General features: G+C 45.8%; 1 protein-coding gene, 1 long non-coding RNA gene, 1 other non-coding gene and 3 pseudogenes across 3 annotated transcripts; 5 read left to right on the top strand and 1 right to left on the bottom strand.

Moving 5' to 3' along the window:
- Window positions 1-44,094: 44,094 nt before the first annotated feature.
- Window positions 44,095-56,200, top strand: LOC103631290 (uncharacterized; annotated as a pseudogene).
- Window positions 56,201-59,191: 2,991 nt separating this feature from the next.
- Window positions 59,192-61,738, top strand: LOC103631289 (uncharacterized; annotated as a pseudogene).
- A 1,824-nt stretch (window positions 61,739-63,562) lies between these two features.
- On the top strand, window positions 63,563-65,919 carry LOC103629775 (transcription factor GAMYB-like; annotated as a pseudogene).
- A 1,855-nt stretch (window positions 65,920-67,774) lies between these two features.
- On the top strand, window positions 67,775-67,858 carry TRNAL-CAA (transfer RNA leucine (anticodon CAA)). The gene has a single exon. It is a non-coding gene; the product is annotated as a tRNA-Leu (tRNA).
- A 616-nt stretch (window positions 67,859-68,474) lies between these two features.
- On the bottom strand, window positions 68,475-68,948 carry LOC103631288 (putative cyclin-dependent kinase F-2; the record flags this gene model as incomplete). The annotated part of the gene is made up of 1 exon (XM_023300418.1): window positions 68,475-68,948. A coding segment is annotated over one exon (474 nt), but the record flags the coding sequence as incomplete, so codon positions are not given.
- A 1,138-nt stretch (window positions 68,949-70,086) lies between these two features.
- LOC103629774 (uncharacterized) lies at window positions 70,087-70,439 on the top strand. The gene is made up of 2 exons (XR_554625.2): window positions 70,087-70,183; window positions 70,287-70,439. It is a non-coding gene; the product is annotated as an uncharacterized lncRNA (long non-coding RNA).
- Window positions 70,440-72,089: the final 1,650 nt, after the last annotated feature.

The following is a 72,089-nucleotide window of genomic DNA, read 5'->3' as shown; positions in this document are numbered from 1 at the left end:
ATGGTTCAACGACTTTGTGTTAAAGTTATTGTTTTCTGGCGGCGCAGTCGTGAGTTATCGAGACTTTTTAGGGTTTTCGGTGAGCGATCCGCTCTAGTTCTCTTTTGTACAGGGTGGTCAGGAGGGAGGTGGAGACTGCCCATGTCTGTGGAGAATGATATAGTGCGAGGAGCCATTGGTTCAAATGCCCGAGTCAAATTCTGATGAGCGCATATCGAATTGTAAGACTATCTCCAACAACGATCTCTAAATTTCATACCCTAAAGAAATATTCCTCGTCTTTTATAGCATTATCTAAAAATTTTCATCGAGTTATTGAGACTTTTTAGGGTTTTCGGTGAGCGATCCGCTCTAGTTCTCTTTTGTACAGGGTGGTCAGGAGGGAGGTGGAGACTGCCCATGCCTGTGGAGAATGATATAGTGCGAGGAGCCATTGGTTCAAATGCCTGAGTCAAATTTTGATGAGCGCATATCGAATTGTAAGACTATCTCCAACAATGATCTCTAAATTTCATACCCTAAAGAAATATTCCTCATCCTTTATAGCATTCTCTAAAATTTTTCATCATCTATATTTTCTTCATCTCCAGCAATGTCCTTTAAATTCGGTCTCTATATCTACAGTATTATCACATGTCACAATTTACTTTTAAACATTTCACTACTGCATGCATGTATCCATGGGGACGTGCTACAAAATTATTTATTAATTATTTGTAGACTGAGCCATCGTATAGCAGGTGAAGGACAACCACTATATTTACCGGGTAGAAGACGAACGATAAATTTTAGAGGATGCAATAGCGATCCTTGCTGGGCGAGTAAAGGATGGGAGGGAACGCTAAATTTAGAGTGTGTTTGGTTGAAGAGTGGAGGAGAATAGAGCGGTTTCATTCCTATTTTCTGGATGTTTGGGTTCCAACAAAAAATGAGCAGAGCGGCTCCTGGAGTCTTCATATAAAAATTAACCATAAATAGTTGGAATGCTCCCGCTCCACAAAAACGACCGGATGCGAGCGTTCTCTCGGACGTGAGCGCTCTCCTCCCTCTCCAACCCTCTACACTCATATGGCTCTCCAATCAAACAGAGAACGGAGCGACTCCGCTCTATTCTACTCTTCAACCAAATAAAAGATAGAGCGGCTCTGTTTTGTTTGCCAAATGCGGAATATAACGACTCTATTCTCAAAAAATAGAATGGAGCGGCTCCATTCTAGTTAACTCTCTAACCAAACGCACCCTTAGAGTTCAAGTTCATTTACAGTATACTGCTGAAGAGAGCCTAAGGAGAACATCCATTGAGAAAAATGACAGATCCTGGAAGGGTTGACATCTTAGTACTCAATATCTACCTCTGGTGGCTGACCTGACAAAAGATGCAAATATTGTAAGTGCCTTCTTTCGCGGTGCCAAACTCTTTATTTCAAACTGAAATTTCCTCATATTTGCCAAACAAGACTTGTGATTCAAAGTCATGTATCTCGAACTCTTATCCTTAAACCACCTTTTGGTTTTAGGCAAAGCTCTTTTGAAGATAAAAACATGTATATCACAGAAATGGAAATGGAGGAGGCCTACGCCCAACATGAACCGCAAAACTTCAAGAGTATTTTATGTCGCTATATCACCCACTCATATAGATGTCTAAATGGGCCTAGCGGGCCGGCCCGGTCCGAGTACAGCTAGGTTCGGCACGAATTGGGACTGTGATGGCCCGTTCTGGATGAGCTAGCGGGTCGTGCCGTGCTGGCCCACGGACCACGAGCGAGGCATAGCCCGCTATGTTAATAATCATGCCAGGCCGGTCCATGGCCCGACAGGTCTAACATGCCTGTAACGTTTTATGTCATTTAAATTGTAAAAATAAACATATACGAGAGGTTTAAACCATAGTTTTTAGCTATAAACACATTTGCAACCACATAATCAACAAAAACATACATGTTTTGTGTTTTATACTCTATATTCAAGTATAACATGGGTATCTATATGGAAAAAATAAAATCCGGCCATGCTGAGCCTAGCCCGCCGTGCCACCCCTTAGGCCCAGGCACGGCCTGGTATGGTGATCGGGCCAGGCCGGCACAAGCTCGCTTCGCTAGGTGTCGAGTCGTACAGTGTCGTGCTTCGGGCCACCCGGCTAGCCCGACCCGTCTGGACATGTATACCCACTCATACAAGGTAAGTCTATCGGGTAAGCTTCTTTGACATGCTTTGTGTGCTATTTTCTTAAAATCTAAACAAGCCTGTGAGAGCACCTAGAGGGGGTGAATAGGTGATCCTATAAAAAAATAACTTAAAATAACACAAACTTGGTCTAATAATGAAGTTAGAGTGAACTAAAACCAAATTTGAAACAAGAAGAAGAGAGAGAAAGTCCTCTTCACTTGATTGCTCTTTCAAGATATGAATTATACTAAAAGCAATATCAAAAGTGAGGTTGAGAACTTAGGAAGAGAGAAAATCGTGGAAATGTAAAAGATAAGTGACACAACGATTTTTTATCTCGTGGTTTGGTCAAGCATAATATGCTTGCTCACTCCACGTTGGGGGTGTCCTCCTTTGGACAAGGGTTGCGATCAACCCCTCTCAAGTGATCACAAAGATCAAACTTGAATACCACAATTCTCACTATCAATATCAATCATGTTTGCAAGGAATCTCCATAAGTTGGAGTCTCTTGGCACCTTACAAAAGATCAGAGTCTCAACTTAGAGTAAGGGAGGGAGAGAAAGTACACACACAATAGCAATGATCAGCAACGCAGGCAAGAATCACAAAGACAAGAGCGCAAGATCACAAATCAACAAGAACAGCTCGAAACTGGCGCTCGGATCTCACTAAAACAACTAGGATGCGTTGTTACGGCGTGTTGGAGTGTTGTATAGCATCTAGGGACCCTTTTATAGGCCAAGAGGGCCTAGAAGTCATTGCTTCATTCCTTAGGAAGCTACAAAACCTTCCTGTCTACGTGCACATCGAACCGGGTCTTGTAGCCCCGCTCCCAGATTTTGATTGGCTCCTTAATTTCCTTAGCTGGGTGACACCAGACCAGTCCATTACGCCACTGGACCTTCCGTTGACATCAGTTAGCCATTGGTCGTCCGCATCGTGGAAACAACCGTTGGAGGTAGTTCGGTGGCACATCGGTCTAGTACTATTCACGGTTCGATGAATTTTATAATCAAATTCCCAAGACCGACGACTTCATCTATACTAGCGGTCTGGTGCGACCTAGACCAGTGCATATTTGGCTCTTTTGAGCCTATCTCATCCAACTCTTTTTGGATGTTCTTGATAGCTTCCCTACAACTTATACAAAGATAATTAGCACCTAATTCATTTGACTAAGTTTGGGAAACATACCTCTTTGCCCTAGTTTCTCCCGAGTTTGCATTATGACTTAACTTAGGCCCAAAAAGTGCTTTTCTCTACAAAAGATGTTAGAGCCCAAACACAAGTACTATAAACCATTGTAATGGACCCATGCAACATATCTAAAGGTGTAAACCTCACAATTATACCATTTTACTCCAAGTTGCATATTTGGGCCCTGTTTGAGCTATTTTGGATTTGATCTCTTCAAGTTGCCTTCTATGGACCTTGCTCGTACTCACATCAATATAGTTAGTCCAAGATGGTGTGTTGAGCACTTAATCATCAAGACATGTAGAAATGGCCCCATGGCACATTTCCCTTTCAGCCTAGAAAGTGAATTCTCGTCTTTCATTCTGTTGTCTATGTAGATTGCAAAATGATTGTTTGGTTCTCTGCTAGAGTTGTGCTCAACATTTAAAGTCGAACCACTGATGAAGTGTTGTAAAGAAATCATTAACTATTTAGAAGTAGATAAGAAACCTTATGATTCTAGAAATAGTGAACATAGTGTCATAAATGTCTATTTTACTAGATGTGGTCTTATCGCTAACATGCATCATAGGGTAGACTGAGGAAGTGCACACACATTTTCCTTTATGTATTCAGTGTTGTATTCTAAATTTGGCATAACTAGCTAATAGGCATCGTGCACACTTTTTTATAAATAAAGTATGGACACAAATGTTTGTGCAGATGCTCACAGACGGGTTGAAGGAAAGCAATGCCACTGACGTCTTTTTTGGAGATGTTCCACATAAACCATTCTTTCTCCTCCTTTAGTTTATGTTTTAAGAGGAACTTAAGTTGGATACTAGGGATATTACATCAGTTTTGGTTCAACTGCTCCACTAGCAGATCAGCTCACCATCACTATTCGAATACTGCAAACAAACAATTTAATAGTGAATACCTTTTAGAGGTAGTTATTTTTTCCTTTGATGTAGAACGGTACACCAAGAGCTATAACTTAGCATAACTTTCTTTGAAAGATATAGACCTTAATCGAACTAAAGACTACTTATGAATAATTCATTTTCACCATTTTGTAGAGCTATGTTGTTCTTAAAAAGCCACCTTTGACACTTCATTTTTCATTCACTATTCTCCATGCTTTTGTATAAAAAAAGGCATTATGTGTCGCAATCCCAGTGTTAATCTGCTACACTGTAGTTGTTCCATTGGTTGGCACCATGTAGAACTTCAATAGGTCACTTCATTACCTTTAGAGATTATAAGATTATAAGAGTTGTTTCTTATTTATTGTTATACAAAAAATGAAGGATTGTGATGCTTAGCTGATGTAGAGACTATTTGAGATCATGCATGCATGAAGACATATATAAAAAAAGAGATGCAACCTAATACAAGGTGATATACATACCAAACAACCATTGTCATCCAAATGTGATTACCCCATTTTGTACTATTGTTGTGTATCTATTTTTTGTGCTACTGCTATGTATCTGATTTTGAAATTGCATCTAGATAAAGTTAAATGTCTGGACATAAGGAGTATATATATTATTGACACTTTAGAATTCTAAATCTTTTTAATGTTTTTAGAACATTATTTTTTATATACCTAAAATGATTACCTAGATGCTTCCCTTCGTCTTGTGATCAGAGTTATTTTCGCTTCTATTTGAAAAGTAGGCATGATTGTTTAAGAAGGTAAAATTAGATTGACATTATATAATGTTGCCATAATTTTCAGTGATTTGGTTTTTATTCTTCTACTTTTGTGGAACATTCTAGCATGATTAGTATATTGGAAACACGATCACAAACACAGTCGCAAAAGCATGAGTGTGCCATCGCAAAGCACGGGCACCGCTGAGCGACTCTACACCCTCCGCCACGGGGATGTTGTGGAGCTCATCACCGTCATGGTGAAGGGGTTTGCCCTCGACAGAATAAATCTGCCCGATGTAGCGCAGACCATGCTCATCTTCATGATGGGGACGAGAATCAGGTCATTCTCACATGCCTTTACTCAATACATCTGTTGTCTCATTCGGTTATGTGTGTCGTCACTTCTTTTAATTTGCCTTCTTTTACCTTGTTTCTTTAATGTTGCTTTTGAATCCTCCTGTTATTCTTAGAATCTAACTGTTTTTATTTATTTTAATTTTAAATGGTATGATCTGAGTCATTGTGTTTTATGTAGTTGGCACTGTAGGTTTATGCTTCGGTCTATTCTTATGAGGTATTAAGTATTATTCATCATGAAATCCAATAGTTATGGTATATTTGTCGAACGTTTACCTATGCTATATTGTCGATGTTTCTTATTGAATCCATCTAGATATTCTAATTTATACTTGCATGATATTGTCCAATATGGTTTCCTTCAACCTTGGTTAGAGAAGGTGGAAGCTCCCTTGTGGGTTTTGGTGGTTTGGATGACAACCCGATTAAAGGACTGACAAGCGTTGAACATGTGCTTAACGTAAAGCTCATAGGGTTGAACATAGGAGATCAAATGTGATGGTACAAGGGTTGAGATGACTATTGACAATGAACATCACAAGCTAAGTGAAAGATGGACATTGATTATGTAAGAATTAATGTGCATGACTTGGACTCAACTGGATTGAACCAAGGATGGAGGCACAAGATCTTCAAGGTACTAGAGCAAGGGAGAAGGTCAAGGTGATTGTGGTACCTAAAGTCAAAGTGAAGAAGATGCTCTGCATAAGTCAAGGTTATTCAGCTGAGGAAGGTCATGTGCATTAATGATTGCTACATAAGGACGTGACTTGGAACCATTGAGGTAATTCTTATGGATTATGGTTCAAGTTACAAGGCTCAAGATCATATCTCATAGAGTTGTACATGGTCACAAGAAAGAGGAGAAGTATCAAAGTCAGAACCTGGAAGTGACCCAAAAGAGCTAAGTTCACTCTAACCATTAGCTTGGGTCATTCTTGTGATTGGAAATGTTCTATGTGACCATTGTGGGGTGTTGGAGGTCATGGATAGCTTTAGAGATCAAATTGTGGCAACTTGATGCTTTGGAGTCCAATCTCGTGCTCAAACATGCCTATTGGGGGCCTTCCTCTTCCGAAGGTCCTCAAAAACGTGTGTTTTTAGTGCAACATAGACTCATACAGGAGGCTTCGACTTCGGGATGAAAGCATGCGTGATATGGAGATACAACCCGGGAGTAGGATGCCGAAGCTGTGGCTGAAGAAGCTTCGCCTTAGCACAATGACGGAGGTGGAAGATGGAACCAACCTAAAGGAGAAAAGACTAATTAACCCTTGATAGCTTGCTTTATTGTTAACAGTAAAGTCAAGGACATGAATGTAATTTTGTTCGGGTTGCGTCCCGTGCCTATAAATGGATGAACAGTAACAGCATACTGTTCACGCTGAACTGTAATCGCTCCTACGTCATCCTCGCATTTTCACCTTCTGACAAGCCGAAGGTATCAACGTAATATAAATATTGTGAATATTTATCCCTGTTTATAAACAAGAATATAAATAATTTGTTGATATATTGTCACTATTTATGTTCCCTTGTATTTCATGTACCTTCGTTTATATTTATTTACCGAGATGATGAAGGTATGTCCTTCATGACCTTCGTCTAAGAATCATTAAACCTAAAAGGAGATAATGAATCAAAGGATGAAGGTCTTTAATCGTTAACAATTGTGTTGCTTTGTTCTTTATGTATAGCATTTGAGGACAAAGACCAACAATGCAAAAGGTGCAAAACGGTGAAAAAGGTTATGTATGCAAGGTTTGAGTGCTTAACTATGATGCATACACATTTTACTATGTATATGGCATTTTGGTTTGCTCTCTGGCTCGATCTGTAGAGAAAGTGTCATACGGGGCTCTGTTTGAGGAGAAACATAAATTCTGGAGAGAGATTGAGAAAGAGGTAACTTTCTTGGACTTAGTCAATTGGATTATACTTTAATCATGTGTGTCTAAGTCACAGGAAAGTACCCCCAAAGAGTTGAAGTCAAAAGAAGAAAAATTGGAGAAGAAAGCCCTAACTGTAGCCTATCTGGGTGCACTAGACCGTGAACATGAGTGGTCCGGTGGTGCACCAGACAAGCTGGGTAGAGGACCCAACTGAAGGCTTAGGCAGCCTGGTGCACCAGACGGAGTCCGTGTGCACTGGATCGCCTATACAGCTGAACGACGTGGTCTCAGGAATTATTTTATAATTCACCAGACCAGGAACATTGGTGGTCTGGTGGTGCACAGGTGAAGCGACCTAATCCTTTGATACTCAAATGTGATTCAAATACTAGTCCCAGGAGGCTAGTATACACATTTATACATGAGATGGTTTCAGATCTAATTAAACGATACAAAGCTATAAAGGTGGTGATCAACTTTAAGAGTTGGTCCACAACTCGGAACATATCATCAGAGTAGGACTGAAGCAGCCCGATATACGTAACGAAGCAAATCAGTGGTCCAACAGCCACATACATGGTTGGAAACAGGCGTAACTCTTACCCGATCAGCGATCCCCTTCTCTGAAAAACAACAAATAAGCAAGAGTGAGTACTTACATACCTAGGAGTCCACCTCCACCCACAGAATGGGCAAATCAGATATAATGCTTGGAGTATGTGGAGCTCAGGATTTTTTTGCAGAAAGAGCAATTTTTGATGCATGGCTATTTTGTAAAAAAATATCTTTTTCAAAGCGCATCCTCTCCCAAAGAAGCAGGAAGTTTTTCAATATCGAACAAAATCCCCTAGACTAAACCATCCAGGAATCTCGGTAGTTTCCCACCCGTTTTCATTTTCAAAAGCAGCTACTGGACTTCCCATCCACCATAGCTCACGGCTCAACCGCCCGACCTTTTAAAACTACTTTTCAAAAACCTTTTGGAAAACAAAACACTAATTATCAAATCCATGCCAAAACTCATCCATATTCGTGGACACGAACTATTCGAATAGTTTTTTGACTCTGTGTAGAGGTGTACACTTTACCCACTAGTCCTGCTCTGCGATCTCATGGCCAATGAGACCCAAAACCAAAAATCTCTCCTCCCTTGCACGACTTTAGCTTGGTGGTTATATTGAAAGGAACAATCCTTATTCGATCCTTATGCGAGAGGGACAATCCTTCATGCTCACACCTAACCCGGCTGAGCCATCACCTTAAGGCCCTCCTCGAACCGGGGAGTCCTTGATCATCCCGCTCAAAGGTGATAAGGGTGATAACCCTTCACCATACACATTTTGGAAAACGTTTTCTTTTGAAAACTCGTACTTTTTTCTCAAATCATTTTGTAACAAAAATGTCAATGAGTATAAAGACGAATTGCGGCAAAGTTCTAAGGCTAGGTGGCCATATTAACATGTCTCTTAGCAGCAAAATCATATAATGCATAAAATAACAGACTGAGAGTTGTGTTTGAAAAACATAGGTAATTTATGCATCAAAGGGATCTGGTGAGCTTGTCGTGCTTTAACCCGCGAAAGAGTGAGAGCTCATGGAACTGGCTTCTGTCTCCACTGTTTGGCGTAGACTTGCAGAACTGGCCTTCACGAGACGACACGAACGCTCCGATAACTATGCAGCATGAACAAACAAACATACAAACCATCAAGTATATCAACAAATATCTAGTATAGTGGTCAGAATGGTGATATATGGATGGGTAGAGTCTTGAGCAGAATTTGTGTCATATGGTGTTGTGATATTACTGGTGGTGGAGTGGAGGTGCTTACCAGAAGGGTGGATTGGAGGCGAAGCGACACTAGGCGTGTAGCTAGTAGAGCGGGGTACTGAGTGGCTAGGGGTTTGCCTTGGCTTAGGGTGTTGAGGGTGTGGAGAGGGAGAGGGTAACTGGGTGTATTTATAGCTGGGTACATGTGGTTTAGTATGGTAGAGTTCACTGTTTGTGAGAATAGTGGCAAAGGAATCGTCTGACTCAGTTCGAATAGAGAAATCATAGGCAGAATATGGGACAAGAATATTTTTGGAGTTTTCTGTAATATGAACCATGCTTAAAGGATGATATGGTTGGATAGGGAACAATTTGATAAGAATTTAGAAACAAGAATTATTGAAATCTGAGTTTGGATGGAGGAGTTTTGGATTTTATCATCATAGGAATTAGAAAAAGAAAAGGAAAAGGGATATTCCTGGAATATTCCAAAATTTGAATATTTAGGGAATTTTATTTTTGAGCAAAGTGCCATGAATTATTTTTGGGCTATTCATGAGCAGATATTTATGTTGGTGGCAACTGTTCCTACCTAATGTGTCACATAGGGCAACAAAAAAGTGGGACCAAGATAGCTAGATACTGTGGTATTCTGGTCCGGGCGGGCTATGATATCTTGGGCCAGGTTTTATAAGATTGATGGTGTATCCATACAAACATGGTTCGCCTTTCTTTTTGGAAGCCTGGTTTGAAAAAAACTTTAAAGTTAAGCGTGCTCAACTTGGAGCAATTTGGGGTGGGTGACCAGATGAGAAGTTCTTACCGGAAGAAAAATCACAGTCACTAGAGTCCGTATGACTAAAATATTAATCTGGCAGGTATTATAATGCTATAATTCTCTATAGGTTGTACTATTGTAGCAACGCTGTCAACTACTATGTGTTGTTTATTTTTAAATCTCAACGCTAATAAATATTATAATATGTTGTAGTTCATGTTTTTGTGGTCTCACATGTGCCTGGTTTAGATACCACATTTTACATCATCAACAATTAAATTGTAGACTATACATTATTGATCATGCTAGGGATGAGAAAAAACCTGTTACCCATTCTCCAAAACCGATCTACCTGAATCCGAATTACCCGATCACTAGTTTGGATAGCAAGTCTAAAAACCCGATTATCGAGAATCATTATTGTTGTGTGATCCTGATTTGTGATCTGGTCATGGTTAGGGATGACAACAAGCATATTTTATCCGCTTGCTCGGGGATAAAAACCTTATATGGTGCAGGTTTGGCTATGAGTTAGTATTCGCAATCATGGGTGCAGGTTTGATTCTCAACCAACAGATTTTTTTCTGGTATATAAAAGTTGTATCCATGCCGGTAAACCCGCATAACTGCTTTGGACAGTCGACGAAGTATAAAGTTGATTTTTGTGATAATTTAGGATGGCAAAATAGACTTTATCTATATGTGGTGTATTCGGCAGCGGTCCAGCACTTCAACGAGGATCACAAACAAAAAACTGCCCATTGGCTAACAACACGTGGCCCGTGTTTGACTGTGTAGTAAAGCGTACTATCAAATTAGTTTTCTGTCTACACTATGCGAAGTTTAATAAAACTAGTTTTATTATATATATATATAATTTTTATGATTAATTTTGAAAGTTTTAGCCAAAATAAATATAAAAAAGAGAAAACAATGGAAGGAAACCGACAAATACTTAGTTTTGGAAAAATAAGGGAGAAGTTGTGTTCAGTTTCATAGCAGATGAAGTAAAAGTTGATTTTTTGCAATAATTTAGGATGGTAAAATAAACTTTGTCTATATGAAGAGTACGACAGCAGTACAACACTTTTGACGAGGGTGCAAAACGACCCGTTGGGAACAAAGTGCGGCCCGTGTTGGACTGTGTTTAAGCGTACTAAAAGGGAAATGGCCTCAACGTTTCCTATAAAGTTCATCACAAACCACATGGACTAACTAGTTTATTTAGTGAATGTTTTTATCAGGTGCATAAAGTTCACATTAACATATAACAAAAATGAGTTGGGGAAAATCTACAAAGTTTGGAGCATACAAGCTTTGGTGCAGCTAGTGGCGCACCGGACACTGTCTGGTGCCCAGGCCGAAGCACCTCGCGAACTGGCCGCTCTCGGGTTTTTCTTAGAGCCACTCCACTAAAATTCACCGGACTGTCTGGTGCACCACCGGACTGTCCGGTGAGCCAACGGAGCAACGGTCAAGATCGCTGAAAGTCGCCTAGAGGGGGGGTGGATAGGCGAAACCTAAAAATTAAAACTTTACACCCCAACTAGATCCCTTGATTAATGGTTAGAACAAGATATACAATTATCGGAGTATAAAAACTAAGTCCTTGCTTGTAAAGAGAATTGCTTTCAAATAATGCGGAATTGATAAAACAATACAACTAATAGGTCTATGGGAATAAAGCAAGGGGGCTTAGATAAGAAGAGCAATGACACAAGTTCTTTCTTGCAAGGTGTTGCTTCACTAAATGAGAATTTACTTTGAAGCAATACCAAATAATGTTAGCAAAGAATAGAGCAAGAAAAACTTAGAAAAGGAAACAACAAACAAATCACAAGCAATAAGCACACGAGACACAGGTGATTTGTTTTACCGAGGTTCGGCCCTCGAAGGCCTAGTCCCCGTTGAGGAGTCCACTAAGGACGAGTCTCTTTCAACCCTTTCCCTCTCTCCACCGATCACACAAGACCGGCGAGCTCTTCTTCTTCTCGAGGATCACTTAAGACCCCGCAAGGATCACCACACTCTTTGGTGTCTCTTGCTAGCTTTACAAGCCTCCAAAACTTTGGAGGAAGTTCAATGAGAGTCAAAACTCCACGCGCAAATGAACACAAAGATGTAGCACACACTATCTCTCAATGAATCTTACAAGGCACTAGTGCTAAACTCAAATGAGTAGCTCTCTCTTGCTTGCTCTCTCTTTTGTGGCACTTGTGTTGGTTGTAGCGGTCTAAATCTTGTGTATAGGATGGATTAATGAATAGAGGTGGTTGGGAGGGCTTGAATATGTCAACTAGATGACTTAGAATGTTGCTTGGGCTCCCACACTTTGAAGTGGCCGGTTGGGGTGGTATTTATAGCCACCAACCAAAATGTAGCCGTTGAAGAAGGCTGCTGGCGATGGGCGCACCGGACAGTCCGGTGCGCCACCGGACAGTGTCTGGTGAGCCGCCACGTCATCCTCCCGTTAGGGCTTGGAGTTGATCGACCGTTGGAGGCTTTGTCCTCATGCGGCACCGGACAGTCCGGTGCCACACCGGACAGTCCGGTGCCCCTCTAACCTTCTGCTCTGACTTCTGTTGCGTGTACTGTTCTGCACTGTTCGCTGTCAGAGTCGACCGTTGTGCGCAGGTAGCCGTTGCTCTGCTGGCACATCGGACAGTCCGGTGGTGCACCGGACAGTCCGGTGAATTATAGCGGAGCAGCTCCCAGAATTCCCGAGACTGGCAAGTTTGGAGTTGGATTCCCTGGTGCACCGGACACTGTCCGGTGCGCCAGACCAGAGCTGCCTTCGGTCTAACTTTGCTCCCTTTGTTTGAACCCTTTTTCTTTTGACTTGTATTGGTTTGTTGTGAACCTTTGGCACCTGTAGAACATATTTTCTAGAGCAAACTAGTTAGTCCAATAATTTGTGTTGGGCAATTCAACCACCAAAATTCTTATTGGAAAAGGTTTGACCCTATTTCCCTTTCAATCGCCCAACAGTCGACTGCGCTGACTGCAAAGTCAGAATGCACCGGACTATCCAGTGTACCACCGGACTGTTTGGTGCCGCAAGAGGACAGATGACTTCAACGATCAACAGTTCCAAACCCCAATGGTCGGCTGATGTGGCACGCACCAGCCAGTGAACAGTTCAGTGTCTGGTGCACCACCGGACTGTCCGGTGTGCCCATCGATAGCAAAGTCAGCCAATAGCTAGGAAGTGGTTGGAGACTATAAATACTTCCCCAACCACCTCCATTGAAGCCATCCAAGATTTCCTACCTTCACATTCAATACTAGAGCAAAGGCATACACTCCAAGATACAATCAAAGGATCAAATCCTCTCCAAGCTCCAAAATCAAATCAAGTGCTTAGTAACTTGAGAGAGGGTGTTTTGTGTTTCTTTTGTTGCTCTTGTTGCTTGGATTGCTTCCTTCTTCTCAGTCTAATCTTTCTAAGTGCTTTGTAAAGCTAGCAAGAGACACCTAATTGTGTGGTGATCCTTGCGGGGTCTTAGTGACCCGTGTGATTAAGAAGAAGCACTCGACCGGTCTAAGTGACCGATTGAGAGAGGGAAAGGGTTGGAATAGACTCAACCTTTGTGGCCTCTTCAATGGGGAGTAGGTTCTTTGGAACTGAACCTCGAGAAACAAATCACCGTGTTCATTTGTGTTGATCTTCATCACTCGATTTGTTTCTCTCCTCTCCTCTATCTCTAAATGTTCCCTTGCTCATATTGTTTTGAGTTTGCTCTCAAAGTTATCCGCATTGATTGAGCAACTCATAGCAAGAGGAACTATCTTCCACACTCTGAATTCAAGATTATTTATTTCTAACCCTAACCCCAAGTGAAGTGTGTGTTCAAAGTTTATAATTTTCAGGTTTCTCCTATTCACCCCCCTCTACCACTTTCAATTGGTATCAGAGCCCGATTCTTCATTAGAGTTTAACAACTCGAAGTGATGTCGGGAGAACACGCCAAAAGGGAGATGGTGACCGGGGAAAGCCCGAAGCCTCGGGAAAGAAGAACGAAGAATGGACTCCGTCAAAGGAGACCGGTGACAAGCGCAAAGAGGAATCCGCCAGCTCCATCAAGTCACATAGGAAGGGTGACAAGAAGAAAAATAAAATGAAGAAGGTGGTCTACTACGAGACCGACTCTTCATCACCTTCCACCTCCAGCGCTGAGTCTACATCTTCGAAGCACCAAGAGCGTAAGAAGTATAGTAAGATGCCTCTTCGCTACCCTCGCATTCCTAAACGCACTCCTCTACTTTCCGTACTCTAGGCAAACCACCATATTTTGATGGTGAGGATTATTGTATGTGGAGTGATAAAATGAGGCACCATCTAACCTCACTCCACAAAAGTATATGGGATATTGTTGAGTTTGGAGCGCAGGCACCACAAGTGGGCAACGAGGACTACGACTCCGATGAGACCGCCCAAATAAGGCACTTTAATTCTCAAGCAACGTCTATACTCCTCGATTCCTTGTGTCGAGAGGAGTAAAATAAGGTGCAAGGGTGGAAAAGTGCCAAAGAAATTTGGGACGTTCTCAAGACGGCACATGAAGGGGACGAGGTGACCAAAATCACCAAGTGTGAAACAATCGAGGGAGAACTCGGTCGATTCGTCCTCAACAAAGGAGAGGAGCCACAAGCAATGTACAACCGGCTCAAGACAATGGTCAACCAAGTCCGCAACCTCGGGAGCACCAAGTGGGATGACCATGAAATGGTCAAGGTTATTCTTAGATCTCTTGTTTTTCGTAATCCCACTCAAGTTCAATTAATTCATGGAGATCCTAGATATAAACAAATGTCTCCCGAGGAGGTCATTGGTAAGTTTGTGAGCTTTGAACTTGTGATCAAAGACTCCAAACACATTGTCAACTTGGAGCAAGGTGACACCTCCACACCCAAGGTGCTACCCGTTGCATTCAAAGCAACAGAGGAAAAGAAGGAAGAGTCTACACCATGTAGACTCCCAATCGATGCCTCCAAGCTTGACAACGAGGAGATGGCTCTTATCATCAAGAGCTTCTGGCAAATCCTCAAGCAAAGGAAAGGGAAGGACTACAAACCCCATTCTAAGAGGGTTTGCTACAGGTGTGGTAAGTCTGGTCACTTTATAGCTAAATGTCCATATACAAGTGACAGTGACAGAGACGACGACAAGAAAGGGAAGAAGAAGATAGAAAAGAAAAGATATTAAAACAAGAAGAAGGGTGGCGAGGGGCACATGGGGCGGGAATGGGACTCCGACGAGAGCTCCACCGACTCCTCCTCCAACGAGGACGCCGCCAACATCGCCGTCAACAAGGACCTTCTCTTCCCCAACGTTGGTCATAAATGCCTCATGGCTAAGGACGACAAAAAGAAGAAGGTATATTCGAGAGATACCCCCAAATACACTACTTCCGATGATGAGAGTAGCTCTAGTGATGATAATGATGATTTAACTTCTCTTTTTGCAAACCTTACCAAAGATCAAAAGAAGAAAATTAATGAATTGATAGAAACCATTAACGAGAAGGATGATATCTTGGAAAGCTAAGAGGATTTGCTCGTTAAAGAAAATAAAAAATGCTTATGCTCTTGAAGTAGAAAAATGTGAAATTTTGTTAAAAGAGCTTGATATTTGCAATAATTCCTTGTCTTAGAACTGAAAATGCTAGCTTAATTGCTAAGATTGAAGAATTGAATGCTTGCAATGTTTCTACATCTGCTGTTGAGCATGTCACCATTTGAACTAGATGTAGAGATGTTAACATTGATGCTGTGAATGATCACCTTGCCATGATTAAAGAACAAAATGATCACATAGCTAAATTAAATGATAAAATTGTCGAGGACGAACTAGAATATGAAAAATTTAAATTTGCTCGTAGTATACTTTATAATGGGAGACACCCTGACATTAAGAACGGCATTGACTTCCAACAAGGGAGGCAAAGCAACATCAAGCTTAATACCCCCAAGAACAGGCTTTCTAACTTTGTAAAGAGCAAGGCTTCCATAGTTCAGAATATAGAGGGTTACATTTTGTATCCTGAAAACTATCCTAAGCATAAAATTAGGAGAATTCATGCTAGGAAATCTCATACTATTTCTCATCATGCCTATATGTATAGTAATGAGGCTTCTAGCTCTAGGCATGCATATCATATTAAAATGCCTAAAAAGAAGATTGTTGATGCATCTGTTGGCATGGATTTTAACCTTATCAAAATATATGTTATGTGGGCTAAATAACTTTGACTTGTGTGACCGCTAAATTTTGTGGCATATGAAATAGGTAACTATTCTGTAACTAAATAAATATTTATTTAAAAATAATGATTTATTTATAATACCATGGGGTTCTAAGAATTTAGCATGTCAAAATATTGAAATATGTGTGACCTCAAACATAAATACATGCAATATATGTTTAATAAGTTGTGACTTTATAATGTGATATATATTTATATATGTGCATGCAAATGATTAATTGTAGATATGAGTATAAACAAACCGAATATAAATCTTAACTTGATTAGCGTACATTAATATGCGTGTATAAATATCACAACTGTCTAAAATAACGATAATAATAAAATGATAAAAAAATATATATAATAAATAAATATATTAAAATAAACAAATAAATAAAAGGAAAAAAGAAGTAAATAGGCGAACGTAAAGGCTAATATTTCTACTGGCCACGTTGCATGTGTGCGTACGCGGCGGCGGCGGATATACATCAGAAGGGAATTAAATAATCATTCAACCAGCCCACGTCTAGTTTATTCCATGAGCATGTACGTTTCAAATAAAAAAAATATGTCCACGTTCTGCATGTCATAAATCGTGACGACGTGGTTCTGCTAGCAGTTCAAAAGAAAATCAAATGAGAAAAGTGTCAAATCTTTGCCATAACTGCTACGCTGTTGGCTCTACAAATATACACAGTTAGACACTACAGACAGGGGGGGGGGGGGGGGGGGGGGGGGAGTTCGCCGTCAGGCTGCCAGGCTTTGCATCCATTTCGTCTGTCCACTGCGTGCTGCGTCGAGAAAAAAAAACTAGCTGCTGCAAATTAGAGCATCTGCACACATATACGGCAACTCATCTGAAGGAGAGCCGTCAAGTGGCGCTGCGGTGGACGCCGGATTGCCGCTGTGTCGGTTACCGAAGGTGCTACAAAAGTTGCGAAGGCCACCACCGCGGGCGTAGTGCAACCAGACTGCTGAAGTTCTTCGTCGAGGAATTACTGCTTTAACGGGCTCCACATCAGCAAAAAAAAAAAACTCTTCGTCAAACACCCCTCTCTAAGGCCTGCAGAGAGAAATTAGTTCTAGAAACCTCAAAGATATACCCTTGAGGCTTTATTCGGTTCTACCTCAATCCATATGTATTTAGTGGGATTGAGAGGGTTTCAAAACCTAGTAAGTCAAAATTCCTCTCAATCCGTATCAATACCCTTCAATCCATATGGATTGAAAATAACCGAACAAGCATTGAAGAAGATTGTGTCACCCGGTCATACATAGTCTTAAGGACATACCTTTAAAAAAAGATCACGTTGCACCACTACCGGAATTTGGCTCTTTGCCGAGTGCCATATTCTTTGCCGAGTGTTTTATTTCGGGCACTCGGCAAAGAGCTCTTTGCCGAGTGCCACACAAAAAACCCTCGGTAAAAGAAAACACTCGGCGAAGAAGCTCTTTGCCGAGTGTTTTATTTTTGACACTCGGCAAAGAGTTTCTTTGCCGAGTGTCTTTTTTTGACACTCGGCAAAGGACTCTTTGCCGAGTGTCACAAATACAACACTCGGCAAAGAGCTCTTTGCCGAGTGTTTTTTCTCCAACACTAGGCAAAGACAATTTAAAAATCACATTTTAAAGTAGTAAATTAATTCAAATGAAAAAGTTTTCAACTACAAATTTGTATAACTCATCATGATGTACAATTTATATATTGAACATTTCTTCATATGACAAAATAAAAATAAATTTGTTCACAAAACCTATATCTCTCTCGTAGTTTATGAAACTACGAGAGAGAAGTATAGAATTTGTGCATATTGTTAGAACCATCATCTGAGATAAATAAATTACCAAACAACCAAAATAAACTTTGTAGATCTTGAGAAGTTATAGAAGTTTATAGTTGACAACTTTTTCATTTGAAGTCATATTGTCAACGAAAACTATGTTTGAATTTTAAAAATTTAAAATTTGAATTTTGAAAACGACTTCGAAAGGAAAAACCACCAACATGAAAGTTGTAGGTATTGAAGAGTTATGAAACTTTGTAGTTGACAATGTTTTAGTTTGAAATCATCTTGTTATGCAAAACTATGTTTGAATTTTGAAATTTGAATTTTTCAAACTGTCTCGGATGGAAAAACCACCAAAATAAAAGTTGTAGGTCTTGAAATGTAATGAAACTTTGTAGTTGACAATTTTTTGATTTGAAATCATCTTATCATTGAAAATTTCGTGTGAAGTTTTTAAATTTAAAATTCAAATTTTATAAATGGTCTCGGATGTAGAAACTATTAAAATAAAACTTTTAGATCTCAAAAAGTTATACAACTTTATAGTTGGTCACATTTTCAAATGAACTCATTTAGTGCCTTAAATAATCAAATTACTCTCGATTTGTTATAGTACATGAGGAATGAAAACGTAGTATAAACATAATTGGTGTAGTAGTGTAGTGGTATAGGAGGGTATGCGCGAGACAGAGGTCGCGAGTTCGAATCTCACCATTTACAAAACATATAAGTTTGATTTAAAATAATAGTGAAAAATGATAGGGCAACAGGTAAGGTAGTAGGGTAGGGTTGGAGAGTTGTTCCTAGAATTTAAAAAATGTTTTGCTGTTTTTTTTAATTTTTTCGATTATTAATTTGCCGAGTGTTTTTCTTTGCCGAGTGCTTTTTGACACTCGGCAAAGTCTTTGCCGAGTGTCCGAAAAAAAGCACTCGGCAAAGAACCCTTTGCCGATGAAATCTTTACCGAGTGTTCTTTGCCGAGTGTTACACTCGGCAAAGCCTTTGCCGAGTGTAAAATAGCCTTTGCCGAGTGTCTTAGACACTCGGCAAAGAACGCGATTCCGGTAGTGCACGGTCATATACGTCGTTGTGGCCTATCGAAAAGGTCTGCTGCAAGGTAAAAATCTCATGGCGGTTGCACTGATCATTTGTCCTTCTTTTTACTCTCACGTCTGGTAACTCTGGTAACCTCCACATGCGCATGAGATTACAAATATGGAAAGAACTATATTCTTCGACTCATGCTGTTGATACGAAATCAAGAACAAGAGCTAAAATTAACATCATGCTAAATATAATTACACTCTACACATATGTATACATTATCACGTCTTGTAGTGTGCATCATAAAAAGTAATGCATATAAATCATGCAAATCATCTTAACTCTCTCAAAGAAAATAAAGTCATTTAGCTGCGTATATATAAGCTCAAAGGATACATGTCTTACCGTGCATTTGACAAATACTCTACATGTTATAAAAAGAGGAGAAGCAAATATTAGTGTACATATCAAATTAGGTGTATATTTTTTTCATATCCATATCTGGCGTATAACCGTGTGTATGTTATGGAAAATTACAACTATTTGCGCGCATCTTAAGTAGCGGTTTGCACCCTAAATCCATGTCAAGGCAGTGTTAAGCATACATCTTCTCTATCCGATACATAATAATATATGTTATGGCAATCATAAATATGTGCATGTATCTCAAATATTGTGTCGCATTTTTAGAAACACGCCCAAGTACATACTGGCTAAATATAATTCTAGATGCGTCATGTCTGTTCATAACATCACCGACACGCATGTAAGTTATTGAAATGACTTATATATCATTGTCTATGGTTCCATTTGCATAGACCTTCATACCAAATTAGTTAGTGTGTCTCTGAAGTTTTGTCTAAAATAAACAAAGGTAACCGTAGACTCTAAATGCTATCCTTATTCAAATACTTTAGAATTAAGTATAGATTTAGTCACATAAAATGTATTACTTGGCGCCATGCATATATATAAAACAAACATGTATACGCAGGCATTTAATTATCTTCGGATCCATGGCCAACATATAACCATGCATATATAATAAAACCTTGCATCTCGATCAGATTATATCAGCGTGCAATCATCGTTTATGGCTAGTAAAGTAATCAACCATGTATGTTCGGCAGTCTACCAAGTAAAGATAATGGAAATATCAATTCCACTGTGCCCATGAAAATCCATCTATATGGTTGATTGCAAAATAAAATAGATAATGACTTAGCTGACACAACAATGTTTCGAATGAGATAAATCAATTTCATACACCATGATAAAGCATATGTAGTGTCCCAAAAGGCACATATACTCAAATAATTAAAAAAAAGAGACCGCATGCTGAGTTATTGAAATTCAGCGCCATATGACAAGATACTCATAAATGCGTGAATTAAAATACATGCATAGAATGATTCGGCAAGGAGCTGACCAAGCTAGCAAATAACCCTGCAAGAGGTATCTATTAGCTCATCAATAATAAAGTCACGTCAAACTTGCCAAGTTCAGACAAACACATGCAACCATCCATGACTACACGAGTTGAAGACTTTTGTTTTCTTTTGTAGTTTGTAATAGTCAGCCATATGATGTAATTTTATTTTTCTTTTATGTATTCATGTTGGAATTCTTAATCAGGGGTTTTCTCTACGGAGATGTAATTAACATAATTTTTATGCAAATATAAGAATTATGGAAGTATGAGCCTGCAATACATGTATTATTTACTCTATTATATTTAAATTAATCTAAATTAAAATTTGTCTCTGTTGGCGTGGAGACGACGCTTTTGCCGCCCGTTTTCCAGACATCAGCATCCAATGAACATATCATTTCATTCAAAACTTTTGATGCATCTTTTGTGCTAACTAACAAATCAGGCAAGCTAGTTGTCAAATATGTTGGGAGCAAACACAAGAGTCCCAAGACTTGTGTTTGGGTACCCAAGATGCTTGTTTCTAATGTGAAAGGACCCAAGACCGTTTAGATACCTAAGAACAAGACCTAAATTTGTTCTGTAGGTTTATGCATCCGGTGGGACAAGTTGGATAATCGATAGCGGGTGCACAACCACATGACAGGGGAGAAAAGGATGTTCTCCTCATATGAGAAAAATGATGATCCCCAAAGAACGATTACATTCGGGGATGGAAATCAAGGTTTGGTCAAAGGTTTGGGTAAAATTGCTATATCTTCTGACCATTCCATTTCAAATGTTTTTCTTGTAGATTCTTAAGATTATAACTTGCTTTCAGTTCTTAATTATGTAAAATGAGCTACAATTGACTTTTTACTGATGTTGGTGTTACTGTCTTTAGAAGAAGTGATGATTCAATATCTTTTAAGGGAGTGTTAGACGGTCAGCTATATTTAGTTGGTTTTAATGATAATTGTCGGGGACCATAATTAGGGGTACCCTCAAGACTCCTAAATCTCAGCTGGTAACCCCCATCAGCACGAAGCTGCAAAGGCCTGATGGGTGCGATTAAGTCCAGGATCGGTCCATTCGAGGGACGCGATCACGCCTCGCCCGAGCCCAGCCTCGGGCAAGGGCAGCCGACCCCGGAAGATTTACGTCTCGCCCGAGGACCCCCTCCAGCAACGGACACACCTTCGGCTCGCCCGGGGCTCAGTCTTCACCAAGAAGCAACCTTGGCCAAGTCGCCGCGCCAACCAACTGAATCGCAGAGGCATTTAATGCAAAGGTGGCTTGACACCTTTATCCTGACACGCGCCCTCCAGTGGACAGAGCCGAAGTGACCGTAGTCACTTCGCCGCTCCACTGACCGGCCTGACAAGGGGACAGCGCCGCCTGCGCCGCCCCGACTGTTGTGCCACTCGACAGAGTGAGGCTGTCAGCAACCCAGTCCGGCCTCAGGCACCATAGGAAACTCCGCTTCGCCCGACCCCAGGGCTCGGACTCGGGCTCAGCCCCGGAAGACGACGAACTCCGCTTCGCCCGACCCCAGGGCTCGGACTCGGGCTCAGCCCCGGAAGACGACGAACTCCGCTTCGCCCGACCCCAGGGCTCGGACTCGGGCTCAGCCCCGGAAGACGATGGACTCCGCCTCGCCCGACCCCAGGGCTCGGACTCGGGCTCAGCCCCGGAAGACGACGAACTCCGCTTCGCTCGACCCCAGGGCTCGGACTCGGGCTCAGCCCCGGAAGACGACGAACTCCGCTTCGCCCGACCCCAGGGCTCGGACTCGGGCTCAGCCCCGGAAGACGACGAACTCTGCTTCGCCCGACCCCAGGGCTCGGACTCAGCCCTGACCTCAGCCGACGGTCTCCGCCTCGCCCGACCCAAGGGCTCGGACTCGACCTCAGCCTTGGAAGACAGACTCGACCTCGACCTCGGAGGAGCCTCCACCTTGCCCAACTCAGGGCTCGGACCGACCACGTCACAGGAAGCGCCATCATTACCCTACCCCAAGCTGACTCAGTCTACGGGGGACAAGACCGGCGTCCCATCTGGCTCGCTCCGCTAAACAAGTGATGATGGCGCCCCGCATGCTCTATGACGACGACGGCTCTCAGCCCCCCTTACGGAAGCAAGAGGACGTCAGCAAGAACTCGACAGCCCCGACAGCTGTCCTTCCACCAGGCTCCAGCGCTCCTCCGACGGCCACGACACCACACGAACCGGGTGCCAAAACCTCTCCGGCTGCCACGATGGCATGTACTTAGGGCGCTAGCTCTCTTCCGCTAGACACGTTAGCACACTGCTACACCCCCATTGTACACCTGGATCCTCTCCTTACGCCTATAAAAGGGAGGTCCAGGGCCCTCTTACAGAGGGTTGGCCGCGCGGGGAAGGACGGGACAGCGCTCGCGTAAGGCCGCTCGCTCCCTCCCGCGTGGACGCTTGTAACCCCCTACTGCAAGCGCACCCGACCTGGGCGCGGGGCTAACACGAAGGCCGCGGGTTCCACCTCCCACGCCTGTCTCCCTCCGGCTTCTTCCCCCCTTCGCGTTCTGCCTCGCGCCGACCCATCTGGGCTGGGGCACGCGGCGACAATTCACTCGTCGGTCCAGGGACCCCCCCGGGGTCGAAACGCCGACAGTTGGCGCGCTGGGTAGGGGCCTGCTGCGTGTTGATGAACAGCTTCCCGTCAAGCTCCATATGGGCAGTCTCCAGCAACCTCTCCAGCCTGGGACGGTGCTCCGTTTCGGGAGTCTTGAGTTCATGTCCCTCGACGGCAGCTACGACATGATACTCCTTCCCCCGCCGCGTGACAGTGACAATGGCGGTCGACAACCCGCCCGCCGGCGGGGAAATCGACGACGCCTTCCCCACGTGGTGGAAGGACGACATTCGGGCTTGTCCCGTCCCCTCCTCTGCCGACGGAGGAGGAGGCGGGGCAACCAAGGCCAAGCAGGAGGCGGCACCTTGTCGGCTGTCGAGCGAGTCGACGGCGCCGGCGCCCCAATGGAGAGCGCGTCGGGCATCGACCTCGCGTCTGAGACGAAGACGAGCGTCGTCTCCCCGCAACACACCAACCGCAAGCAAACGGACGACGCCAGCACGCTCGCGAAGGACTTGCTGGGCGTCACCCTTGTACCTGAGACGACGGTGCAGTCAGTCCCTGACGTGACTTCGTCACCGCCCGTCGACCAAGAGGTACCGACCGATTCCCATCTCGCGCCTTTTGGATTCAGCCTCGACCCACCAAGCGACTCCGCTTCGGTGGACATTCTCATAGAGGCGAGTCCAAACCCTCTGGGGTATCGTATGCGGTCACCCTGGGACCGGCGGACAGCCGTCTCGACCTACGGGCCCTCGGGGTCCGAGGAAGATGGCGAGCCCAACTTCTGTTGGGATTTCTCCGGACTTGGTAACCCTAGTGCCATGCGGGACTTCATGACCGCATGCGACTACTGCCTTTCCGACTGTTCCGACGGTAGCCGCAGCCTCGGCGACGAGGACTACGGCCCAAGTCGTGAATGTTTCCACGTCGATCTAGGGGGTCCCGGCGAAGGCAACCATCTTGGTATACCAGAGAACGGTGATCCCCCTAGGCCTGTGCCTCGCGTTGACATCCTTCGGGAGCTAGCTGTGGTCCCCGTCCCGGCGGGGGGTCATGACCCACAGCTCGAGCAAATCCGCGAGATGCAGGCCAGGCTCGACGAGGGAGCAGGAACACTTGTGCCGATCCGCCGGGACATCGGGCAGGAATGGGCGGGCCAACCTCCGGCCAGAGAAGTGCGTCATCTCCCCCAGGGCATCCAGCACCGCATCGCCGACGACGTCTGGTTAAGGCCGCCACCGGTTTCCAGTGGAGTCGGCCAAAACCTGGCCGCAGCGGCAATACTTCGCCGCGCGATGCCGGAGCCATCAACCACCGAGGGGCGGCGTATCCAGGGAGAGCTCAAGAACCTCCTGGACGATGCCGCAGTCCGACGGGTCGAGAGCTCCGCCTCCCGAAGGCAGGGGTACCCCTCGGAACCTCGCGCCGCGACTTCCCGATTCATGCGGGAAGCCTCGGTCCACACCGGGCGCACGCGCAACACAGCGCCTGCGGCCCCGATGAAAGTCGCCTAGAGGGGGGGTGAATAGGGCGAAACTGAAATTTACAAATATAAACACAACTACAAGCCGGGTTAGCGTTAGAAATATAAACGAGTCCGCGAGAGAGAGCGCAAAACAAATCGCAAGCAAATGAAAAGTGTGACACGCGGATTTGTTTTACCGAGGTTCGGTTCTCGCAAACCTACTCCCCGTTGAGGAGGCCACCAAGGCCGGGTCTCTTTCAACCCTTCCCTCTCTCAAACGGTCCTTCCGACCGAGTGAGCTTCTCTTCTCAAATCAAAGTCGGGAACAAAACTTCCCCGCAAGGGCCACCACACAATTGGTGCCTCTTGCCTTGATTACAATGGAGTTTTGATCTCAAGAACAAGTGAGAAAGAAAAGAAGCAATCCAAGCGCAAGAGCTCAAAAGAACACGGCAAATCTCTCTCGCTAATCACTTAAGCCTTGAGTGGAATTGGAGAGGATTTGATCTCTTTATATGTGTCTAGAATTGAATGCCTAGCTCTTGTAAGTGGTTGAGAAGTGGAAAACTTGGATGCAATGAATGGTGGGGTGGTTGGGGTATTTATAGCCCCAACCACCAAAAGTGGCCGTTGGGAGGCTGTCTGTTCGATGGCGCACCGGACAGTCCGGTGCACACCGGACAGTCCGGTGCCCCCTGCCACGTCATCAATGTCGTTGGATTCAGACCGTTGGAGCTTCTGACTTGTGGGCCCGCCTTGGTGTCCGGTGCACACCGGACAGGTACTGTTGGCTGTCCGGTGTGCCAGCATGGGCGATTCTGACTCCTGCGCGCGCTGTGCGCGCATTAAATGCCACAGCAGGTAGCCGTTGGCGCGAAGTAGCCGTTGCTCTGGAGTCGCACCGGACAATCCGGTGCACACCGGACAGTCCGGTGAATTATAGTGGACGAGCCGTTGGAGTTTCCCGACGCTGGCGAGTTCCTGAGGCCGACCTCCCTTGGCGCACCGGACACTGTCCGGTGTACACCGGACAGTCCGGTGAATTATAGCCGAGTCGCCTCTGGAAATTCCCGAAGGTAGCGAGTTTGAGTCTGAGTCCCCCTGGTGCACCGGACATGTCCGGTGGCACACCGGACAGTCCGATGCGCCAGACCAGGGGTGCCTTCGGTTGCCCCTTTGCTCCTTTGATGAATCCAAAACTTGGTCTTTTATTGGCTGAGTGTGAACCTTTTACACCTGTATAATCTATACACTTGGGCAAACTAGTTAGTCCAAAGATTTGTGTTGGGCAATTCAACCACCAAAATTATATAGGAACTAGGTGTAAGCCTAATTCCCTTTCACCCGGGTCGCCTCAGCAACGAGCACCATCACCGCAGCCGTCGGGCCCACCTCGACGAGAGGGTGCACCGAGGCTACCACCCCAGGCGTGGGGGACGCTACGACAGTGGGGAGGATCGGAGTCCTTCGCCCGAACCACCCGGTCCGCAGGCTTTCAGCCGCGCCATACGACGGGCGCCGTTCTCGACCCGGTTCCGAACCCCGACTACTATCACAAAGTATTCGGGGGAGACGAGACCGGAACTGTGGCTCACGGACTATCGGCTGGCCTGCCAACTGGGTGGAACGGATGATGATAATCTCATCATCCGCAACCTCCCCCTGTTCCTCTCCGACACCGCTCGAGCCTGGCTGGAGCACCTGCCTCCGGGGCAGATCTCCAACTGGGACGACCTGGTCCAAGCCTTCTCCGGCAATTTCCAAGGCATGTACGTGCGCCCTGGAAACTCCTGGGATCTCCGAAGCTGCTGCCAGCAGCCGGGAGAGTCTCTCCGGGACTACATCCGGCGATTCTCGAAGCAGCGCACCGAGCTGCCCAACGTCACCGATTCGGATGTCATCGGCGCGTTCCTCGCCGGCACCACTTGCCGCGACCTAGTGAGCAAGCTGGGTCGCAAGACCCCCACTAGGGCGAGCAAGCTGATGGACATCGCCACCAAGTTCGCCTCTAGCTAGGAGGCGGTTGAGGCCATCTTTCGGAAGGATAAGCAGCCCCAGGGCTGCCCACCGGAAGATGTTCTCGAGGCGTCAACTCAGCGCGGCACCAAGAAGAAAGGCAAGAAGAAGTCGCAAGCGAAACGCGACGCCGCCGACGCGGACCTTGTCGCCGCCACCGAGTACAAGAACCCTCGGAAACCTCCCGGAGGTGCCAACCTCTTCAACAAGATGCTCAAGGAGCCGTGCCCCTATCATCAGGGGCCCGTCAAGCACACCCTTGAGGAGTGCGCCATGCTTCGGCGCCACTTTCACAAGGTCGGGCCACCCACGGAGGGTGGCAAGGCTCTCGACGACGATAAGAAGGAAGATCGCAAGGCAGGAGAGTTCCCCGAGGTCCGCGACTGCTTCATGATCTATGGTGGGCAAGTGGCAAACGCCTCGGCTCGGCACCGCAAGCAAGAGCGTCGGGAGGTCTACTCGGTAAAGATGGCGGCGCCAGTCTACCTAGACTGGTCCGACAAGCCCATCACCTTCGACCAGGCCGACCATCCCGACCATGTGTCGAGCCCGGGGAAATACCCGCTCGTTGTCGACGCCATCATCGGCAACGTCAGGCTCACCAAGGTCCTCATGGACGGAGGCAGCAGCCTCAACATCATCTACGCCGAGACCCTTGGGCTCCTGCGGATCGATCTGTCCTCGGTCCGAACGGGCGCTGCGCCTTTCCACGGGATCATCCCCGGGAAGCGCGTCCAACCCCTCGGACAACTCGATCTACTCGTCTGCTTTGGGACACCCTCCAACTTTCGAAGGGAGACCCTCACGTTCGAAGTGGTTGGGTTTCGAGGAACCTTCCACGCAGTAGCTGGGGAGGCCATGCTACGCCAAGTTCATGGCCATCCCCAACTACACCTACCTCAAGCTCAAGATGCCGGGCCCCAACGGGGTCATCACCGTCGGGCCAACGTACCGACACGTGTACGAATGCGACGTGGAGTGCGTGGAGTACGCTGAGGCCCTCGCCGAATCCGAGGCCCTCATCGCCGACCTGGAGGACCTCTCTAGGGAGGCGCCAGACGTGAAGCGCCACGCCGGCAACTTCGAGCCTGCAGAGACGGTTAAGTCTGTCCCTCTTGACCCCTGCAACGACGCCTCCAAGCAGATCCGGATCGGCTCCGAGCTCGACCCCAAATAGGAAGCAGTGCTCGTCGACTTTCTCCGCGCAAACGCTGACGTTTTCGCGTGGAGTCCCTCGGACATGCCCGGCATACCGAGGGAAGTCGCCGAGCACTCGCTGGATATCCGAGCTGGAGCCCGACCCGTGAAGCAGCCTCTGCGCCGATTCGACGAAGAAAAGCGCAGAGCCATAGGCGAGGAGATCCACAAGCTAATGGCGGCAGGGTTCATCAAAGAGGTATTCCATCCCGAATGGCTTGCCAACCCTGTGCTTGTGAGAAAGAAAGGGGGGAAATGGCGGATGTGTGTAGACTACACTGGTCTAAACAAAGCATGTCCGAAAGTTCCCTACCCTCTGCCTCGCATCGATCAAATTGTGGATTCCACTGCTGGGTGCGAAACCCTGTCTTTCCTCGATGCCTACTCAGGGTACCACTAGATCAGGATGAAAGAGTCCGACCAGCTCGCGACTTCTTTCATCACACCCTTCGACATGTACTGCTATGTTACCATGCCGTTTGGTTTGAGGAATGCGGGTGCAACGTACCAGCGATGCATGAACCATGTGTTCGGCGAACACATTGGCCGGACGGTCGAGGCCTACGTCGATGACATCGTAGTCAAGACAAGGAAAGCCTCCGACCTCCTTTCAGACCTTGAAGCGACATTCCGATGTCTCAAGGCGAAAGGTGTAAGACTCAATCCCGAGAAGTGTGTCTTCGGAGTCCCCTAAGGCATGCTCTTGGGGTTCATCGTCTCCGAGCGGGGCATCGAGGCCAACCCGGAGAAGATCGCGGCCATCACCAGCATGGGGCCCATCAAGGACTTGAAAGGCGTACAGAGGGTCATGGGATGCCTCGTGGCTCTGAGCCGTTTCATCTCACGCATCAGCGAAAGAGGCCTGCCTCTGTACCGCCTCTTAAGGAAGGCCGAGTGCTTCGCTTGGACCCCCGAGGCCGAGGAAGCTCTCGGGAACCTGAAGGCGCTCCTCACGAATGCGCCCATCTTGGTGCCCCCCCCCGCTGTCGGAGAAACCCTCTTGATCTACGTCGCCGCTACCACTCAGGTGGTTAGCGCCACGATTGTGGTTGAGAGACGAGAAGAGGGGCATGCATTGCCCGTCCAGAGGCCAGTCTACTTCATCAGTGAGGTACTGTCCGAGACCAAGATCCGCTACCCACAAATCTAGAAGCTGCTGTACGCGGTGATCCTGACGCGGCGGAAGTTGCGACACTACTTCGAGTATCATCCGGTAACTGTGGTGTCATCCTTCCCCCTGGGGGAGATCATCCAGTCCCGAGAGGCCTCGGGTAGAATTGCGAAGTGGGTGGTGGAGATCATGGGTGAGACGATCTCGTTCGCCCCTCGGAAAGCCATCAAGTCCCAGGTCTTGGTGGACTTTGTGGCCGAATGGGTCGACACCCAGCTCCCAATGGCTCCGATCCAACCGGAACTCTAGACCATGTTTTTCGACGGGTCGCTGATGAAGACGGGGGCAGGCGCGGGCCTGCTCTTCATCTTGCCCCTCGGGAAGCACCTACGCTACGTGCTACGCCTCCACTTCCCGGCGTCCAACAACGTGGCTGAGTACGAGGCTCTGGTCAACGGGTTGCGAATCGCCATCGAGCTAGGGGTCCGACGCCTCGACGCCCGCGGTGACTCGCAGCTCGTCATCGACCAAGTCATGAAGAACTCCCACTGCCGCGACCCGAAGATGGAAGCCTACTGCGATGAGGTTCGGCGCCTGGAAGACAAGTTCTACGGGCTCGAGCTCAACCACATCGCCCGACGCTACAACGAGACTGCAGACGAGCTGGCTAAAATAGCCTCGAGGCGAACGACGGTTCCCCCGGATGTATTCTCCTGAGACCTGCATCAACCCTCCGTCAAGACCGACGACACGCCCGAGCCCGAGAAGGCCTCGGCCCAGCCCGAGGCACCCTTGGCTCAGCCCGAGGCATCCTCGGCTTAGCCCGAGGTACCCTCGGCCCCCAAGGGTGAGGCACTGCGCGTCGAGAAGGAGCGGAGTGAGGTCACGCCTAATCGAAACTGGCAGACCCCGTACCTGCAATATCTCCACCGAGGAGAGCTACCCCCCGACCGAGCCGAAGCTTGGCGGTTGGCGCAGCGCGCCAAGTCGTTCGTCTTGCTGGGAGACGAGAAGGAGCTCTACCACCGCAGCCCCTCGGGCATCCTCCAGCGATGCATTTCCATCGCCGAAGGCCAGCAGCTCTTACAAGAGATACACTCGGGGGCTTCCGGCCATCACGCAGCACCTCGAGCCCTTGTTGGAAATGCCTTCCGACAAGGTTTCTACTGGCTGACAGCGGTGGCCGACGCCACTAGAATTGTCCGCACCTGCGAAGGGTGTCAGTTCTACGCGAGGCAGACCCACCTGCCCGCTCAGGCTCTGCAGACCATACCCATCACCTGGTTGTTTGCTGTGTGGGGTCTGGACCTCGTCGGCCCCTTGCAGAAGGCACCCGGGGGCTACACGCACCTGTTGGTCGCCATCGACAAGTTCTCCAAGTGGATCGAGGTCCGACCCCTAAACAGCATCAGGTCCGAACAGGCGGTGGCGTTCTTCACCAGCATCATCCATCGCTTTGGGGTCCCGAACTCCATCATCATCGACAACGGCACCCAGTTCACCGGCAGAAAGTTCCTGGACTTCTGCGAGGATCACCACATCCGGGTGGACTGGGCCGCCATGGCTCACCCCATGACGAATGGGCAAGTAGAGCGTGCCAACGGCATGATCCTGCAAGGGCTCAAGCCGCGGATCTACAACGACCTCAACAAGTTCGGCAAGCGATGGATGAAGGAGCTCCCCTTGGTGGTCTGGAGTCTGAGGACAACGCCGAGCCGAGCCACAGGCTTCACACCATTCTTTCTAGTCTATGGGGCCGAGGCCGTCTTGCCCACAGACTTAGAATACGGTTCCCCGAGGACGAGGGCCTACACTGACCAAAGCAATCGAGCTAATCGAGAAGACTCACTAGACCAGCTGGAAGAGGCTCGGGACATGGCCTTACTGCACTCGGCACGGTACCAGCAGTCCCTGTGACGCTACCACGCCCGAGGGGTTCGGTCCCGAGACCTCTAGGTGGGCGACCTGGTGCTTCGGCTGCGACAAGACGCCCGAGGGCGGCACAAGCTCACGCCTCCCTGGGAAGGGACGTTCGTCGTCGCCAAGGTTCTGAAGCCCGGAACATACAAGCTGGCCAACAGTCAAGGCGAGGTCTACAGCAACGCTTGGAACATCCAACAGCTACGTCGCTTCTACCCTTAAGATGCTTCCAAGTTATTCGTACACATCGTTCACACACAAAGTCTAGTCATCAAGGAAGGGTCAGCCTTGCCTCGGCAAAGCCCGACCCTCCCTCGGGGGCTAGAAGGGGGGAACCCCCTCTGCGTCGAAATTTTCCTCGAAAAAAGGGGGGGTCTTCCATCAAAAAGGCTTCTGCGTTCCCCAGCTACATCAGTGGCAGGACCCCAAGAAGTGAATGAGGGCGCATGTAAGTGGCAAGGCCGACCGAGCCGAGGGACTCCTACACCTCCGGGATGCAGATACCTCACTCGTCACCTACCACGAAAAATGACTCCTACTTGGGCAAGCCACCCCGCTACTGATGAACGGGGCCGGACACGCAAAATGGAAGGAAAAGGAGCACAACTTTATACTACGATAATAAAGTGTTCGGGCCTCAGCGGCCGCAAAAGACACATGTGCATTCAAGGAAAACTGCTCTGGCGGAGTCAGACGTCGCCCGGAGAAGGGGTCACGCCCTCGGCTTCATCCCCACCCTCAGCAAAGTCCGCCCCGGCCTCGGATGACGGCGCAGGCGGGAGGATCTCTGCCTCGAAGGTGGTTGCCAGCACCACGCTCGGGCCCGCGGCGGCCGCGTCGAGCCTCTGGACTTCAGCCAGGGCGGTTTCATCTTCGTCAGGGAGGCAATACCCCTCGCTGACCCGCTCCAGATCCACGACGTAGTGGGAAGCAAGCACGGCGAAGGCCCGCCTGACGCCGTGATGTAGCGCGTCGCGGAGTCTGCCGCGCACATGGTCACTCAAGGCCTGCAGGCGACTTTGAGGGGAGCTTCCCGAGGGGACGTCACCAAAGCCAAAGACCCGGCAGAAAGCCGAGATGGCCTTGGACATGGCCGCGTGGTCGGCCTCCCTCTGCTCGGCCGCCCGAGCAAGCGTGGTGGACTCATCAAGGGCAGACTCAAGCTCTGCGAACAGCCGAAGGACAAGACCTCAAACACAAGTGGAGGAACCGAGCTGAAACGAAGACATAAAACAGCCAGGGCATACCTCCGGCTCGGGCCCGCTGCTCCGAGGATGTGGCTTGGGCTACGGCTAGGTCTGCTGCAAGGGCTCCGGCCCGGCTTTCGGCCTCGGTGGCCCAAGCCTGAGATTGGTCAAGCTCCGACTGCCGCCGCTGCACCTCTACGCGTGCCGCTGCTGCCTCTGCTCCCAGATCCGCATAGAGCAACCGAAGGTTCGCCACCTCGGTGCCCTGCTGGGAGAGGCGCGCGGTAGCCCTGGTAAGCGAGGCTCTTAGGGATCGCAGCGAACCCCAGACATCGACCTCGTGGCAGATGAACGACGACTTGGCGGCGCTCCGATCCGTCAGATCCTGAAGGAAGGAAGCGGGGCGTCACAAAGGACGCCTTGATCACGAAAAAGGTATGCCTGAAATTATTACCTGGAGGATCTTGGGGACGTCCCTGCAAAAGACCTCCAAGGATGACCGAAGCGACCCCACCGTTGCCTCGGCGCACTCGCGGAGCTCGTCCCAAGACTGCTCCTCCTGCTCATCATCAAGAACGAAGAAGGGATCCGAGGCCTCACGGGTCCGGAACCGGAGCAACTAGCGCCGCCCCTCGGAGCTCCGCCGCGCAGGGACAAGGTCGCCACTCGGTGGGACGGGTCGCGGTTCCACGCCCCCCTCCTCTGAGGTATCAAGTAGCGACGCCTCAGCCATCTCAGCGTCGGCGGCGACGGGTCGCTCCACGTCCGGGATGGCAACGGCCTCGGCAGCAGCCGACGCCGGCACCGGCGGCATGTCTGGAGGGCCCGAGGCCACGGCCGCGCCAACCGCCTCCCCCAGCGCGACGACCGCCTTGACCGAAGAGCCGGCCTCAAGAACTCGCACCCCGGCAACTGGTGCCGCCTGAGCCCCCCACTGTGGGGCGTCTTGCGAGGAGGTCAGCTGGCCGACGAGGCCCGGCGCGGCCCCGGCTGCGGAAGCCGACGCCGTCTTGAGGACCTTCCAGGGAGCCAGATCGGTTGGACCGTGACTCCGCTTGCTAAGGAGGAAAAGAAAGTCAGGGTCGGGACATACAAAGGAGGAGCCGAGACAAAGACACCCTAAAGTACTTACCCACTTCGGGCCATGATCAACCGTGCCTGTGGGGAGGTCTCTCGAACCTCGACCCCCAAAGGTACCACCGAGGTCTGCTTCGCCGCCAACTTCGGTGCGACCCTCGCCCTGGACGCCCTAGGCGCCCGGGAGACGGACTGGCCAGGCACCGCCATGGCGACATGGGGATCGCCCTCCTGTGCAGCCGGCACAGGCGACAGATCTCGGGGAACAGACGGCTCGGCCTGACCCCCCGGGGTCACCTCAACTCCCCTAGCCGAGGGGTCGAGCACCCCCTCGGTCTGCCCCCGCTCTTCGGACCAGGACCTCGGCGTCCCGACCCCGGGGACTAGCGGTGCTATCCCGCTCGGAGGCTGGCTTGACGACTCCTGGCCTAGCCTCAAACCCGGGCTGAGGCCAAGGCGGGCAGCCATATCGTCATCTTCGTCATCATCTTCATCGTCGTCGTCGTCGTCAGGCGTTTCCGGTGACGGCTCCCTCGGGAGTCCATCCCTCTCCTGCCGACGACGGAGCTTTTCCAAGGCGTCTCGGGCCCGCGCTCGCTCGCGGGCCCGAGCCTTCTTCGCGTCCTTTTTCTCCTTCTTCTTCTCCGTGGCAACCCGCCGCGCAGCTCGGTTTACCGCGTCCTCCGGGACCCGTGGCCTGGAAGGCTTGTGCCACCCTACCTCCTGGAGACAGATGAAAAGTCTTGGCCGTAAGGACCAGGGGCAATCCGACGCAGGGAAAAAGAAAGAGTGGACACTCACCAGGGACACACACCCGCGGTCGGGACGCATCAAGGGCTGAGAAAGGGCGCTGGCGTCCGGCTTTCCCAACGCAACGGCCACCCGCCCATGGAGGACGTCGACGGGAAGGGGATCCGAGGACATCCACGAGCCCTCCAAGTCAGCCTCTGGCGTCATCTCCCAAAGCGACAACCGCCGCTCCGCCAAGGGAAGCACCCTCCGACGATGAATGGCGGCAATCACTCCCGCAGCGGTGAGCCCTCCTTTCTGCAACACCTCCAGGGCCCTGAGAAGGGGCTCGAGATTCTTCTGTCTGTCGTGCGGGGTCCCGTAGCGCCAAGCATCGGCGGTGACGGTCACCACTCGCTGAGAAAACGATGGGAGCCTCCCATCGTCATTTCGGAGATAGAACCACCGGCGCTGCCACCCCTTGTTCGAGGACGCAAGGATGGCGGGAATATACTGCGACGCCCGTGACTGCCTCAGCTGGAGGATGTAGCCGCCGGCTCGCACTGCCGCACGGACCCTTCTCTCCCCCGTCGGCGAAGCAAAAAGCTCCGCGGAGAAGAAATGAGTCCACAGGTCCCAGTGAGGGTCAATCCCCAAGTATCCCTCGCAAACCGCTGCGAAGATGGCGGCTTGCGAGATGGAGTTGGGGCTAAGGTTGTGCAGCTCCACCCCGTAGTTGTGCAGAATCACCCGCATAAAGCGGCTTGCCGCCACTCCAAACCCCCGCTCGTGGAAGGAGACGAAGCTCACGACATACCCCGGCGGCGGGGACGGAGCGGCTCCGCTCGGGGGAGGGATCCACTTCGGCTGCCTCTCATCGGAGAGAGGGCGAAGTAAACCCTCAACAACGAGGGCCTCCAGGTCATCCGCCGTGACCGTGGAGAAAGGCCATGGGTCGCGCGACGGAATGATGGTCACCCGGTCGGCCATCACCAAGCAGAGGAGGTGGCGGCGGAAAGGACTGGGTGGGCGGTTTCCCTTTCTCTGGCTAAACCCTTAGGTTGCGAAAACCTAAGGAGAAGGCAAGTAACAGAGCAAAGAACCATCACCAGACCCTCTCCCGAATATATAAAGACCCACGCGAGACCCGTTCAACGCGTCGCCCGAACCCGCCGCGAGATTCAAGACTCAAAGCGAAACGCCCGTTCCTCGAACGGCCCGCACACGCGCAACGGCTACTCCGCGAACCACTCGTCCCATCACGTTAACTTCGCGGCGGGACAGGCGGCACCTTTGGCAGGAGAAGCGAGCGACGCTTCGCCTTCGCCATAATGACCGCGTCAAAAAAGGTACGCCACGTCATTTCGATTTCGTGTCCTTTTCCTTTTCCTCTTTCTCTCTCTTACAACAGGGACCGGGAAAGGGGGATACCCCGAAAGGGATCCTTCTTCGCGAAGGAAACGGGCCCCGAGCCCCCCTACTGATCAGAGGTTCGAAGGCTGGCCCCTCGGGAGGGTTCAACAGCCGCCTCAGAGCGCTCGGGCTCCATGCCCACTACTGGTCAGAGGTTCGAGGGCCGGCCCCTTGGAAGGGTTCAACGGCCGCCTCAGGCCACTTGGGCTCCATGCCCACTACTGATCAGGGGTTTGTAGGCTGGCCCATGGAGGGTTCACAGCCACCTCAGACATAGAGCGAGGGATGACCCCAGGTACGTTCGATGCATAACCAAGGCTCGGGCTACGCTCCTGAGGTACCCTAGGACATTTCCGAGACCAGCGGGAACTATCTTGTAACGGAATCCCATCAGAGGGAGGCATCGAGCCCTCAGACCCCGTCAAAAGGGGACTGGGTCCGGCAGATCACCCGCAGGTACTTTTGGAGCGTGCCTTCGGGCCTCTAGCCGACCCCTAACAAATGGGGCATGGGCGTCCACTCGGATTACCCGTCAGCAGCTCACTGGAGACATCGTGTTCGGCGCCCTCCAAGGGCAACATGGCGCTTTCCCCCCTCCTCCTTGCGGAAAGGCGACGCAGGGGCGTATGAAAAAAGCCGAATCTGTCCTTGACCGTCCTCTCGCCCTGTGCGGAGGCTCGGGGGCTACTCTCGCAAACCCGGCTCCGGCCAATCCGTTGACAGCGTCAACATACCAGCCCGAGAACTTGGGACCCGACCGTGCACCCGGGCTATGGCCAGCTCGCATGAGGGAACAACCAGACTAGCCAAAGCGTTGCGAAATACATTAAGACCTCGAAGGAGTCAACCCACTCCTCCGAGGCCTCGGGGGCTACACCCGGCGGGTGCGCTCGCGCGCACCCACCAGAACGAAACGCAACCGAGAAAGTCTGGTCCCCTTGCAAAAAAGTGCGACAAAAGCCTCCAAGCGAGTATTAACACTCCCTTCGAGGCTCGAGGGCTACTGTCGGGGACCATAATTAGGGGTACCCTCAAGACTCCTAAATCTCAGCTGGTAACCCCCATCAGCACGAAGCTGCAAAGGCCTGATGGGTGCGATTAAGTCCATGATTGGTCCATTCGAGGGACGCGATCACGCCTCGCCCGAGCCCAGCCTCGGGCAAGGGCAGCCGACCCCGGAAGATTTACGTCTCGCCCGAGGACCCCCTCCAGCAACGGACACACCTTCGGCTCGCCCGGGGCTCAGTCTTCACCAAGAAGCAACCTTGGCCAAGTCGTCGCGCCAACCGACTGAATCGCAGGGGCATTTAATGCAAAGGTGGCCTGACACCTTTATCCTGACACGCGCCCTCCAGTGGACAGAGCCGAAGTGACCGTAGTCACTTCGTCGCTCCACTGACCGGCCTGACAAGGGGACAGCGCCGCCTGCGCCGTCCCGACTGCTGTGCCACTCGACAAAGTGAGGCTGTCAGCAACCCAGTCCGGCCTTAGGCGCCATAGGAAACTCCGCTTTGCCCGACCCCAGGGCTCGGACTAGGGCTTAGCCCCGGAAGACGACGAACTCTGCTTCGCCCGACCCCAGTGCTCGGACTCGGGCTCAGCCCCGGAAGACGACGAACTCCACTTCACCCGACCCCAGGGCTCGGACTCAGCCCTGGCCTCAGCCGACGGTCTCCGCCTCGCCCGACCCAGGGGCTCGGACTCGACCTCAGCCTTGGAAGACAGTCTCGACCTCGACCTCGGAGGAGCCTCCACCTCACCCAACTCAGGGCTTAGACCGACCACGTCACAGGAAGCGCCATCATTACCCTACCCCAAGCTGACTCAGGCTACGGGGGACAAGACCGGCGTCCCATCTGGCTCGCTCCGCTAAACAAGTGATGATGGCGCCCCACATGCTCTATGACGACGGTGGCTCTCAGCCCCCTTACGGAAGCAAGAGGACGTCAGCAAGGACTTGACAGCCCCGACAGCTGTCCTTTCGCCAGGCTCCAGCGCTCCTCCGACGGCCACGACACCACACGAACCGGGTGCCAAAACCTCTCCGGCTGCCACGATGGCATGTACTTAGGGCGCTAGCTCTCCTCCGCTAGACACGTTAGCACACTGCTACACCCCCATTGTACACCTGGATCCTCTCCTTACGCCTATAAAAGGGAGGTCCAGGGCCCTCTTATAGAGGGTTGGCCGCGTGGGGAAGGACGGGACGGCGCTCGCGCAAGGCCGCTCGCTCCCTCCCGCATGGACGCTTGTAACCCCCTACTGCAAGTGCACCCGACCTGGGCGCGGGGCTAACACGAAGGCCACGGGTTCCACCTCCCACGCCTGTCTCCCTCCGGCTTCTTCCCCCCTTCGCGTTCCGCCTCGCGCCGACCCATCTGGGCTGGGGCACGCGGCGACAATTCACTCGTCGGTCCAGGGACCCCCCGGGGTCGAAACGCCGACAATAATAATGCTAAACTAGACACTCGCTTAATTGCTAAGACTAATATGGGCTAGCTCTAGCATCGCCGACTTGCTCATGTTGGGATGAAAAATCTTCACAAGCTTCTAAGGGGAGAGCACATTTTAGGACTAACAAATGTTCATTTTAAGAAAGACAGGATCTGTAGCGCATGTCAAGCAGGGAAGAAAGTTGGAGCACATCATCCACACAAGAACATCATGATGACCAAGAGGTCGCTTGAGCTACTCCACATGGATCTATTCAGCCCGATCGCTTACATAAGCATTCGTGGGAGTAAGTATTGTCTTATTATTGTGGATGATTATTCTCGCTTCACTTGGGTATTCTTTTTGCAGGAAAAATCTCAAACCCAAGAGACCTTAAAGAGATTATTGAGACGGGCTCAAAATGAGTTCGGATCGAGAATAAAAAAGTTTAGGAGCGACAATGGGATGGAGTTCAAGAACTCTCAAATTGAAGGATTTCTTGAGGAGGAGGGCATCAAGCATGAGTTTCTTCTCCATACACACCTCAACAAAAACTTGTTGTGGAGAGGAAGAATAGAACTCTTTTGGATATGGCAAGGACCATGCTTGATGAGTACAAGACACCAGATCAGTTTTGGGCGGAGGCGATTAACACCGCTTGCTACTCCATCAACCAACTCTACCTTCACCGAATCCTCAAGAAAACATCGTATGAAATCCTCATTGGTAAAAGCCCAATGTTTCTTATTTTAGAGTTTTTGGGAGCAAATGCTTTATTCTTATTAAGAGAGGTAGAAATTCTAAATTTGCTCCTAAAGTGGTTATGACTCAACACAAGGGCTTATAGAGCCTTCAATAAGTCCACTGGATTAGTTGAAGTTTCTTGTGACATTGTTTTTGATGAGACTAATGGCTCTCAAGTAGAGCAAGTTGATCTTGATGAATTAGATGATGAAGAGGCTCCATGCGTCGCGCTAAGGAATATGTCCATTGGGGATGTGTGTCCAAAAGAATCTAAAGAGCTTTCACAAGCACAAGATAAACCATCAACTTCCATACAAGCATCTCCACCAACTGAAGATGAGGAAATAGCTCAAGAAGAAGAGGATGAAGACCAAGACGATGAGCCACCTCAAGAAGACATCGATCAAGGGGGAGATGAAGATGACCAAGACAAGGAAGACGATCAAGAAATTTAGGACCAAAGACCACCACACCCAAGAGTCCACCAAGTAATTCAAAGAGATCACCCCGTCAACTCCATTCTTGGTGACATTCACCAGGGGGTAACCACTAGATCTCGAGTTACTCATTTTTATGAACATTACTCTTTTATGTCTTCTATTGAGCCATAGAGGATAGAGGATGCACTAAGAGATCCGGACTGGGTAGTGGCAATGCAAGAGGAGCTCAACAACTTTATGAGGAATGAGGTATGACATTTAGTTCCATGTCCTAACCAAAATATTGTAGGTACCAAATGGGTATTCCATAACAAACAAGATGAGCATGGTGTAGTGACTAGGAACAAAGCCCGACTTATTGCCAAAGGATATTCACAAGTCAAAGGTTTGGATTTCGATGAAACCTATGCACCCATAGCTAGGCTTGAGTCAATTCATATATTAGTTGCCTATGCTACTTACCATGGCTTTAAGTTATATCAAATGGACATGAAGAGTGCCTTCCTTAATGGACCTATCAAGGAAGAGGTGTATGTTGAGCAACCTCCCGGCTTTGAAGATAGTGAGTATCCTACACATGTTTATAAGCTCTCAAAGGCACTTTATGAGCTCAAGCAAGTCCCAAGAGCATGGTATGAATGCATGAGAGACTTTCTTATCACTAATGGCTTCAAAGTTGGAAAAGCTAACCCTACTCTCACTAAAACAATTGCTAAAGACTTGTTTATATGTCAAATTTATGTTGATGATATTATCTTTGGGTCTACTAACAAGTCATCTTATGAAGAGTTTAATAGGATCATGACACAGAAATTCGAGATGTCTATGATGGGGGAGTTGAAGTATTTCCTTGGATTTCAAATCAAGCAACTCTAAGAGGGCACCTTCATTTGCCAAACTAAGTACATTCAAGACATACTCGAGAAGTTTGGAATGAAGAATGCCAAATCCATTAAGACTCCCATGGGAACAAATGGACATCTCGACCTCAACACGGGAGGTAAATCTATAGATCAAAAGGTATAATGGTCGATGATCGGATCTTTACTCTATTTATGTGCCTCACGACTGGATATTATGCTTTCTGTATGCATGTGTGCAAGGTTCCAGGCAAATCCTAAGGAAGTTCACCTTAGTGCCGTGAAAAAAATCATGAGATATTTAGTTTACACTCCTAAGTTTGGGCTATGGTACCCTAAGAGATCTACCTTTGATTTAATTGGGTATTCCGATACCGATTATGCCAGATGTAAAATTGACAGGAAGAGCACATTAGGGACTTGTCAGTTTCTAGGCAGATCCCTGGTGTCTTGGGCTTCAATGAAACAAAACTCAGTAGCTCTATCCACCGCCGAAGCCGAGTATATTGCTGTAGGGCATTGTTGTGCACAATTATTCTAGATGAGGCAAACCCTTAGGGACTATGGCTACAAGTTGAGCAAAGTCCCTCTCCTATGTGATAATGAGTGTGCAATCCGCATGGCGGATAATCCCGTCGAACACAACCACACTAAGCACATAGACATCCGATATCACTTTTTGAGAGAACACCAACAAAAGGGAATATCGAAATTGCTTATGTTAGCACCTACAACCAATTAGCTGATATCTTCACCAAGCCCCTGGAAGAAAAGACGTTTAGCAAGCTTAGGAATGAACTCAATATCCTTGATTCTCGGAACTTTGATTGAAATCTTGCACACATTGCTCATTCTTATACCTTTGATCATATCTCTTTCATTTGGTATAAATGCATATTTCTTATTCTTCTTGTGCCAAGGTTAAGAGTAATGTACTTCAATGAGTATCTCAATGATTAGTCTTAGATTGAAAGGATGGAGTATTCGGCAAAGGTAATGCTTCCACCACGACTCTGTCGGTATCATTTATCCTTTGCCCTACTCATGAACTTTCAGTCATATCTTTTTGGGAGAGAGTAATAGGCCTCTAAGGTTTCTTTGCTTTTGGCGCTTAATGCCAAAGGGGGAGAAATTATTAGGCCCAAAGCAAAAGGACCGCACCACCACCTTGTTTTCTAAAAACTGTTTCAAAAAGGGGGAGAGAATATTCAAACTGCAAAACCCCTCTTGACAGCTAAGGGGAGAACTTCTTCATGGGGAGCTCTTATTTAGCTAAAGGAAAAGCATTTGAAATAGGGGGAGAATTTTCAAAATCTTGAAAATGCTTTTAGAAATCATATTATTATTATACCATTGGCTATTTGCAAAAGAATTTGAAAAGACTTTTCCAAAAGATTTGCAAAAACAAGCTAAGTGGTGCAAACGTGGTCCAAAATGTTAAACTAGATCAAAGCAACCATGAATACTTAGAAATACTTTCAATTGGTTCAATTCAAAGTAACTTATGCACATCTGACAAATTACAAACTAGTTACATTTCTACACTTTGTATTTGCTTTGGTTTGTGTTGGCATCAATCACCAAAAAGGGGGAGATTGAAAGGGAAATGGCCTCAATATTTCCTATAATCGATTTTGGTGTTCCGCATCCATCACAAACCATATGGACTAACTAGTTTGGTTAGGGAATGTTTTTATCAGGTGCATAAAGTTCACATTAACGTATAACGAAAATGAGTTGGGGGAATTCTACAAAGTTTAGAGCATACAAGCTTTGGTGCAGCCAGTGGATAACCAGACATTGTCCGGTGCCCAGGTAAAAGGGAAATGTGCCCTTGAGCAATTTCTATAATGTTTTGGGGATTAAGTGCCCAACACGTTTAACTAAGTGCCCATGTGCTAAACAAAGTGAGAAGTGCAAATCAAGGCAAAAGGTACGTTTCTAGACTTAGTACATTGTTTTGAGTACTAACATATTTTGTCTAAGTGCTAGAAATAGGGAAGAAAGAATTGGAAAAGACTTGGCTCTGTGCAGCCAACTCCAACTTGGCTTGGCACACCGGACTGTCCGATGGTGCACCGGATAGTGTCCGGTGCGCCAGGCTGGTCCGCGTGAAAAGGCCGCTCTCGGGACTCGACGGCGGCGTACGGCTATAATTCACCGGACTGTCCTGTGGTGCACCGGACGGTCCGGTGAGTCGTCCGCGGCGAACTCATCACTCTCGGGAAACAGAAATGGCGACGTGGCTATAATTCACTGGACTGTCCGGTGGTGCAACGGACTGTCCGGTGAGCCAACGGTCACCAGCGCAACAGTCGGCTGCGCAATCCGCGGGTGACGCGTGGCCCACAGCAACGGTCGGTTGGGCACACCGGACTGTCCGGTGTGCACCGGACAGTGTCCGGTGTGCCAACCGATCCCGAGGACCAACGGTCGGATGCGCCAGTAAAGGAAGGAGATCGTGCACCGGACAGCTACAGGGACTGTCCGGTGCACCACCCGACAGAAGGCAAGTTTGGCCTTCCAAGTTGGCCTCCAACGACTCCTAGCTGCCTTGGGGCTATAAAAGGGACCCCTAGGCGCATGGAGGAGTCACCCAAGCATTCACTAAGCATCCTAAGACTCCAAGACTCCAACTTCACGCATTTGATTCTTTGTGTTAGTGTTTTGAGCTCCATTTAAGTTGTGAACTCCATGTGTTGCATTTCGAGCTCAAGTCGTGATTTGTGTGCGTGGTTGTGCTGTGTATTTGAGTCTTGTGTGTGTTGCTCTTCCCAACCTTACTCTTGTGCGTTCTTTGTGATCAATCTTGTAAGGGCGAGAGGCTCCAACTTGTGGAGATTCCTCGCAAACGGGAAGAAGACTAAGCAAGAAAGTCGTGGTATTCAAGTTGATCACTGGATCACTTGAAAGGGGTTGAGTGCAACCCTCGTCCATTGGGATGCCATAACATGGAAGTAGGCAAGTGTTACTTGGCCGAACCACTGGATAAAATCGCGTGTCTCTTGTGTTGCTCCTCTCTGTGATTATTTGTTCACAAAAGCTTGCTTCAAGCTACTTAGTCGTACTAACACTTATAACTAAGTTTTGTGGCTATTAGTGTTTGATTTTTACAAGATCACCTATTCACCCCGCCCCTCTAGGTGCTCTCACCAGACCGAATCACCTCACGAATTGGCCGCTCTCGGGTTTTTCTTAGAGCCACTCCACTAAAATTCACCAGACTGTCTGGTGCACCACCAGACTGTCTAGTGAGCCAATGGAGCAACGGTCAAGATCGCCCAACGGTCGACTGCGCTGACTGAAGAGCAGAAGTCAGAAGTCAGACTGCAAAGTCAAAACACACTGGACTGTCCGGTGTGCCACCGGACTGTCCGGTGTCACAAGAGGCATAAGATTTCAATGGTCAATAGTTCCAAACCCTAACGGTCCACTGACGTGGCACGCACTGGATAGTGAACAGTGCAGTGTCCGGTACACCACCGGACTGTCCGGTGTGCCCATCGACAGCAAAGTTAGCCAACGGCTAGGAAGTGGTTGGAGGCTATAAATACCCCCCAACCACCTCCATTGAAGCCATCGAAGCTTTCCTGCCTTCACATTCAATACTAGAGCAAAGGCATACACTCCAAGACACAATCAAAGGATCAAATCCTCTCCAAGCTCCAAAATCAAATCAAGTGCTTAGTGACTTGAGAGAGGGTGTTTTATTTTTCTTTTGTTGCTCTTGTTGCTTGGATTGATATCTTCTTCTCACTCTAATCTTTCTAAGTGCTTTGTAAAGCTAGCAAGAGACACCTAATTGTGTGGTGATCCTTGCGGGGTCTTAGTGAGCCGTGTGATTAAGAAGAAACACTCGATCGATCTAAATGACCGATTGAGAGAGGGAAAGGGTTGGAATAGACTCGACCTTTGTGGCCTTCTCAACGGGGAGTAGGTTCTTTGGAACCAAACCTCAGGAAACAAATCACCGTGTTCATTTGTGTTGATCTTCATCACTCGATCTGTTTCTCCCTCTCCTCTCTCTAAAAGTTCCCTTGCTCATATTATTTTGAGTTTGCTCCCAAAGTTATCCACACTGATTAAGCAACTCATAGCAAGAGGAACTATCTTCGGCACTCTGGATTCAAGATAATTTATTTCTAGCCCTAACACTGGGTGAAATGTGTGTTCAATGTTTATAATTTTCAGGTTTCTCCTATTCACCCCCTCTAGGAGACTTTCATGTACTATAAACCTTATAAACATGGGAGCAGTCCACCATGCGGCCGCTGTAACGATTCTATGGCTTCTCACCTTTCCGCCCCCGCCATGACTTCCACTGCCCACCCCACCGGAGTTGATTTGCTACGGCGACGAATGCCTGCAATCTAGGGTCCTGTTCATATCAGTACTAATTTTATTTGATTGGATTAGATCAAGATTCTAATTATCTATCTAGATTACTATTAGATTTTACTTTATTGGATTGGATTGGATTGGTTGTGGTGAAATTGCTACAATCGGTTCGCTTAATTTGATGACTTCGCTCTATTCGCTTAATTCTTTGTAATAGATTAAAGGAGCCCCAGCTTTCGGAGGACGACCCAGCTGCCGTCAAAGTTCAAAATCAAAATGACGGTGTTGAGGGTGGATGAGAACCCTGCACCAGATGGAGAGAAATCTTCCCTGGACGATGAGTACGTCTCAGCCGACGATGAGCACGTTGATGATGAAGACAAGGAGACCGATAGCGTCGGTGACTACGAAAACCCCAGTAGGACGTCCCAGCTAAAGAAGGCTCCCTGGTCGCTCAAATAGGATATGCGTCACAAAGAATAAGCCGAGGTACACGGCGCGAGGAACTAGAATAAGGTGCGGCAGAACGTCAGGCTCAATCGTTGTGGCAAGAGTTGTTGTCTCTGCTGGACCAACCACCTCAGGCCCAATCTGAAGAAGGAGCCTTCCAACGATGAGGAAGAGGAAAAGACAATCAAGTTTCACATCTGGTGGGGCTCCAAGTGGGACATGATGGCCTCACATGTAATTGCTGCGCTCGCTGTTCTACTGCAGTTTCCCGCTTCCTTCGTGCATTTGCATTGAGAACTTCCTTTTCTGGTATCTAATATTGGGTTCTGTATCTAGTCTAACCCAGCTTGCTTTGGAATAAGAGGCTACAATGTTGCACTTGCTGCTTTTCTGCTTCTATGTATTTTCGTTCACATTTTAGCAACATCTACTATGTAGTCATTATCCTCACCTTTGCATTTCTCTTTAGATAATTCATCATTTGTCATTTATAAGTTTACCTTTTTCTCTCTCCTGGATTATCCTTTAATAGGTTAATCAATATCATTACCTTTGCATTTCTCTTTGGACAATTCATCATTTGCCATTTATAAGTTTGTTTGTTTCTGTTGGGGACTTGTTCTCAAATGCTATGAATTAAGAACAAGGCAACATAAAATGTTAGATGTTAACGCCCTTCGCCCATGAAACAATATTCCCTTGAGGATAATGAACCATGGACGAAGGTTGATGAGAATATAATTACGAAGGTTAAGTCTTCGTAATTAAATTCTGATAGATGATATAAGATAACATAAAATGAAGGGTATGAAAAGATAAATGAATCATAAACGAATTAAATTGTATTTATCTAATATATTGAATTATTGAATACAATTATACCTCTGCCTTGACAAAGATTGGTTCCCGAAAGATGCGATTACAATTGCTAGAATGCATGAACAGTAAAGGAATATTGTTCACTATTTATAGGCACAGGACACAGCCTGTGAGGAATTACAATTATGCCCCTCATAAAAGTTTACAACATTGACCCAGGCCTTTATGGACTAAAAGGTCATTCTATCTTTAAGTCGGTTTGTAATACCGAAGCTTCATGAAGAGGAACCTTCGGCCATCTCACACAAGCAGCTTCAGCCGAAAGCCGCTTCTTCCTAGAAGACCTTCGGCGACGAAGCATAGACCCAACAGTAGCCCCTTTCGCGGTGCTAGATCGTTTTTCGTAACGAGCTTGATCCGTGAAAAAAGTCTCTTAGGCTTCGGGAGCCGAAGGTCCAAAAAACACCTTCCCTGAGCTCGTTGTCGAGAAACGATTCAGTTTCCCAGCGCGTAGCGGTCCCACCGTGCAGAGTTACTGTTTGGTCTTTGCGGTCCACCTTGCAGCGAGTGCGAGCGGGTGCCCGCCTGGTGTAAAAATCCTGGCGCTTCGCCTTCTCACCTGCAGTACTATATAAACAGACGAGTAGGTGTGAAGTTACCACAACATTCATTGCTATTTGCACTGTTTTGCTGCCAAAATTTTTAACCATCGCCGAAGCTTAACTCTCGGAATCGAACGAAGCTCCAGTTTGAAGCCTGCTTCGTCAGAAGAAAAAACTTGGGAAGAAGAAAAAAAGTATTAAATTTTTACAAATTCAGAATTAAATGGCCAGAGTGCGTTCTACCGCTAGGGTTGAGCGTGAGGGGGGCGAAGCTGAAGGTTCGGAGACTGTTCCCATCTCCGAAGCGATGCAGAGGTCCGGACTGGTAACTTCGGAAAAGATCCCCAGTGATGATGCAGAACAGGCAGAACAAGCAATTGCCGAAGCAGAAGAAGAAGATATTGAGGAAACTGATCCCGAAGACGATTATCGAATTGCCATGCCAAGCAAGCCCAGCCATTTGGACTTCGGAAAGTCTACTGTTTCGAAGGCTGATCTCTCCAAAATGGTAAAGTCGGGCTTTTTCAATGAGAATCAGAAGAAGATATTACGCTTCGGGGGAGAAGAAACTACCCTAAAGCCAGAGAAGGATGAAATTGTCATTTTCAAGAGCTTTCTAAAGGCTGGATTAAGATTCCCCCTACATGGGATTATTGCAGAGGTACTGAAGAGGTTTGGTATCTACTTTCATCAGCTGACTCCTAACGCTATTTTTAGGCTTAGCGTTTATATCTGGGCCCTCCGAAGCCAAGCGGTGGAGCCGTTTGCGGACAGCTTTTGTCGAGTTCACGAACTGCACTATCAGACGAAGGCTAGAAAAGATGGACTGCATGACAATTTGTGTTGCTATAATTTTGCTTACCGGAAAACCACAAAGTTTCCTGTAATCAGCTACCGAAGCAAATGGGCAGCAGGCTGGAAGTCAGAGTGGTTCTATGTCAAGATTGATGACGACAAGGAGAAGCTTGTGCAAAGTCCACTTGAACTAATCTTCGGAGAAACCCGCCCCCATTGCAACATGACACCGGAAGGTCCAACTCAAAAAGCAATGGATGAATTCAGAATTATTGCAGAGCATATCAGTACAAGAGACCTGGTTCAGGAGTTTTTGGCTTTCAAGGTTTTTCCTAGTTTAAAAGAATGGGAAATGCCGAAGCTAAAGGGGAAAAGAAAGAAGGTGAACTTGTGCGTTTACATTACTATTTCAAGTTTAAGAAATACTTTAAAACACCTTGCCAAGAGTGGCTGGATACAATTGAAGTAATGTGTAATGAAATACTTGGCAACTACTCCAAAAAAGAAGATCAATTGATGACTGCAGCCTTCGGCACCCGTCCGAAGCGAAGACTGAATCGAGTGCTGGACGCCTTGGGTTTTGAATACCCTGACTATGAAAATCTGAACAAAGGTGCCGGAGGCCAGAAAAGGAAAAGGATAACTGAAGCCTTAAATGAAGATGAAAAAGAACCTCCGAAGAAGAAAATTCCGAAGAAGAGGAAAGTGTCTTCTCTGAAGCGAAAAATATCCGACAAAGAGGAAACCCCCGCATCACCCTCTGCCACTGATGTGGAGGCAATTTTGAAGGTAATGACTGAATCCCTACCTGCGAAGCTAAGTCCATTGGGGCCTCAACTGACAAAGTTTTTTCAGAAGGAAAAGGAGCCCGAAAAAATGAAGAAAACGACTAAAGTAAAGAGACAGAGGATCATCGGTGTGACAGAGGTAATTGACAAGACACCGCCAAGAGCTTCAGCTCAGAAGGCACCAGCGGCTGAGGAAGGGACAGATATTGAAATCACACCTTCGGAGATCGCGGCTGCCGAAGCTGCCTCAGCTGAAGATTTGAACCTGGAGAGCACAATCGAACACATTGACAAAATACTGCTAGACATGGCTGCAGAAGAAGCTACCACCGCCGCCGAAGAGGCCGCGGCCGCAGCGTCGGGGAAAGGGAAGGAAATTGCTGATGAAGCTTCAGAAAACGAAGCCTTCATGTTTCAAAATTTAGTTGGAGAAAAATTGTCAGAACCCGAAATAGAAGAGCTTAAAGAGTATGCCAAATCTTGCGGGTACAAGCCAGGAGCACTCCTCTTCGGAGGTATTGATGATGAGAAATTAGATTGTATCCGAAACCAAACTAGAGCCAAAGTTATCGGTACTCTGTCAAAGAGTATCGGTTTTCCGAAGCTAGAAACGGACATTAGTCGCTACCGACGACAACATATCGTTGGTAGTTTATTTTATTCCAATTTCAAGGTGAACTACTTTTCCCTTAACTTTTATTGTTTTTAATAATAAAAACATGTCTAACAAAGGTTGTTTTCGTGCAGAGTATGCTGTTGAGCAAAGCCTTGAAAATGCAGCAAGATTTTGAAGACAAGAAACACGAAGCTATAATTGAAAATTTAAAAAGCAAAATAAAGGAGCAATCAGATGCTATCGAGAAAAAGAACTTTGAGCTCCAGGCAACCGAAGGTTTATTGGCGGAAGTCGAAGCAAAAATAACAGAACTGAACACGAAGCTTCTCCGCCAATCTGAGCAGTTTGAACAAGAAAAGCAAGAACTTAATACAAAACTTGAAGCCGAAGCTCAACAAAATTCAGATTTGAAAAAACTATTGGCGGGCCTTCAAGAAAAATGTTTGGAATTTAGCAACAGATGCATTCAACGACTAAGAAAAATTTTTCACTCAGTTGGAGCCAGCAGTGAGAAATTCACCCCCTCAGCTGAAGATTTATCGAAGACCTTCGAACATATTGAGGGTGAAATTGACGAGCTCGACGAAGTTATAGCTGGGCACGGTGACTTCTGTGCCTGGGTAGCTTCTCGGGGCACTGCTGCAGCCTTCCTAAAAGCTGGCTGCGATCACGGAAAGATTGTCAATAGGCCCAATTTCACTTTATCACCATCAATCCTAGATGACATTCCTGATCTCGCCCGAAGTATTTCCAATAGATTTGTGAAAATGATATGGACAAAAGGCGGACGAGAAAAGGCTGGAGACGAAGCTCGGAGTCATCTTGAACCAGTAAGAAATCATACCTTGTGCTTACCTCTTCCTTCAAGCTCAATTTTGACTTACAACAACTTAATTCATGTAGAATGACGAAGCCGAAGCCGATGATTGAAAAGAATGACGCCGAAGCTAAGATCCCCCGAAGATTAAGTAGGTGTAAACTGTAGACAGACTTAGGAAACTTTTGAGATAACTTTTGTAAATGTAACTAAACTTGTCTTTAATGAGTTCTGTTCATACCTTGTATCATGCTCTTACCCTTCCATTAATGTATGTGAAGTGCTTTGTTGTGGACGAAATTATCTTTTTTGAGCCGAAGGCGAAAAAACACCTTCCCTTCTTTTCGTACACAGCGAAGCATAGAAAACAACATTTCCTTTTCTTCCGAAGCTCTCCTTTTTGTACGCGAAGAAGCTCTTCTCTTATGCCGAAGCAATTACTTATGCCATGATGATGATTATCCTACATATGCCTGGATGAATGTTTATGAATGCAAATGCTATGATGTAATGTGATGTGTGAATGAATGTCCAAACACATATCCGAAGCTATACTCTCAGCCATTATTTTCTTAGAAGCAATCACACATCAGCTCTGCATTCCCTTAGGAACGACTTTGGAGCTTCTTCGCCTTTTACTTTCGGCGTAATCAGCGTTGACTTTTCGCTGTAAGCTCTGCATTCCCTTAGGAACGACTTTGGAGCTTCTTCGCCTTTTACTTTCGGCGGAATCAGCATTGACTTTTCGCTGTAAGCTCTGCATTCCCTTAGGAACAACTTTGGAGCTTCTTCGCCTTTTACTTTCGGCGGAATCAGCGTTGACTTTTCGCTGTAAGCTCTGCATTCCCTTAGGAACGACTTTGGAGATTCTTCGCCTTTTACTTTTCGGCACTCGATGGTGCGTTCTCAGCTTTTACATTTACATCTTTGGGGGATTTTGCTCTTATAAAGCTAAAAAAGGAAATTACATGTGATGGCCCCATTAAAAACCTTTCTCCCCCTTCAGAAAGGAAAAGGGTGCCATGAAAGAAAGAAAAAATAAAAAATATAAAAAATTACATCAAATTATACATAATATCGCCGAAGCTCATCCGCATTCCAAGATCTGGGAATGTCGTTGCCGTCCATATCCTTCAATCTGTATGAACCGGGTCTTGACGAAGATACTACCAAAAAAGGTCCCTCCCATTTCAACTGCAACTTGCCCACTGTATCTGGGTTAGCTACTCTCCGAAGCACCAAATGTCCTGGCTCAATATTCTTCAGCCGAACCTTTCTATCACGCCACTTGATTGTTTCGGCTTGATATTTATTGATGTTCTCCACAGCTTGAAGTCTGATCCCTTCTATAGCATCTTTTTCAACAGAATGATCAGCTTCAGGATCTGACTCTGCCGAAGCTACTACTCTTATTGATCCAGTTTTAGCTTCCTCCGGAGTTATTGCTTCGTCACCAAACAATAATTTGAATGGGGTAAAGCCTGTTGACCTTGATGTTGTTGTGTTGTGGCTCCATACCACTTTGATTAGCTGATCTGGCCACTTTCCCCTGGGTTGGTTGAAAATTAACTTCATTATTCCTGTCATTATGATGCCATTGGCCCTTTCAACGAGTCCATTTGACTCCGGATGCCTGACTGATGCAAAATGGATCTTCGTGCCGATTTGATCACAGAATTCTCTGAAAGTTTCGGAGTCGAACTGTGTTCCATTATCTACAGTGATGGCCTTTGGTACTCCGAAACGACAAACAATATTCTGCCAGAAAAACTTTTGAATGGTGGCCGAAGTTATTGTGGCTAAAGGCTTTGCCTCAATCCATTTAGAAAAATATTCGACAGCCACTACAACATATCTTAAGTTTCCTTGGGCCGGTGGTAACGGACCTAACAAGTCAAGACCCCACCTTTGCAATGGCTAGATGGGTTGTATCAGCTGAGATAGAGACGAAGGTTGTTTTTGATCTCTTGCACATTTCTGACAACCTTCGCACTTTTGAACTAATTCCGCTGCATCCGAAGCTGCCTTCGGCCAATAAAACCCTTGACGAAAAACTTTTCCAAGTAACGGCCTAGATCCAATATGAGATCTACACAAGCCTGCATGTATTTCTTTCATCAACTCTATGCCTTCGGCTCTGGATAAACACTTGAGTAATGGAGCACAAACTCCATGCTTGTACAACTCCCCTACTATCATGACATATGGACAAGCTCTTGCCTCTATCCTCCTGTTATAAGTTTCATCATCTGAAAGGAAATTACCCTGAAGGTAAGAGATGATCTCAGTTCTCCAGTCTTCACTATAAACAGGAGATATATTGAGGACTGCTCTTTCAAGAAGTTCCACTGAAGGTGCTTTTATTGTTTCGAAGAACACATCCGAAGGTAAGGGCAGCCCCTGTGCTGCTGACTTAGCTAGCAAATCAGCATGCTCATTTTGTCCTCGAGGGATATTTTTGACAGAAAATCCCTCGAAGGAAGCTTCAATTCTTCGGACCGTGTCTAGATATTTTTCAAGCTTCGGATCTTTAGCCTTGCAACTCTTGTCGATATGACCCGAAACAACCTGGGAATCAGTTTTAAGGATGGCCCTTCTGATTCCCATTGCTTTTAATTTCCGAAGGCCCAAAAGCAGGGCTTCGTACTCAGTAATATTGTTTGTACAACTAAAATCGAGTCTTGCCGCATAACAAGTTTTAACTTTGGATGGTGAGACCAACACAGCGGCTGCTCCTGCTCCGAAGGTTCCCCAAGACCCATTGCAAAACACTGTCCATACTTCGGCATCTTTATTTGTTTCTTCATCCTGAGCCCCTGGCGTCCAATCGGCAATGAAATCTGCCAACGCTTGAGACTGGATCGAAGATCTATGCACATAATCAATGCAAAATTCATTGAGCTCTGCAGCCCATTTTCCAATCCGTCCAGTAGCTTCTCTATTTCTCATAATATCCTTCAACGGCTGCGAAGAAGGAACAACAATATTGTATGCTTGAAAGTAATGCCGAAGCTTCCTGGATGCCATCAAAACAGCATATAATACCTTCTCCAATTCTGTATAGTTTTTCTTTGACACACTAAGAACTTCAGATACGAAATACACTGGAACCTGCTTCTTGACTTGGCCATCAAGCTTCTCCTGGACAAGTGTTGCACTTACCGCTGAGTGCGAAGCTGCCACGTATAACAACAAAGGAGCCCCTGGTGTTGGTGGAGTTAATGTTGTTAAATCTATCAAATATTGCTTCAGTTCTTCGAAGGCTTTTTGTTGGCTTGGTCCCCATTGAAAGACTTCGGCTGATTTCAGCACTTCGAAGAATGGTAAATTTCTTTCTGCTGATCTGGATATGAATCTATTGAGAGATGCCAGCCTCCCTGTCAATCTTTGGGCCCCCTTTTTTGTAGTTGGTGGCTCCATTCGAAGTATAGCTTCAATTTTACTTGGATTAGCTTCAATTCCCTTTGTTGAAACCAAGCATCCAAGAAATTTCCCCTTCTTTACTCCGAAGACACATTTTTCTGGATTCAACTTTAGGCCAGCTTGTCTAAAATTAGCGAAGGTCTCCTGCAAATCAGCAATGTGATTTTCTTGTTTCGTGCTTTTTACAATGATATCATCAACATAAGTTAGCACATTTCTGCCTATCTGAGACTGGAGAACCTTCGCAGTCATTCTGCTGAAACTTCCTCCAGCGTTCTTGAGCCCCTCAGGCATCCGAAGGTAACAATATGTTCCACTAGGGGTTATGAAACTGGTCTTCGGCTCATCCTCCTTCTTCATCCAGATTTGATGATAGCCTGAATAACAATCAAGAAGACTCATAAGCTCTGACGAAGCTGCTGCATCAACTAAGGAGTCTATCCTTGGCAATGGGAATTCGTCCTTCGGACAAGCCTTGTTGAGATCCGTAAAATCGATACACATCCGCCATTTGCCATTGGCCTTTTTTACCATAACAGTGTTAGCTAGCCATTCTAGGTACTTTACTTCTCTGATAACTCCTGCACCGAGGAGCCTTTTGACTTCATTCCGAGCACCTTCGGCCTTGTCATCAGACATCTTCCGAAGCCTCTGCTTTCTGGGTCTGAAGGACGGGTCAACATTGAGCGAGTGTTCAATAACATCCCTGTTAACTCCGCAAAGATCATTGGCTGACCATGCAAAAACATCTTTGTTGTTGAACAAAAACCTTATCAAGGTTTTCTCCTGTTCTTCGGATAATTGAGAGCCCAACAGCACCTTTTGCTCTGCTATGTCCTCACATAAGAGCATGGGCTTCGGCTGATCTGCTGAAGCTGCTTTCTCCCTTCTGAATTTATACTGTTCACAAGCTTCAGCTCCATCTATGTTATGGATTGCTTTTGAGTCAGTCCAGTTTCCCTCGGCCCTTCTGGCAGCTTCTTGACTTCCATGAATAGCAATGGGTCCTTGATCCGAAGGTATCTTCATGCAAAGGTAAGCAGGATGAAGGATTGCTTCGAAAGCGTTGAGGGTGCCACGACCAATAATTGCATTGTAAGGGTATTCCATGTCAACAATATCAAACACAACTTGCTCAGTTCTGGTGTTGTTGACGAATCCGAAGGTCACTGGCATGGTGATCTTGCCCAGTGCTACAATCTGTCTTCCTCCGAAGCCACAGAGAGGGTGTGTAGCATCATGAATCTTATCTTCTGGCTCCTGCATTTGTCTGAAGGCCTTAGCAAATATGATATCAGCTGCACTGCCTGTATCAACCAAGACATTGTGGACGAGAAACCCTTTGATAACGCAAGAAATAATCATAGCATCGTTATGAGGAAAATCCTTGAGCTGAAGGTCCTCCTGGGAGAAGGTGATTGGAATGTGGGACCACCTTGACTTGATGAAGGGTCCCTGCACTCCAACATGTTGTACCCTTCTCTGCGCCTCTTTCTTCTGTTTTTTGTTGGCTGGTTCTGAGCACGAACCACCTGTTATCGGGAGCACCAGCTTCGGGGCCGAAGCAGCTCCAGCTTGATTGTTGAACGAAGCCATCAGCTCAAAAAAGTGGAAGTGAGTTCACCGGAGGTGGGCGCCAATGTTGGGGACTTGTTCTCAAATGCTATGAATTAAGAACAAGGCAACATAAAATGTTAGATGTTAACGCCCTTCGCCCATGAAACAATATTCCCTTGAGGATAATGAACCATGGACGAAGGTTGATGAGAATATAATTACGAAGGTTAAGTCTTCGTAATTAAATTCTGATAGATGATATAAGATAACATAAAATGAAGGGTATGAAAAGATAAATGAATCATAAACGAATTAAATTGTATTTATCTAATATATTGAATTATTGAATACAATTATACCTCTGCCTTGACAAAGATTGGTTCCCGAAAGATGCGATTACAATTGCTAGAATGCATGAACAGTAAAGGAATACTGTTCACTATTTATAGGCACAGGACACAGCCTGTGAGGAATTACAATTATGCCCCTCATAAAAGTTTACAACATTGACCCAGGCCTTTATGGACTAAAAGGTCATTCTATCTTTAAGTCGGTTTGTAATACCAAAGCTTCATGAAGAGGAACCTTCGGCCATCTCACACAAGCAGCTTCAGCCGAAAGCCGCTTCTTCCTAGAAGACCTTCGGCGACAAAGCATAGACCCAACAGTTTCTCTTGCACCATCCTTTTAATAGGTTAATCATTGCTATGATATTCACATATGCTTGAGAGCTCATGCAGTTATCATATCGTTTAACACTTCGAAGGTGTTCTTGTACTTTTTAGGTTGTTTTGTCTCTTACTAGATCTTAGCCTACATGACCTTTAAGATGCCAACACCATTGTAGCTGTAGTTACTTTTCAAGATGCCATACTTGATGTTGATGTTCATTTTACCTATGTATTTTGATCATGGCACATGCCTCGAACCTTGCTACCTGTTGCTTTACTAACTTGATATGTGTGGCCAAGTATCCCTTGTTGGATTGTTGATCGCGGTGGAAGATGTTGAATTCTGTAGTTAAACGTGTACAATGTCACATTATATAACTATTCCATGGCTAGTTATGGGAAGTAGATATTGATGCTACTTTTAACTATTCTGATAAACTGAAATATCTTTCATTTGTGGTTTTTCTATTATTTGTATTTTGAAGGCATTTCATGTTATTTTCTTATTATTCACTCACAGTAAATTTACCTTGAATTTGAAAATCATTTTCACTAATTCAATTTGACCTTGTTTGACAATAATGATTGTGTTTATTTCAGTTGTCTGGCCACACAGATAATGAAATAAAAAACTATTGGAATACCAGAAAAAGGAGAAAACAGAGATGTGGTTCGCCTCTGCATCCAGAATATATGTTTTCTTAGGTTAGTCATAAAGACATGGAATGTGAAACTCCTCGAGAGTCACATGGCAAGAAACGGTCAAATAAGTGCTCAAAAGAAAAAGTTGCTGATGTGCAAGAACTTGTGGAGGAGTTAATTGTATTTGAGCACCTTGACTATGGTAAGGATATAATGTTTCCAACCAGACCTTTGAAACACCATGCATCTACTGGCAGTGTGCAAATTCCTGGTGACATTGGGAAAACCTTGAACTATGTAATGACAAAAACCAGTTGGTGCCTGTTGGTAGTGCCATTGGTAGTGGCTATCCAGTATATGGTGGTAGACTATCTACTTCAGGGACCATATTTAGTTCCATTCAGACGGAGATCCCTTCGATCCAAAGTTCTAGCTATAGCCCAAGTAATGACTGGTTGGCTCAATGTCCTTCGGCTTGCATTGAGCAACGGATGCCAATGGAATGCAATACAATATCTCAACCAAATGCTTACCTTATGGTGCATTCTTCTTCAACTATCTGTGCCCCTAAACATGAGGGTTGTTCTGAAACTCAAGCTCCAGACTTATGTTTAGGTAAGTGTGTTAAATGCTTTCTATCATCGCAATATTGTGAACTTGGTATGCAAGACTTACTATTGGTGTTTATAGGTTCATATGTTGTTTTCGATCCCAGCTAGTGTTATCCAGTTGCTAGTTTTTCTGATCTTGGGATCCCAGATACACCACTAACAGCAGTTTTATTGAATGATATAGCACTAGCAAGTTTGTTGAATGTTAATTTGAAGGACCATTCACATCTCAACCGGTAGGAACCTACGAATGATACATCACTAGGAGGAGAAAGTTAATTGAATGCTAATTTGAAGGACCAGTCACATCTCAACTGGCAGTAACCTAGGAATGAGTCATCACCAGTAGCAGGTTTATTGAATGCTAATTTCGAGGAGCAGTCACATCTCAACTGGCAGGAACCTAGGAATGAGACATCACCAGAAGCAGGTTTCTTGAATGCTAATTTGGAGGAGCAATCACATCTCAACTGGCACTTGCAGGAACCTGAGCCGTGGACTGATGGAGACAAATGTTTTGACCAATGGTTTGATCCTTGTCACAAGCCTGACTTCCCAGGTTCCTGAGCAGCAGTTTCCTCTACTGCACAACCATGGCCAGAGCGAGCAGCAACCATGATATTCTTGTCCTATCGTTTTGTTTGAACATCACCAACTCTTATGTTGTTAATTTTGTTTGGTATGAAGACCTAGAGTGCCTGAACTTCAAATTCATTTGTTTTGATGTGCTGGGAGCATCTCAACTCCTTTTGAGAGCATTTATTAGGACTTGGGACACAATCTCCAGCCATCTTTTTAGTGTTTGTATTGCTACCGTAGTTACTTCGAAGTTATTAATCAGCCAGCCGTCTTGTGGTCTTTATAGCTATGGTGGTTTTGTTTAACTGTGATTGTTTGAGTTTTGTATTCTGTGGTTTTAGTTAATTTAGACCTGTTTGGATTTATTTGGTAGCCGTTAATAGTTAGCCAGTTATTAAATCCCCGCTTTTGTCCTGCCCAATCGCCTTTTTGTACCTCATTAATTTTATTTCACATGGCCATTTCTTTATTCAATCAACAAGTTGCCTTGGTCACCCAAATCAAGTTTTCATATTAAAAAAACAGGTAGATCTTCTCATAAGCTTGACGGGAAATAATATGTTGGAATTGCTTAGCATGAGGATGTTGCCATGTTTCATGACATATGATGGTATTCATGGTTCACCAATATACCATTGGGCTCAGGAATGTCACACTTTCAAGAACTTAGAGCTTCTGTACATCTAGAGTTCCAAATACATTTAAGTTATTAATCTGAGTCAAACAATGTACACCACAGACCTAATCATAAAAGGCCTCCACGCCCCCAAAAGCAAACCTACCATTTCCTGCCTACACATTTAATACTAGAGCAAAAGCATACACTCCAAGACACAATCAAAGGATCAAATCCTCTCCAAGCTCCAGAATCAAATCAAGTGCTTAGTGACTTGAGAGAGGGTGTTTTGTGTTTCTTTTGTTGCTCTTGTTGATTGGATTGCTTTCTTCTTCTCACTCTAATCTTTCTAAGTGCTTTGTAAAGCTAGCAAGAGACACCTAGTTGTGCGGTGATCCTTGCGGGGTCTTAGTGACCCGTGTGATTAAGAAGAAGCACTAGACCGGTCTAAATGACCGATTGAGAGAGGGAAAGGGTTGTAATAGACTCGGCCTTTATGGCCTCCTCAACGGGGAGTAGGTTCTTTGGAACCAAACCTCAGGAAACAAATCACCATGTTCATTTATGTTGATCTTCATCACTCGATTTGTTTCTCCCCTCCTCTTTCTCTATAAGTTCCATTGCTCATATTGTTTTGAGTTTGCTCCCAAAGTTATCCATACTGATTGAGCAACTCATAGCAAGAGGAACTATCTTCCGTACTCCGAATTCAAGATTATTTATTTCTAACCCTAACCCTGGGTGAAGTGTGTTCAAAGTTTATAATTTTCAGGTTTCACCTAATCACCCCCTTCTAGGCGACTTTCACGTACTATAAACCTTATTGAGAGCACCTAGAGGGGGGTGAATAGGTGATCCTGTAAAATCAAGGACTAAATGGCCACAAACTTGATTATAGATGTTAGTGTGAGTTAATCAAGTTGCTATGAAGCGATCTTCTTGTGAACACAACAATCACCAAGAAAAGCAATCACAAGAGACACGCGATTTTATCCCGTGGTTCGCCCAAGTAACACTTGCCTACTTCCACGTTGTGGCGTCCCAATGGACGAGGGTTGCACTCAACCCCTTTTAAGAGATCCAATGATCAACTTGAATACCATGATGTTTTTATCTTTGAGTACTCTTGCCGTTTGTGAGGAATCTCAACAAGTTGGAGCCTCTCGCCCTTACAAAGTTATGATCACAAAGAAGGCACAGGAGTAAGGATGAGAGAGCAACACACACAACACTCAAATCCGCAGCACAACCACGCACACAAGCCAAGACTTGAGCTCGAAACATAGCACCGGGAGTTCGCAACTCAAACGGAGCCCAATTCACTAACAAAGCGAATCAAATGCGTGGAGATGGAGTCTGGGAGTCTTAGAATGTTTCTTGAAAGCTTGGTCATCTCCTCCATGCGCCTAGGGGTCCCTTTTATTGCCCCAAGGCAGCTAGGAGCCGTTGGAGGCCAACTTGGAAGGCCAATCTTGCCTTCTGTCGAGTGGTGCACCGGACAGTCCGGTGCACCACCGGACAGCCACTGTTCATGTCCGGTGCGTGATCTCCTTCCATATATAGTGCAGCCGACCGTTGCTCCTCAGGGCTGGTTGCCGCACCGGACATTGTCCGGTTTGCAGCCGACCGTTGGAGTGAGCCACGTGTTGCGCGCTGATCGCGCGGACAACCGTTGCCGTTGGCACCGTTGGCTCACCGGACAGTCCGGTGCACCATCGGACAGTCCAGTGCACCATCGGACAGTCTGGTGAATTTTAGCCATACGCCTCTGTCGTTTTCCCGAGAGCAGCCGCTTCACCGTCGGCCAGCCTAGCGCATCGGACAGTCCAGTGTGCCAGGCCTGAGCTAATGTTGGCTGCTCACAACCAATCCTTTTCCAAATTCGTTTCTCTTTTCTCTACACTTGTTATATGCTTTGCACTTCTCACTTTATTTAGCACATAAGAACTTAATCACACGTGTTGGGCATTTAATCACCAAAACATTATAGAAATGGTCCATGTGCACATTTCCCTTTCACTTATAAACATGGGAGCAGTCCACCACACGGTCGTTGTAACGATTATGTGGCTTCTGACCTCTCCGCCCCTACCACGGCCTCCACTGCCCACCCCACTGGAGTTGATTTGCTACAGCGACGAATGCCTGCAATCTAGGGTCCTTTTCATATTAGTACTAATTTTATTTGATTGGGTTAGATCAAGATTCCAATTATCTGTCTAGATTACTATTAGATTTTACTTTATTGGATTAGATTGGATTGGTTGGGGTGAAATTGCTGCAATCGGTTCGCTTAATTTGATGACTTCGCTCGATTCGCTTAATTCTTTTCAGTAGATTAAAGAAGCCCCAGCTTTCGAAGGATGACCCAACTGCCTTCAAAGTTCAAAATCAAAATGACGGTGTTGAGGGTGGACAAGAACCCTGCGTCGGATGGAGAGAAATCTCCCCTGGACGAGTATGTCTTGGCCAACGATGAGCACATTGACGATGAAGACGAGGAGACCGATAGCGTCGGTGACTACGAAAACCCCAGTAGGGCACCCCAGCTGAAGAAGGCTCCCTGGTCGCTCGAAGAGGATAAGCGTGTCAAAGAATAAGCCGAGGTACACAGTGCGGGGAACTGGAATATGGTGCAGCAGAACGTCAGGCTCAACCGTTGTGGCAAGAGATGTTGTCGCTGGACCAACCACCTTAGGCCCAATCTTAAGAAGGAGCCTTTCAACGCTGAGGAAGAGGAAAAGACAATCAAGTTTCACATCTGGTGGGGCTCCAAGTGGGCCATGATGGCCTCACATGTAAGTGTTGTGCTCGCTGTTCCCAACAGTTTCCCGCTTCCTTCCTGCATTTGCATTGAGAACTTCCTTTTCTGGTATCTAATAATGGGTTCCGTATCTAGTCTAACCCAGCTTCCATTGGAATAAGAGGCTACAATGTTGCACCTGCTGCTTTTCTGCTTCTATTTATTTTCATTCACATTTTAACAACATCTACTATGTAGTTATTATCCTCACCTTTGCATTTCTCTTTAGACAATTCATCATTTGTCATTTATAAGTTTACCTTTTTTCTCTCTCCTGGATTATCCTTTAATAGGTTAATCAATATGACCTTTGCATTCCTCTTTGGACAATTCATCATTTGCCATTTATAAGTTTGTTTGTTTCTCTTGCACCATCCTTTTAATAGGTTAATCAATGCTATGATATTCTCATATGCTTGAGAGCTCGTGCAGTTATCATATCTTTTAACACTTCGAAGGTGTTCTTGTACTTTTTAGGTTGTTTTGTCTCCTACTAGATCTTAGCCTACATGACCTTTAAGATGCCAGCACCATTGTAGCTGCAGTTACTTTTCAGGATGACATACTTGATGTTGATGTTCATTTTACCTGTGTATTTTGATCATGGCACATGTCTCGAACCTTGCTACATGTTGCTTTACTAAGTTGATATGTGTGGCCAAGTATCCCTTGTTGGATTGTTGATCACGGTGGTAGATGTTGAATTCTGTAGTTAAACATGGACAATTTTACTTTATATAACTATTCCATGGCTAGTTATGGGAAGTAGATATTGATGCTACTTTTAACTATTCTGATAAACTGAAATATCTTTCATTTGTGGTGTTTCTATTATTGTGTTTTGAAGGCATTTCATGTTATTTTCTTATTCTTCATTCGCAGTAGATTTACCTAGAATTTGAAAATCATTTTCACTAATTCAATTTGACCTTGTTGGACATTAATGTATTGTGTTTATTTCAGTTGCCTGGCCGCACATATAATGAAATAAAAAACTATTGGAATACCAGAAATAGGAGAAAACAGGGATGTGGTTCGCCTCTCCATCTAGAATATATGCTTTCTCAGGTTAGTCATAAAGACATGGACTGTGAAATTCCTAGAGAGTCACATGGCAAGAAACGGTCAAATGAGTGCTCAAAAGAAAATGTTGCTGATGTGCAAGAACTTGTGGATGAGTTAATTGTATTTGAGCACCTTGACTATGGTAAGGATATAATGTTTCCAACCAGACCTTTGAAACACCATGCATCTACTGGCAGTGTGCAAATTCCTGGTGACATTGGGAAAACCTTGAACTATGTAATGACAAAGAACCAGTCGATGCCTGTAGGTAGTGCCATTGGCAGTGGCTATCCAGTATATGGTGGCAAACTATCTACTTTAGGGACCATATTCAGTTCCATTCAGACGGAGATCCCTTCGATCCAAAGTTCCAGCTATAGCATAAGTAATGACTGGGTTGCTCAATGTCCTTCGGCTTGCATTGAGCAATGGATTCCAATGGAATGCAATATAATATCTCAATCAAATGCTTACCTTATGATGCATTCTTCTTCAGCTTTCTGTGCCCCTGAACATGAGGGTTGTTCTGAAACTCAAGCTCCAAACTTATGTTCAGGTAAGTGTGCTTAAATGCTTTCTATCATCGGAATATTGTGAACTTGGTAGGCAAGACTTACTTTTGGTGTTTATAGGTTCAGATGTTGTTTTCGATCCCAGCCAGTGTTATCCAGTTGCTAGTTTTTCTGATCTTGGGATCCCGGATACACCACTAATAGCAGGTTTCTTGAATGATATAGCACTAGTAAGTTTATTGAATGATAATTTGAAAGACCAATCACATCTCAACCGGTAGGAACCTACGAATAATACATCACTAGGAGGAGCAGGTTTCTTGAATGCTAATTTGAAGGACCAGTCACATCTCAACCGGCAGGAACCTAGGAATGAGACATCACCAGAAGCAGGTTTCTTGAATGCTAATTTGGAGGAGCAGTCACATCTCAACTGGCACTTGCAGGAACCTGAGCCATGGGCTAATGGAGACAAATGTTTTGACCAATGGTTTGATCCTTGTCACATGCCTGACTTCCTAGGTTCCTGAGCAACAATTTCCTCCACTGCACAACCAGAGCCAGAGCGAGCAGCAACCATGATATTCTTGTCCTATCGTTTTGTTTGAACACCACCAACTCTTATGTTGTTAATTTTGTTTGGTATGAAGACCTTGAGTGCCTGAACTTCAAATTCATTTGTTTTGATGTGCTGGGAGCATCTCAACTCCTTTTGAGAGCATTTATTGGGACTTGGGACACAATCTCCAGCCATCTTTTTAATGTCTGTATTGCTACCACAGTTACTTCGAAGTTATTAATCAGCCAGCCGTCTTGTGGTCTTTATAGCTATGGTGGTTTTGTTTAACTATGATTGTTTGAGTTTTGTATTCTGTGGTTTTAGCTAATTTAGACCTGTTTGGATTTATTTGATAGCCGTTAATAGTTAGCTAGTTATTAAATCCCCGCTTTTGTCCTGCCTAATCGCCTTTTTGTACCTCATTAATTTTATTTCACATGGCCATTTCTTTATTCAATCAACAAGTTGCCTTGGTCACCCAAATCAAGTTTTCATATTAAAAACAGGTAGATCTTCTCATAAGCTTGACGGGAAAGAATATGTTGGAATCGCTTAACATGGGATGTTGCCATGTTTCATGACATATGATGGTATTCATGGTTCACCAATATACCATTGGGCTCAGGAAATGTCACACTTTCAAGAACTTAGAGCTTCTGTACATCTAGAGTTCCAAATACATTTAAGTGATTAATCTGAGTCAAATAATGTATACCACAGGCCTAATCATAAAAGGCCTCCACGCCCCCAAAAGCAAACCTACCATTTCCTACCTTCACATTCAATACTAGAGCAAAGGCATACACTCCAAGACACAATCAAAGGATCAAATCCTCTCCAAGCTTCAAAATCAAATCAAGTGCTTAGTGACTTGAGAGAGGGTGTTTTGTGTTTCTTTTGTTGCTCTTGTTGCTTGGATTGCTTTCTTCTTCTCACTCTAATCTTTTAAGTGCTTTGTAAAGCTATCAAGAGACACCTATTTGTGCGGTGATCCTTGCGGGGTCTTGGTGACCCGTATGATTAAGAAGAAGCACTCGACCAGTCTAAGTGACCGATTGAGAGAGGGAAAGGGTTGGAATAGACCCGGTCTTTGTGGCCTCCTGAATGGGGACTAGGTTCTTTGGAACCAAACCTAAGGAAACAAATCACCGTGTTCATTTATGTTGATCTTGATCACTCGATTTGTTTCTCCCTCTCCTCTTTCTCTAAAAGTTCCCTTGTTCATATTGTTTTGAGTTTGCTTCCAAAGTTATCCGCACTGATTGAGCAACTCATAGCAAGAGGAACTATCTTCCGTACTCTGAATTCAAGATTATTTATTTCTAACCCTAACCCCGGGTGAAGTGTGTGTTCAAAGTTTATAATTTTCAAGTTTCACCTACTCACCCCCCTCTAGGCGACTTTCACGTACTATAAACCTTATAAACATGGGAGCAGTCCACCATACAGTCGCTGTAACGATTATGTGGCTTCTGACCTCTCCACCCCTGCCACGGCCTCCACTGCCCACCCCACCGGAGTTGATTTGCTACGGCGACGAATGCCTCCAATCTAGGGTCCTTTTCATATCAGTACTAATTTTATTTGATTGGGTTAGATCAATATTCTAATTATCTGTCTATATTACTATTAGATTTTACTTTATTGGATTAGATTGGATTGGTTGGGGTGAAATTGCTGCAATCAGTTCGCTTAATTTGATGACTTCGCTCGATTCGCTTAATTCTTTTCAGTAGATTAAAGGAGCCCCAGCTTTCGAAGGATGACCCAACTGCCTTCAAAGTTCAAAATCAAAATGACGGTGTTGAGGGTGGACGAGAACCCTGCACCGAATGGAGAGAAATCTCCCCTGGACGATGAGTACGTCTCGGATGACGATGAGCACGTTGACGATGAAGACGAGGAGACCGATAGCGTCGGCGACTACGAAAACCCCAGCAGGGTGCCCCAGCTGAAGAAGGCTCCCTGGTTGCTCGAAGAGGATAAGCGTGTCAAAGAATAAGCCGAGGTACACGGTGCGGGGAACTGGAATAAGGTGCAGCAGAACGTCAGGCTCAACCGTTGTGGCAAGAGTTGTTGTCTCCGCTGGACCAACCACATCAGACCCAATCTTAAGAAGGAGCCTTTCAACGTTGAGGAAGAGGAAAAGACATTCAAGTTTCACATCTGGTGGGGCTCCAAGTGGGCCATGATGGCCTCACATGTAAGTGTTGTGCTCGCTGTTCTCCTACAGTTTCTCGCTTCCTTCCTGCATTTGCATTGAGAACTTCCTTTTCTGGTATCTAATATTGGGTTTCGTATCTAGTCTAACCCAGCTTGCTTTGGAATAAGAGGCTACAATGTTGCACCTGCTGCTTTTCTGCTTCTATGTATTTTCGTTCACATTTTAGCAACATCTACTATGTAGTCATTATCCTCACCTTTGCATTTCTCTTTAGACAATTCATCAGTTGTCATTTATAAGATTACCTTTTTTCTCTCTCCTGGATTATCCTTTAATAGGTTAATCAATATCATTACCTTTGCATTCCTCTTTGGACAATTCATCATTTGCCATTTATAAGTTTGTTTGTTTCTCTTGCACCATCCTTTTAATAGGTTAATCAATGCTATGATATTCTCATATGCTTGAGAGCTCGTGCAGTTATCATATCTTTTAACACTTTGAAGGTGTTCTTGTACTTTTTAGGTTGTTTTGTCTCTTACTAGATCTTAGCCTACATGACCTTTAAGATGCCAGCACCATTGTAGCTGCAGTTACTTTTCAGGATGACATACTTGATGTTGATGTTCATTTTACCTATGTATTTTGATCATGGCACATGCCTCGAACCTTGCTACATGTTGCTTTACTAACTTGATATGTGTGGCCAAGTATCCCTTGTTAGATTGTTGATCGTGGTGGTAGATGTTGAATTCTGTAGTTAAACGTGGACAATGTCACTTTATATAACTATTCCATGGCTAGTTATGGGAAGTATATATTGATGCTACTTTTAACTATTCTGATAAACTGAAATATCTATCATTTGTGGTGTTTATATTATTTGTGTTTTGAAGGCATTTCATGTTATTTTCTTATTCTTCACTCGCAGTAAATTTACCTGGAATTTGAAATTCATTTTCACTAATTCAATTTGACCTTGTTGGACATTAATGTATTGTGTTTATTTCAGTTGCCTGGCAGCACAGATAATGAAATAAAAAACTATTGGAATACCAGAAAAAGGAGAAAACGGAGATGTGGTTCGCCTCTCCATCCAGAATATATGCTTTCTCAGGTTACTCATAAAGACATGGACTGTGAAACTCCTGGAGAGTCACATGGCAAGAAACGGTCAAATGAGTGTTCAAAAGAAAAGGTTGCTGATGTGCAAGAACTTGTGGATGAGTTAATTGTATTTGAGCACCTTGACTATGGTAAGGATATAATGTTTCCAACCAGACCTTTGAAACACCATGCATCTACTGGCAGTGTGCAAATTCCTGGTGACATTGGGAAAACCTTGAACTATGTAATGACAAAGAACCAGTCGATGTCTGTTGGTAGTGCCATTGGCAATGGCTATCCAGTATACGGTGGCAGACTATCTACTTCAGGGACCATATTCAGTTCCATTCAGATGGAGATCCCTTCGATCCAAAGTTCTAGCTATAGCCCAAGTAATGACTGGTTTGCTCTTTGTCCTTCGGCTTGCATTGAGCAATGGATTCCAATGGAATGCGATACAATATCTCAATGAAATGCTTACCTTATGATGCATTCTTCTTCAGCTTTCTGTGCCCCTGAACATGAGGGTTGTTCTGAAACTCAAGCTCCAAACTTATGTTCAGGTAAGTGTGCTTAAATGCTTTCTATCATCGCAATATTGTGAACTTGGTATGCAAGACTTACTTTTGGTGTTTATAGGTTCAGATGTTGTTTTCGATCCCAACCAGTGTTATCCAGTTGCTAGTTTTTCTGACCTTGGGATCCCGGATACACCACTAACAGCAGGTTTCTTGAATGATATAGCACTAGTAAGTTTATTGAATGTTAATTTGAAAGACCAATCACATCTCAACTGGTAGGAACCTATGAATTATACATCACTAGGAGGAGCAAGTTTGTTGAATGCTAATTGGAAGGACCAGTCACATCTCAACCAGTAGGAACCTAGGAATGAGACATCACCAGAAGCAGGTTTCTTGAATGCTAATTTGGAGGAGCAGTCACATCTCAACTGGCACTTGCAGGAACCTGAGCCGTGGACTGATGGAGACAAATGTTTTGACCAATGGTTTGATCCTTGTCACATGCCTGACTTCCCAGGTTCTTGAGGAGCAGTTTCCTCCACTGCACAATCAGGGCCAGAGCGAGCAGCAACCATGATATTCTTGTCCTATCGTTTTGTTTGAACATCACCAACTCTTATGTTTTTAATTTTGTTTGGTATGAAGGCCTTGAGTGCCTAAACTTCAAATTCATTTGTTTTTGATGTGCTGGGAGCATCTCAACTCCTTTTGAGAGCATTTATTGGGACTTGGGACACAATCTCCAGCCATCTTTTTAATGTCTGTATTGCTACCACAGTTACTTCGAAGTTATTAATCAACCAGCCGTCTTGTGGTCTTTATAGCTATGGTGGTTTTGTTTAACTGTGATTGTTTGAGTTTTGTATTATGTGGTTTTAGCTAATTTAGACATGTTTGGATTTATTTGGTAGCCGTTAATAGTTAGCTAGTTATTAAATCCTCGCTTTTGTCCTGCTCAATCGCCTTTTTGTACCTCATTAATTTTATTTCACATGGCCATTTCTTTATTCAATCAACAAGTTGCCTTGGTCACCCAAATCAAGTTTTCATATTAAAAAACAGGTAGATCTTCTCATAAGCTTGACGGGAAATAATATGTTGGAATTGCTTAACATGAGGATGTTGCCATGTTTCATGACATATGATGGTATTCATGGTTCACCAATATACCATTGGGCTTAGGAAATGTCACACTTTCAAGAACTTAGAGCTTCTGTGCATCTAGAGTTCCAAATACATTTAAGTGATTAATCTGAGTCAAACAATGTACACCACAGGCCTAATCATAAAAGGCCTCCACGCCCCCAAAAGCAAACCTACCATTTCCTGTGAGTATAAGTTCAGCTTAAGAAAGAAAAAGCACGAGATCTTAGACTATCTCCAGCAGAGTGTGTAAAATAGGGGACACGGAACTGTAGTCTGTAGATGACACTGTTTAACACTATTTGCAGAGAGAAAGTTTGAAATAGGGAATGATATAGGGAATCTATTGGAGATAGCCTTACACCAGGTGGTATCGGTTGGGAGAATGTCTTATTGCTCCTAGCAGACTCTCATACTTGTGTTCCAACTGTACACCATTACAAGAAAGAAACATGCAGATTATGCAGGAACGCTAATCTGTTTACAGTTCCGAAAGCTCCAATATGTGTGCGTGTGTGTGACATTGTAACCGAAATTTCTCATGTACTTCCTATGCGTCCACAAATTCGTACATGAAGGGTTGGCAGTTGGCACATGCTGATCTCTCACGTAGTGTTCATAGATTCTTACAGAAATACATATCTCATGTAGTCAGGTAACTAAAATAGGTCTTTTAAATAGGATTTGTGGGACTAAAGTTTGGTCCTCATTTTAGGATGGTGAATCAAATACAAACAAGTGTTCACACATTACAGTAAGCCTACATATCATAATCTTAAGGTGACAATCACAACTTTACTTGAGTCTTTCTTGACTTCCTTGTGCTCATTGTACTTTTCTTGCTTTCCCGTTCCATGGCAAGCTATCAAATGACACTATAGGAATTATTGTATTCTTAGCTTTTGCCTTTGTTATTGAACTTCATGGGAGAGGGCGGTCAACGAGGACATGTCTGGCTTTAATCTCTATATATCTTGTTGGATGTAAACACTTGTATGGCAGGTGTTCATCCATATATGCATGAACGGCATATCATATATACAGTTATTTGAAACATTTGAACACAAAAGTCAGGATGGCCGAGTGGTCTAAGGCGCCAGACTCAAGTTCTGGTCCTCTAACGAGGGCGTGGGTTCAAATCCCACTTCTGACAATATTTAACCAATAGTTTTTCATATCCACGATTTTTTACAATATTTAACCAATAGTTTTTCATATCCACGATTTTTTTTATAAATAATTATATTAACGCTTATAGGTTTTCCACGTGGCATTGGTAGTTTTTTTTGCTGCATATATGTTTATTCTTTGTGCTTGACAACTCAATTCCTAAGTACGAGTAATTCTTCTATCGACTATTTAAAAAAAATCTCACTCCATTCTAAATTAACGGTGACTTTAGTTTTATCCTAAGCCATACCTTTAAGACTGTTGAGAGATTACACAAAAAAAATGTGAAATGTTTTGGTAGCGTATCTCTACTAACTATTAAGGGGACAGTGTAGACTGCCCCCGCTCCCGCAACGCCCGCGCGCCAGCAACTGCCTCCCCCGCGCGCCGCAAGCCATGGATTCCGCACGCGCGCCGCGGATTCGGTACGACCGCCGTGGATTCCGCTCCCACGCAGCCAGCCATGGCGCCGCTCGGCCGCCTCCCTACGCCCGCGGAACAACCGCGCCAGCAACCGCAACGCCCGCGCGCGCCACACGGCCGCCGCGGATTCGGTACGACCGCCGCGGATTCCGCTGATCCACCTCCATCTGCGTCACTCACCAGTCTCCTCCCCTAATCCCACTCCGCCGCCGCCAGCTTGCCCACCATGGCGGCGACAACCCACGCCGCCTCCATGTCGTTCCTCCTCTCCCACCCCCAGTCGCGCTCTGCCACCCCAAGCCGCCACCTCCCGCTCCGTCTGGCAGCCCGCCGCGTCCGGTGCGCCTCTCATCTGGGCGGAAGGCCAGCAGGCCTGTTAGCACATCACGCCCGCCCTCAGGCAGATGCGCCAAGCACTCCGGATCAAGCTTCCCTGCCGCGGAGGCCATCTGATCTCGAAGCTTGGACATCTCGTCGAGCATCTCCTCCCGTGTCTCCAGATCGAATAGGGTCTCAGCAGTCAGGAGCTCAGCCATTACGCAGCCAAGGCCCCACATGTCGACGGCCGGGCCGTAGCACCAGTTGCCGTCGAGCAGCTCCGGCGAGTTGTACTGCAGCGTCCCGACGGGGTGCGCCTCATGCGGCTTACCGGTTCAGAATTTGGATCACCGTTACCTTTTCTCTTCGCTCGCCAACATGCACATTTAATTGGTCAGTGTTTTGCTCTTTTTCTTCATGGAAATAAATTGTGGCCTAATATTAATAGAAAATAGTATTCTACAGGCTCCTTACACATGAATGCATGCTGCTAACATATATGTAAAAACTAGGAAGATTTGGTTCACCGTTACCTTTTCTCTCATATGTCATTTATAATTCAAATAAATTTCTAGAAACTGCAATAATACTGTGCATTGTGGATCCATGGTGCTTTCTTTTGTTATAAGCTATGCTCCGATTGATGATCAGTTTGTCAGCATGCAAATATGGATCATTTGTGCAGGAGTATACTAATTCAATAAATGTGCATGATGTGTAACATTGCTGAATATGTTTTCTATTTACTATGACATCCAGAATAATTCTTGTACCATTTTTTCAGGTTGTCCATTTCAAAGGTTCAAGAAAGCGATTGATGCTTGAGGCATGGAATTTCTACAACTCATTTTCAATTCATTTACTCTTCTTTTAAATGAGCTTTCGGTTCCATTTTATGTACTATATAAGTATGCTCATAGATGTGAATGCACCCACAGCTATATGTGATTATCTGTTACTCCCTCTGCCCCGGTATATAAGGCGTAACCACATATAGTCTAAGATCAAGGACTGTATTTAATTCTCTCTCAACACTAGAACTACTGCATCAATATATATTACGGGACTTGAATAAGTGGTTATGCCTTATATATTAGGACAGAGGGAGTAGAAATAAATACCATCCAGTTTTATATGAAAAGTATGTACTAGGAGTAGATAATCAACGACTTGTAAGAAGGGCATCTGGTCATGCTTTATTTATGATTTATACAGAGGCTTTGGAATTTCTCAGCTGGAAAGTTTCTGAAGACATATATCGGCCATGTTAACACAAAGTACTGCATCCCAGCGGCGTTTTCTATCACAAATAGCAAGTATATTGTCAGTGGCTCCGAAGACAAATGTGTCTACCTATGGGACCTCCAGTCAAGAAGAATAGTGCAGAAACTGGAAGGCCATACTGATACTGTCATTGCAGTCTCATGTCATCCCAAGGAAAACATGATCGCATCCGGGGCGCTTGATAATGACAAGACCGTGAAAGTTTGGGTCCAAAAGGAAGAAGATTGATGAGCTGCCTGGTTACGCTCTTATCTACATTGGCTGTCATGTGGACTGACTAATGGTAAGCAAAATATGCAGCTTCCCAAGCAACTAAAGTTTGCTGCAGTGGAGAATGTGATGCTCCTGGCATGTGTAACTCAGTGAGTGCTATATTGTCTGTTCAGCAGCTCGGCGATGATATTAGTGAACTCAAGTGTTCTGTAGAGCTATTCCTGGGAGGCTGGGATCATGTAAGAAAGACTCAACACAACAATGCTTGAACTTCATTTGTTGTGTTTCTGATCCCCTAATCTTTGATGCGGAGCTGTTTTTGTTATCTATCCATATTAGCTCAATATTTTGAAGTCTGTACGCTGGGTTACAGGTTCAGTTGCTGGTCATAGATGCTGAAGTATATTAGTTGACCTTGTCATGGTTCATTGATTTATTTTTTTAAGTTGTGGCACATAGAAGGAAGAAAAAAAAGAACTTTAATGTGGCTGCTGTGCTCAATTTGGGGGAGTTAATTTGAAAATTCTGAAACTCAAATGCAACTCGATGAAAGCTGAACCAAGTCTGCTCTAGAACTGTGATATTAGCTGCCAAAGTGCATGCAGGTGTAATTGGTGTATCAGCTAACTTCTGTACACTGTGTTTCTTTCCAGTTGTGCATCGCGTTTGGATTGTGCCCACATAAACCCTGCCTAACCTGCGCAGCCCGGCCCGGCCAAGATTAGGCAGCAGATTGGGTCGCCGTCGCCTCGATCTGGACGCTTGGGAGCCACTTGGTCATGCAAGCAGCAAGCGAGAGTCATCAAAGCCAAATATCGGTCACAGTCCACACGCTTTCGTTGCATCCAGTCAATGGCCTAAATTTGGCCGTGCTGCTGCCGCGGGCCCGGGATGGAGTATACCCGGGATTATGGCTTATGGATCTCATACTTGTGAAAGAAAATGAGAAATATCTTTGCATGTTGAGTAGGCTGTGTTGGGCTTATCTGCTTACAAATGAATGGGCTATTTTTCTTTGTTTTAGTTGTACTAGATGAGTGCCCCTACGTTGCGACGTAAGTAAAATATTATATGAAATATATATAGAGCTTAGTTGATGTTTGATTGTAGTGAACAAACGTAGCCACGTGATAGAATGTTTTATAATTACTTGTGTCAATAGAGGGAACTTTTTTTATTGATTCATTGGTACGTTACTTAATTGATGTAATGGATTTCAATTGTATCCTTTGCAGTGGCTAAGCTACTTAAGAGTCCATATATTCAGTTATCCTTCCATGATAGCTTCACCATATTATTTCAATCTATTTAGACAACAGTGAATGTGATAGCTAACTATGTTTGTTCAGTGCTTTTGATACAATTATAAAACTATGTATGAATCAATAAAAAAAGTTCCCTCTATTGACACAAGTAATTATAAAACATTCTATCACGTGGCTACGTTTGTTCACTACAATCAAACATCAACTAAGCTCTATATATATTTCATATAATTTTTTTACTCCTGTCGCAACGCACGGGCACTCATCTAGTTATTATCTAAGAACTAATTTAATTTCATGTCTAGGAAGTCACCTGTAAAGCTACTTTTATTAACAAGGCAAGTACTCAGAGCAGAAGAAAAATCTACCATGGTTTTCATCCACTTGATGAAGACTTATGATACAATATGAAGGAATATTATGCGGTGGACTTTATACAAATGTATGGTTTCAACGAAGTACTTTAGACTTATTAAGGACGTATACAATAATATTGTGACTAGTGTTTGAATAAATGATAGAGACACAAATGACTTTTCGATTAAAATAGGACAACATTAAGAATCAATTGCATTATGACTATATCAAAAGTCAGCTTTTAAGACCTTGTGTGCACAGAGTGAGACGCGCTCCAGAGTCCAGCGCAGCGCCGCTGCTGAGGCTAGATCATGCGCGCACGAGCGTGGGAGGGCACCGGATCTCGAGACCAGC

The sequence above is a fragment of the Zea mays genome, chromosome 6 (genome assembly GCF_902167145.1).
Source record: "Zea mays cultivar B73 chromosome 6, Zm-B73-REFERENCE-NAM-5.0, whole genome shotgun sequence".
NCBI lineage: Eukaryota > Viridiplantae > Streptophyta > Magnoliopsida > Poales > Poaceae > Zea > Zea mays.
Note: the sequence above shows the minus strand (reverse complement) of the source record. Positions and strands in the feature narration are given on the sequence as shown.